Raw genomic sequence first — 71,138 nt, 5'->3', positions numbered from 1 at the left:
CATCTATCGATAGTCTTTCTAGTCAGTTTGAGGTTTTCCTGGTTCTTGGTATAACGAATGCTTTCGTTTTATCGAAACCTGAAAAATTTGGATACTATGTTCTAAGACTCTGGGTTTTATTTAAACCTTCTATTTCAGCTGACGTCCTTTGATACCACTCTAGCAGGGGGAAGGGTGATGTCACCTCACCACTTCTGGGGAAGGTAGAGGCCCAGGTTCCCACTCTGCCTTTTTTTGACCCCTGAGGAGGGAAACTCCTGGTTCCTGAAGGATCTGTGTGTGTGAGAGGAGCAGTGGGGGTGGGGGTCTGGCTCCCTCCTGCCTTCCACTGATGCCTCTTTGTCCAGAAGGAGCAGAAGAGGTCAGAGTGATCCCACATGACCTTTACTGACATGACAGGGAGAGGGTGGCCTCGTTAGCCCTAGGCGGTGGTCCAAGTCCTGATTCTCCAGCACGTCTCCACCAACACCACCGAAGGGGAGGGCAAGCGCACCTTGTACCTCCGAGCGGGAGTAAAAGTCCAGGCTCCCACGTGGTCTCTGCTAACACCATAGTGTGTAGAGATGAGAAGAAAGGGCTTGTTCCAACCTCAGAAAGACCGAAGTTTCAGCTCCCCAGAGTACCTAGATTCCCTGGGAAGTGCAAGCCTTCAGACTCCTTTTCCATCTTTGGAAATCGGCTAGTCTCATTACAACTCTCTTCCCCTCTCTGCGACCCCGGCCACTGGGAGCTGGGGGAACCCTGGGGGGGGGGGAGCAGAGAGGGCGGTAGGAGGCTTTCCTTTTCTGCATTCTACCCTTTTATCTTTAAAACTGGGACATCTCTCACTGCTTGGGCTGGTCTTCTGCCACTGCTCCCCAGAAAGATTCATACGTGCTTGGGAATCCCTCACGTGCTCGGGACTCCCTCTGGCTAGCGCAACTGTCAGACCTTATGCTCAACAAGTTTCTGTCGCCTGTGCCCACCTTGATTTGCCTTACAAATTCCCTCCTAATTTCCTTTGGTGTTGCCATCTGCAAGAACCCCTTTGCAACTCCAGTGCCCCACATGCCCACCGACAGGGCTGTTTACCATACAGGGGCTGTTCTTGGACTCAGTGCTCCCTTCTCTTTCCCTTCCCAGTGTCCACTAAACCTTTGATTGAACTCTTGGGTCAGCTCCTAAAGGTCAGCACCTCTTGCCCTCATTCTCTCCGGCCTTCTTCCCAGTGCAGAGGCTCGTCCTGTGTGCTTGCTGACTCTGATGTAACTTGTGACACACCAGATACAGCCAATTGTTCATGTTGGCTTCCCCCAGTAGATGGTGAACTCCCTGAAGCTTCAGTCAAACTGTGTAGGATACATATAAATAATTATACAAAATATACGTGCCTCTCCAAGGGGGACCTCAGGTTGAGAGGGGGACTCTGGTCTAGGATTTGGAGAAGGGGCAAAGCGTTCTCTGCAAGGAGGTGGGCACTGAGGGATGGGAGGGGGACAGCTGTGTTCTCAGACTTGTCCTCTCTCTTTAGGCAGGAAGTAAAACTCACGGCAGGAGAGCGATGGGCATGAGGAACACAGAAGAACTTGTGCTGGAGGAAAATGAGCAACAAACAAAGAAGAAAACCCTGTCGACCTTAAGAAGTTCTGAGAGACTGCTCAGTGACACTGCCTGGCTATGCTTTCTTCCTTGAAGAATCTGGGTTTTTGCAGTTCTTTGAAAAGGGGCAGAGGGAGGGAGTGGTTCTATTTCCTGCAGAGGGTTGTATACCTACAGAGACCCCAGCAGCAGTGGGCATCTTCTTCAGCTGAGAAGTGAGAACAACACGCCCCAGGGTGGCTGCGTGCGCCTCCCCACCTGGGTTAGTGTGGCTTGTTGGGTGAGGCGTCCTTGGTCCCAGATGCAAAGACTCCTGGTTGGAAGGACTTGAGCTGTTGCTCAAGTGATGAGTACAGAGGTGCCTTCCTGGGTGAGGTTCCACAGCCTAGGGGGAAAAAAGCATCAACAGTGGATCAATCAGCTAGAAATCGGGCGTTTAAGGATGTTCTTGATAGACAACTCTGGGGGGGTTGACTCAGGGCATTGAAAACAGCCCTTAACCCAGAGAGGAAATGAAGTGAGAGCCGGGGTCATAGCGGACACCAAACGGTGATGAAATTAATGACCTGCAACTAGGAATGTGGCAGTCAGAGGAGGAAGCGGGATCAGGCCTTGGGAAGGGTGAGGACGTATCTGAAATGCTTACAGTTCCTGGAAGGAACGTGGAAGATAAGGCTTTTATGAAAACGATAGCCATTGTCAGAGGTGCAGGAAGAGTATGGAGCTGGTGCAACCGTTTCCTGTTTTCAGATGGGAACCAGCAGCGAAGAGTCTTTCTGTGTTTTCAGCAAAACTGAGGAAAGAGCTGATGGATACAGCAGCTGACGGGCCCTTAGAATACACTTTGATGATGATGAGTTAATGTGATTTTTGGCATTTCATCTGGAAAAGGTTCCAAAATGGAGTGTCATTGTTATTTTAAAAAAACCCACTTTCATTCCCATCTTTTTATTTGTATGAATTAAAAATAAATAAATAAAACTGATGCCAAACTCTATCTTATTCTAGCAATAAGTTATAGTCAACCATGGACACGTCAACTAATTAGGAAAAAACACACCTTCTATTTCACTAAGATGTATTTCCAATAAACTTTAATTTTCTATGTTTATTATTTATCAAAACACATAAATATGTAATTTTGATTCAATGTATACTAATAATTATGATAATATTCAGTCCAGAAGAAACTTCTATTTGGTAACACTTAAGAGCCTTATAGGCCCTGGCCGGTTGGCTCAGCGGTAGAGCGTCGGCCTGGCGTGCGGGGGACCCGGGTTCGATTCCCGGCCAGGGCACATAGGAGAAGCGCCCATCTGCTTCTCCACCCCTGCCCCCTCCTTCCTCTCTGTCTCTCTCTTCCCCTCCCGCAGCCAAGGCTCCATTGGAGCAAGGATGGCCCGGGCGCTGGGGATGGCTCCTTGGCCTCTGCCCCAGGTGCTAGAGTGGCTCTGGTCGCAGCAGAGCGACGCCCTGGAGGGGCAGAGCATCGCCCCCTGGTGGGCAGAGCGTCGCCCCCTGGTGGTGCCGGGTGGATCCCGGTCGGGCGCATGCGGGAGTCTGTCTGACTGTCTCTCCCCGTTTCCAGCTTCAGAAAAATACAAAAAAAAAAAAAAAAAGAGTCTTATAATGATAGGAATTTTTTTTAAAAAACTACATTTTAGATAAATTGATGATTTGCCTCACACATTGCTTTATTGAAAAGTAAATGGACATTCATAATAAAAACTCAAAGAGTACAACAGTCTGGGCTGAAAGTGAGCCTTCCTCCGTTCTCTTCCTGCCCACTCCGCCCTGTCCCCTGGCCAGAGGCACCCTCTGTAACCAGTCTTTGGTGCATCTTGTCTCAGAGTCTACGAGTGCACATTCCAGGAGACAGGGGGCGCTCTGCGATGTGTCACCGGTTTGCTGTTGGCCCTCCCACTTCTCTGACTTTCAGGAGATGAAATGTTGGAGACCTCCTTCTCCATGCAACACTTAAACCCTCTCTGCCAGGAAGGGGCTGGTGGAAATGTTAGGGAGCCAGGTCCCCATTTTCTCTGCCTCCCATTCTCCCAAGGACAACCCCCATACACTCTTATCTTGCATCAAGAAACAGGCAAATGTATACTGCTCACAAAAATTAGGGGATCAGGGAACGTGCAGATACTCCTGTACTTACAGTCTTTTGTATAGTACATTTTCACCAATGAAACAAAAGTTGGTTTTGCATCTCGTGTGTATAACTGAACAACTTTCTTTGACTTGTTATTTTCTTTTTAAAAATTTTTTAGTTTATTTATTCATTTTAGAGAGGAGAACAAAAGGAGGGGGGAGGAGCAAGAAGCATCAACTCCCATATGTGCCTTGACCAAGCAAGCCCAGGGTTTTGAACCGGCGACCTCAGTGTTCCAGGTCGATGCTTTATTCACTGCGCCACCACAGGTCAGGCTTTTGTTTGCTTTTATGATGTTCTTGTTTAGTAAAAAAAATAAGTAAATAATCAAATGCTTCTTTTTTTTATGGCACCATATTCATTTTGAAATACCCCCTAATGTTTGTGAGCGGCGTAGTGTTCTTGTTCCCCTCCTTTAGGCGTGGACAGATAGACTATGTGTCCAGCTAGCAATGAACTGCTGTTCTTTACTAACCATCGAGCAGGGCTGATTATCTGAAGATGTGTTTTATTTGGCCTTTACAGTGTTTGGTTGTTTTTTTCTCACATTGTTTATTTAAAAAATTTATTTGAATTGGCTGCCAATTCCAATGAGGAGGTTTCACTTTTAAAAATCTCTCTTTCCGGATATTAAGATATTTGGAAACACAGGTTCTGAGAGCTCCCCAAAGCCACCATGTCCTGGAAATGAGTCACAGCTGCCGTTTATGATGGGACATGCTGCTGAAGACCCCTCTAGCTTCCTCACTCCCGTAAGTTACTTACCTGGGCCTCTTTGGCATTTGGGCCTGTGACCCCTGCTTTAATGGTCAGTAGGTCTGACAAGGGACCTCTGGGCAGGAAGGAGCTTGAGTTTCTGGGCCTTGGGGGCCCCCTGGGCCATGCCAAGTCCCCCAGAGTAAAGGACCGAGGATACTCCTTATCCAGCAGGCAAATTAAAATTAATGAGTTAAGTAATCTTTAGGAGGGGGGATTATTAAAATAGTGCAAGAGATAAGGTAATAAGGGAGTTGATGTACCCCAAATAGCCAATCTTCTTCACTGGAACCAAAGCAAAGCCAGAACAAGGGGAGTCTGTACTCCCCCCCCCCATGCCCACCACTGACAGAGCCCCGGTCACAGGAAACTGTGGGGAAGCCGTTTATGGGTTTGGCTCGTGCTAAACCTCATGTTTTTCATCTGTAAAATGAGGCTAATAATTCTGCCTTCACCCTCTCGGGCACCCAGGCTCTGCAAAGGAACACTATGTAAAAAAGATCTCTATCAACTGTAAGTTGCTATGTTATTCAATATTGAAGAATTAGTACGCTAAACCATAGGACTACTGGGGACACACTGAAGTCACGTCAAATCCACAAACGTGTATTGGAATGTCTGCATTGCATGGGGTCCTGTGATGATTAATTTTATGCATCAACTTGGCTAGGCTGTGGGACCCAGTTGTTTGGTCAGACCACAGTCTAGATGTTGCTTTGAAGTTTTCTCGTTTGTTGGTAACATTTCAATTAGTAGACTTTGAGTAAAGGAGATTACCCTCCATAATGTAGGTAGGCCTTATTTTAACCAGTTGAAGGCCTTAAAAGCAAACCCTGAGGGTCCCAGAAGAAAAAGGAATCGTATCTCTACACTGCTCTGCAGAGTTCAGACTTGCTAGTCCCTGCAAGTGAATGAACTAGTTCCTTAAAATAACATATATGTGTGTGTGTACATATTGTTAGCTCCATTGTGCATATACTTTTGAGAATGTTGGAAGGACAGAGAGATTAAGAAACTTGCTCAGGCCCTGGCCGGTTGGCTCAGTGGTAGAGCGTTGGCCTGGTGTGTGGAAGTCCTGGGTTCGATTCCCGACCAGGGCACACAGGAGAAGCGCCCATCTGCTTCTCCACCCCTCCCCCTCTCCTTCCTCTCTGTCTCTCTCTTCCCCTCCCGCAGCCGAGGCTCCATTGGAGCAAAAGATGGCCTGGGCGCTGGGGATGTCTCCATGGCCTCTGCCCCAGGCGCTAGAGTGGCTCTGATCACAACAGGGCGACGCCCTGGATGGGCAGAGCATCGCCCCCTGGTGGGCGTGCCGGGTGGATCCCGGTCGGGCGCATGCAGGAGTCTGTCTGACTGCCTCCCGTTTCCAGCTGCAGAAAAATACAAAAAAGGAAGGAAGGAAGGAAGGAAGGAAGGAAGGAAGGAAGGAAGGAAGGAAGGAAGGAAGGAAGGAAGGAAGGAAGGAAGGAAGGAAGGAAGAAAGAAAGAAAGAAAGAAAGAAAGAAAGAAAGAAAGAAAGAAAGAAAGAAAGAAAGAAAGAAAGAAAGAAAGAAACTTGCCCCGGTCACAGGAAAAACAAACGTTTGAAGGCTGGCGTATCTGCACGGAGAACCAGCACACTGACTCAGAGGCTGAGACAAGACCAAGGTGTGGGTAGGAGAAATGGGCCTTTTTACTCTACTAGATCTTTCCACCCTTCCATCCTCTGTCATGCTGTTCTTCTTGATCCCCCTCCAAGTAACACGCATCAGGAGACCACCGAGAACCAAGCTGAACTGGACAATGACAGTGTCCCAAGCAAGCAAAGCCCCTCCCTCTGGGCCGTGTGTGTGGCAGCGTGGACAAAGGCACGTTGAGGTGAAGATGGTTTGGAAAATTCTAGTCTAAAAGAGAAGAACTATCTCAGGGTGAGGTTATGTTTCATGTCCTTTATTGCCTAATTCTTTAGGTTGCAAATGATTGCAATTTAAACCAAACTGAAGTAAATAAAGAAAGGGAATTTACTGGATTATGTAGTGAAAAGCCTGAAAGTCTGGGTGTGGTGGGATCCAGGTTGTTAAGCTATGTCCTCAAGGACTCAGTCCCTCTTTCACCATCTTTTGGTTCTGCTTTTGTGTGTGTGTTTGTGTTGGCCGCATTCTCTGCAGATTCTTCCCTAAAGGTAGCAAGACAGTGATGAACATGTGAGATTTCCACCCCATCAGTCGAGGCTCCTGAACAGTGAGAGACAGAAAGAAACCTTCTTCCCAACAGTTCCCACAAATGTCCTGAAATTGACTCTCACTGAGTCCTCTTGGAAGAGTGCTTATGGACCAGCCTCTGTGGCCAGAGGAGTGGAATAGGATGGCTTTCCCTCTGGGGTCCATCCAAGCTCTGGACAGCATAGAGTACGCCCAAGTTCTTCCTGATTGCCTGACATAAAAGAACTCACAAAGGAAGTAAAGAGTAGATTTATCTGAGTGAAAATGAAAAGCATTGCCACGTCAACATCCAAGATGAAACAAAAGTGAAAACAGAAAGTTGGACCAAAATATTTTCCAAATTCATGATTAATAACCTTATTAGAGTCTTAAATATATTTATATAAAGAGCACACACACCGATAAGAGAAACACTGACTCTGTCACTTAGAAAAACGGGCAATCGGCGGCACCACTTACACATCCCATGGGCACTTCAGGATTGGCTGGCAAAACGGACCTTTCGGCCCTGGCCGGTTGGCTCAGCGGTAGAGCGTCGGCCTGGCGTGCGGGGGACCCGGGTTCGATTCCCGGCCAGGGCACATAGGAGAAGCACCCATTTGCTTCTCCACCCCCCCTCCTTCCTCTCTGTCTCTCTCTTCCCCTCCCGCAGCCAAGGCTCCATTGGAGCAAAGATGGCCCAGGCGCTGGGGATGGCTCTGTGGCCTCTGCCCCAGGCGCTAGAGTGGCTCTGGTCGCGGCAGAGCGACACCCCGGAGGGGCAGAGCATCGCCCCCTGGTGGGCAGAGCGTCACCCCTGGTGGGCGTGTCAGGTGGATCCTGGTCGGGCGCATGCGGGAGTCTGCCTGACTGTCTCTCCCCATTTCCAGCTTCAGAAAAATACAAAAAAACCCAAAACAAACAAAAAAACAACAGACCTTTCAATTGTATCAGAAGCAAGTAGCAACAAATCTGGCTCATACCAGCTTAAACTATAAAGACCAAAGGTATGTGGGCTTCAGATACGGTTTGATCAGAGCTCTTTTTCTATTTCTCTGATGGTTCCTCTGCTCTTTCTTTTCGCCCATATCCAACTTCTCCTTCAGATTGGCTGCCCTCATGGTGACAAAAAGGCTGCAGCAGCTTCAGGTTCCACAGGTTGGTGTCATACTGTCTGGAATGAAGCATTGACAAGGAAAAGCCAAATGCTAACTGGCTTAGACATGGTCCTTGAGCCGGTTTCTTTGGAAAGAAGGATGAGATTGTTTTGTTTCCTCCAAGTCCAGAAAGCAAAGACATGCTCAGATACTAATGGGGACATGTGAAAAGAACACAGGAGCCTGCTTGAAGGGACTCTCACTACCCGGATCTGGGAGAATTTGAGCATCCACTAAGAATAATGATGAGAATGAATTACAACATTAAATTTAAAAAAAAATCTTGACCAGGCGGTGGCGCAGTGGATAGAGCATTGGACTGGGATGTGGAAGGACCCAGGTTTGAGACCCCAAGGTTGCCAGCTTGAGCAAGGGCTCATCTGGTTTGAGCAAAAAGCTCACCAGCTTGAGCCCGCTGGCTCAAGCAAGGGGTTACTTGGTCTGCTGAAGGCCCGCGGTCAAGGCACATAAAAAAAAAAAAAAAAAAAATTCTGGCCTGACCTGTGGTGGCGCAGTGGATAAAGCATCAACCTGGAAATGCTGAGGTTGCCAGTTCAAAACCCTGGGCTTGCCTGGTCAAGGCACATATGGGAGTTGATGCTTCCAGCTCCCCCCCTTCTTTCTCTCTGTCTCTCCCCCTCCTCTCTAAAATGAAAAAAAAACAACTCTATGAATCCATAGTAATGTTTGGGGATGGGGGAAAGTAAATATAGAAGAAAGGCATCTTTTATAGAAGCCTAATCTCACCAATTGAGTTCCCCAGGAAGTACACGAGAGAATAGAGATTTGTATGCAGGTTTGCCAGGGAAGGAAGGCTTCTGGGATGAACACTGTGGGGGATTTAGAAAGCAGGATTGGGCAGAGCTGGGAGGGGAACTGTGATGTCACCACAAATGGAGCATTAGGTGTTTTCACAAGGAGCTTTGGAGTTGGGATGACCCACCAGAGTTGTCCCAAGTTGGGACGAGAGGCCTGGGCCTTTGTACTCCCTCCCACTACATAGTCGGAGAGCTGTCCTGGGAGTGACCATAACCTTGGGGAAGGCAGTTTTTTTCCACTCAGGGTATTTCCTGAGCAGGACCTCAGCTGAGGACCCTTAACAGGCAACATACTGAGCCACTAGAGAAATGAGTGCCTAGTCCTGAAGGGGACCAGGGAAGCACAGCACAGCGTCCTCCACAATGCCAGCTAACAAATACAGAAGCGATGAGAGAGTTAAAGCATCACTGTTTTATAAATGTCAGTGCAATAACTGATCCAGGTAAGGGTGACCAATGCATGGATATCAATGCTAAAACCGTTAGGTGAAAGGTTTGAGGGGAACAACATATTCATTTGATCTGGAGGTTTTTTACTTATTAATTACTTTAATTACTTTTTAATTACAAAGGGAGGAAGTCTCTTTACAACAGAAATGTCTGACAGATGCTACCTTAACCAAGAGATCAAACCAAGAACGGGAGAAACGGACCTACGCCTCCTGGTGTGATGCAATGTGCAGTCCGTAGCTCTGTCTACCTTGCAGTTTTGTCCAGCAATGAAACAAACCTAGCCTATAGGATATTCTTCAAGACAGTTGGCCTGGTCTCATCAAAAATTTCAATGAGGCCCTGGCCGGTTGGCTCAGTGGTAGAGCGTCGGCCTGGCGTGTGGAAGTCCCGGGTGCGATTCCCGGCCAGGGCACACAGGAGAAGCGCCCATCTGCTTCTCCACCCCTCCCCCTCTCCTTCCTCTCTGTCTCTCTCTTCCCCTCCCGCAGCCGAGGCTCCATTGGAGCAAAGATGGCCCGGGCGCTGGGGATGGCTCCTTGGCCTCTGCCCCAGGGGCTAGAGTGGCTCTGGTCGCAACAGAGCGACGCCCTGGAGGGGCAGAGCATTGCCCCCTGGTGGGCAGAGCGTCGCCCCCTGGTGGGCGTGCCAGGTGGATCCCGGTCGGGCGCATGCCGGAGTCTGTCTGACTGTCTCTCCCCGTTTCCAGCTTCAGGAAAAAAAAAAAAAATGTCAATGACTTGAAAGGCAAAAAAGAAAAAAAAATGAGGTTGGGAGAATGCCTTAGATCAGGGGCTGGCAAACTACATAGTTCATGGGTCCAATCTGGCCCACCTCTTGTGTTTGTAAATAAAGTTTTATTGAGACACATCCACACCCACTTGTTTACATATTGTTTGTGGTTGCTTTCTTGCTACGACAACAGAGTTGTTGAAACAGAGACCTCTCCGGCCCTTCACAGAGAAAGTTTGCCAATACCTGCTATTGATCAAACATAGTGACTAACGGCACATGACAATCAGCTGCAAATGCAGTGCTGAATCTTGATTGCATCCTGGTTTTGTTTGTTTGTTTGTTTGTTTTTAGGCTGTAAAAAAATTTGGGGACAATGGGAGAAACTTTGACTATGAACTGTATATTAAATGGAATGATTGAATCGATGTTAAATTTCTTGTGTGTGTGGTAATGATCTTGTGGTTATGTGGGAAGAGTCCTTCTTCTTGGAAGAGACTTGTGATGTGATTCGGAGTTAAATATCAAGATGTCTGTTAACTTGTTCTCAAATGGTTCAGCCAAAAAAAACCCCATTCTCTCTCTCTTTCCTTCTATCCATCTGTCCACCCTGTCTCCATAAACGACACCAAACAAATGTGGCAGAATGTTAAAATTGGTGAATCCAGATCAAGGTTGTTATATGGTGTTTATTGTGATACTTATTTAACTTCTTGGCTTTAGTTGTTTTAAATAATCAGTTGGGGAAGTAAATGAAAGAAATGTTCTTGGGCTTAATTCTGAATTTAGTTCCCGGGGTCGATTTTTAGACTACTTGAAACCATTCACTTAGTTTTTTTCCAAATCTGAAGATGAAAAAATTGTGAGGGGAATTTCCCTAGTCCTTCTCTCCGTATTCCGGTAGACAGAACAATAGTTCTTGTCCAAGAGGAGCGAGCTGGGTGCTTTCAGTTTGGTGGTTCCCAGACAACACCAACCAGTGGGCCGACAGGGAAGGCTACCATAACTTAAAAACATCCGGTCACACGCTAGTGACACGAGAGAGGAGGTGACCTCTCCTTTCGGTTCCCAATGCTTACATTTGAACTTTAAGGAATGGAAGTTTCTAAATTGAAACTGGCGTCGTGGAAAAAAGTGTGACTGAGTAATAACCTGGTGTTGCACTCAATCCTGGCCTGGCTACTTTCAGCTGATGTGACTTATCTAATAATGACAACCACCAGCCTCAAACCTCATATTCATGGGAAGCTGGCCACGTGCTGGGTTCAGGTCTGAGAACTTCACAAAGAGTAATCCACTGAATTCTTACAGCGCTAGAGGGGAGCTGTTCTTGTCACCCTCATTTTACAGAGGAAGAAGCTGAGTCCCGTCTGTTGAGAGCTGGCCCGGCTCATAGCCGGCAGGTAAAAGAGCTGGATGTGCCCAGGAGTGTCCGTCTGGGGCTCCTGAACCTATTGCCCTTCCGATGTGGTCTTGGGGAGGAATTACAGTAAAAGGCACCCGGCAGGTGGTTTGGTCTGGAGGAGGGGCCAGCCCAAATGCGTGTTGACCTTCCACACGCCAGGCAGGACATGCGCTAGGTCAGTGTTTCCCAACCTTTTTTGTGCCATGCCCCACCTTAACCTTTCTAAAATTTTTATGTCCCCCCCTATGTAACATACATAATTTTTAACATTAAAAATTTGATTTGTTCACTTAATAAACATAAATGATAGGTTCTAGAAAGAAATCACTATGAAATTGTTAACAAAACACAGTAAGTAAAATTTCAAAACATATAATGAAAAACAGAAATTTAAATTCCAAATAATTTTAATACAGATTTTTCTATATTAATTTATTATTTTAATTTAGTGTGATCCTTGCGCTTGATGCTTGCTGCACAGAGATTTTATATTAGGTTCCAATTTGGTTAGCTTTAGTCTCAAGTCTCCACGTTGTGTTATATCCAGCCGATTTCTTTTTTTACCAGTAAGTCATTTACAGCACTAAATCCACATTCAGCTAAAAATGAAGATGGAAACGGTAGCAATAGTTTTCTTGCACATTTGGTTGAATTTGGGTATTTGATTTCTGTTTCCTCACAAAGCCATGCCATCGCTCTTTTGATATTAAATAAAGCTTTAACTGACTCATCATTTTGCAATTCTGCGAGTTCTTCTTGATACTGCATATTTGATATATCAGACAAATCCACTAACATTGGCTGCATCATCCATGTTAGGAAATCAATTTGTTTTAAATCAGAACAAAATCAATTTGTTGGGAATCAGAAAATCTTTCTTTTAAATCAGCCGATAGAATATTCAAATGATTGACAATATTTAAGAATTGCATTTTTTGTTAAATTTGGCACCGATATCTAGCATTGCATTTAAATGGCACGGGGCGAAAGAGTTAGAGTCGTGTGGAGTCCATTTTCAAATTGCCCCCCTTAACTATCGAATTGCCCCCCTGTGGGGCGTGGGCCCCACATTGGGAAACACTGCACTAGGTTAACCCTGGTGGCCACCCTTACGACTGGACCATGCCAGATGACGTACCCGCAAGGACAGCTTTTCAGGAAACCAACCCCAGTCTGTGCAACGGGAGAGCGTTTGTGAGGAATGAAATGAGACCATCAAATTCAGTTCTGGGTGGCGGATGGGTCAGCCAGTATGCTCTAGAGAGCCAGCCTTTCCACTGGGAATATGTCCCTGAACCTGCTCCTCCTGAAAACCTGGGCGCTTTCCCAGCTCTTTGCTACACACCCCCATCAACGGCAGGGGGAGAGCACCCACAGTGGGCAGCAAGTCAGCCCGGCCAGAGAGGCTCCCTGTCCAGGGGGGCCGGGGCAGGCAGCAGTCACAGAAACTCTTGGGGAGGGAGGGCATGAGCTCAGGGGAAGACCAGGCACCTGCCTGGCAGCTTGGAGTCATACCCTGAGAGAGACAGACAGGAAGGGAGAGAGACGAGAAGCATCAATTCTTCATTGCAGCACCTTAGTTGTTCATTGATTGCTTCCTCGTATGTGTCTTGACTGGTAGGCTGCAGCAGAGCGAGTAACCCCTTGTTCAAGTCAGTGACCTTGTGCTCAAGCCAGTGACCTTGGGCTCAAGCCAGAGACCTTTGGGCTCAAGCCAGCGACCGTGGGGTCATGTCTATGATCCCACGCTCAAGCTGGTGACCCTGTGCTCAAGCCAGTGAGCCTGCACTCTAGCTGGATGAGAGTATGCTCAAGCCAGCGACCTTGGGGTTCTGAGCCTGGGTCCTCAGTATCCCAGGCCGACGCTCTGCCCACTGCGCCACCACCTGGCCAGGCCTGAAACCTCTTTATCAGCCCCTTGCAGGTAACAACCAGCACGGTGGTGTGACCCTGACTCGGAAGGACAGTGTGAGTATTTTCTCAGACTTTGGAGGCTGCCCTGGGGTTGGGTGCCGATCAGGCCAGGGCCTTTGGAGGGCGGCAGACACCCTTGGCACTTTTACCTAGCTCAGGTCTCTGGGCAACAGACATACACAAACAGTAGCTGCCTCCTTTGAGTCAGTTTGTACTGGGAGGCTGGCATTTCCCTTCCGGGTATGTCTCATTCCCAGGCTACTCAACCTGGCTAGATTCCTTGAATTTGAACTTGAATTTGCAACACAAGGATGGGAGTAGGCTTGTCCCTCAGAGTGCTGCATGGTGCCTCTGTTGTCCCATCAAGCACAGAGGGGACCGCTGAGATAGCCTAGTCCTCTCCTCCGAGGGCCTTGGAAATTCGTTTCAGGGTAGGTTGTGGTTCCCCCGACCCCAGTTTTAGAAAGATGCTCTTTGGAATTTTGCACATAGCTGTGAAAGCAAAAACAGGATTTACAATGCTGGGGATAGAGGAAGAATTTTGCAACTCACCCCAAAGGAGAAGTATGGGCTTCTCCGGCTTCCCTCTGACAGTGGAACTGACGGCACTCCACCGCACTGGTGGCTACATGGGAACCGAAATAGACCACCATGCAGGGAGGCGGGTGGGGGCAAGGACAGCTCCCAGCTTCTCCCCCACTCGGCTGCAGGGCTGGCAGGTGTAGCTGGATACTGACTGACAAGGCCTCCCTGTGGGAAACACGCTACTTGAGAGGCCCAGGTGCAAGTCCTGTAAGCAGGGAGCGCGGCACAGTCCTGGAGGCGTCCTCCTGTGTGGGCCACCTGCCCCAAGGGACCAGCGGAGGAGCAGGTGGCGCGTGAGCAGTGGCTCCGAGACTTCCCTACGCCCATCAGCAAGTCAAGCCCCACCCCATCCACCTGCTGCCTTTCTGGCTGGGGCTTGTGGCAAGTCTGGGAAGGGACTCTAAAGAGAAGGGAAAAAGAAAGAAGAAGAAGGGAAAAGGAAATAAAAGAAGAGGCATTAAGAATATCATGGGAGATGGGAATAAAGAAGGTGGACCCAGAGGGCAGGGCATTGGAGACCATGTTTGTGGAGACTCAGTATCAATCCAGGTCGGTGGCAAGCACTTCTTCCCGAACTGGGCAATTCTTTAAGGTCTTCTCACAGCTGCGGTGGCAGGAGAAGGCACCTCAGACCTGCAACTGGGGAGCAGCTGACCGCTGTGCTCGGACGGACGGACGGGGCTCCCCCTCCAGGGACAAGTGCGGGATCGCTGGGGCAGGTCCGTTCCCAGGAGACATGGGATTGCTCTGGCAGTGACTTTGGCTCTGTGACACCCTCGTGGCCTTGCCAAAACTGTCCTTCCCTCTCTCCAGCACCATGTCTGCATGGTGGTCTGAAGGCTCTCCCAGCCCTCCTGCCATTTTCCTCAAGGGTGTTTATTCTGACACGTCGCTGGAGTGTCTAATCACTTCCCGTCTTGGCAGCTGCATCTCTGATGAGCAGAAGTAGCAGAAGCCCTCACACCCAGTACCAGTTAGGTGTAGTTTCCACCCGAGAAAACCTAGGCACAGAGAGATAAAGTGAATGGCTTCAAGTTTTGCATTCAGCAAGTGGCAGAGCTGAGACTTGAACACGCTGCTTAACCACCATGCTGCTCTTAGCACCATGTCACACATGGCGCTGAATCTGAGACAAGTTCAGAGATGAACCCACTGTCACTTGGCTATTATAGCCCCGATGCCCCAAGGTACAGATGAGGTCCAGGAAACACCAACCCTCAGTTGCCTGGGGCCCTGGGCTCCCCTGGGTGAGAATGACAACTTTTAAAGAATTTTTGGGGTCACAGGGGGCAACACACAGGTGTCAGGGACAAGTCTATGCTCTCTGATGTCACCCCCAGTCGTGAGCTGTCCCCTGCCTGGGAGCTGTCTATGGTACCCTCTGCAGCTCCAAACAGCCACAGCCTTGTTCGATCTGAGGACACGGACTTGCTCCTCGCAGGGTCTGGCAAGGCCCCAGGAAGGGCTGGGCCCAGACGCCTCCTGCTTCTCCTCCTCACGCCTTTCCCACCAGCGGGCCCAGATCTCTGCACAGAAGCAGCTCCCTCAGCTACACGCTCATCAGTGTGACAAGTGCCCCAAATCCGCTGCCGACCGACCGTTTCCCCGCCCGCCCGCATGCACCTCCTTGCACTTTGACTCCCAGCGCTGTAATTTCTGCTGCCTTGGATCTAGTCACGTTAACAACCCTGATAAATATGTAACTAAGAGCCGTTTTCCCTACTTTTAGGTTTGAACAGCATCTGGCTAGCAGCCTCTGGGCAGCTCCTTTCAATATTTCATTAAAATGCTGATAAACACACAGGAAAAGGTGCAAAGGCTCTCCATAACGCCACAGACTGGGGCTGAGGACGGCCTGACAGAGTTGGGGAGGGCTCTGCATTTATCACAAGGTGGGGCCATTTTAAAGGGGAAGCCACCGTGAGTTTTGCCGTCTGAAACAGATAACTAGTAAATGACGGCAGGAAAAAATATTTGTTGCACATATGACAGATAAAAAGTTATAATATTTCCTCTATAATGAGCTCTTACAATCAGTTTTAGTGTCCAACAATAAGCATGTGCCAAAGACACCAAGAGGCAGTTCACACAAAAATGTACATGAACTCACTCAGTCAATGTTTGTAGAGTTCCTACTATGTGTCAGGCAGCACATGAGCCACTGTGAGCCTGGTCCTTCCATGCCTATATGGAAGATAAATAAGAAAAAGACAAGTATAGGCCCTGGCCAGTTGGCTCAGTGGTAGAGTGTCGGCCTGGCGTGCAGGAGTCCGGGGTTCGATTCCCAGCCAGGGCACACAGGAGAAGCGCCCATCTGCTTCTCCACCCTTCCCCCTCTCCTTCCTCTCTGTCTCTCTCTTCCCTTCCCACAGCCAAGGCTCCATTGGAGCAAAGTTGGCCCAGGTGCTGAGGATGGCTCCATAGCCTCTACCTCAGGTGCTGGAATGGCTCCAGTTTCAATGGGCAGAGCATCGTCCCCTGGTGGGCATGCCAGGTGGATCCTGGTCAAGCACATGTGAGAGTCTGTCTCTCTGCCTCCCTGCTTCTCACTTCAGAAAATAACACACACACAAAGAAAGAAAGAAAGAAAGAAAGAAAGAAAGAAAGAAAGAAAGAAAAAGACAAGCATATAATATAATGTCAGGGAGTGAAAGAGTAAGAAAATAGCCAGAAACAGGGAGAAACAGTGGTGGTGAGGTCTATTATTTTACTTATTTATTTATTATTATTTAAAATTTTTTATTGATTGATTGTAGAGAGAGAGGGGCAGGAGTGAAAGAGAGAAAGAAACACTGATTTGTTGTTCCACTTATTTATACATTCATTGGTTGATTCTTTTTTTTTAAATTTTATTTATTAATTATTTTTTTTACAGAGACAGAGTCAGAGAGAGGGATAGACAGGGACAGACAGATAGGAACGGAGAAATGAGAAGCATCAATCATTAGTTTTTCGTTGCGCATTGCTACACCTTAGTTGTTCATTGATTGCTTTCTCATATGTGCCTTGACCACGGGCCTTCAGCAGACTGAATAACCCCTTGCTGGAGCCAGCGACCTTGGGTCCAAGCTGGTGAGCTTTTGCTCAAACCAGATGAGCCCGTGCTCAAGCTGGTGACCTTGGGGTCTCGAACCTGGGTCCTTCTGCATCCCAGTCTGACGCTCCATCCACTGTGCCACGGCTTGGTCAGGCCATTGGTTGATTCTTATATGTGCCCTGACCAGGGATTGAACCCACAAGCTTGGTATATCAGGGTGACGGCTCTAACTGACTGAGCTACCTTGCCAGGGCTGAGGTCTGTTATTTTAGATGGGGTGGTTTGTAAAGGCCTATCTGCAGAGGTGACATTGAAGCAGAGACTGAGTGAAGCTATTGGGTGAGCCATGCATAGAGCTGGTAAAATAGGCTCCCAAGCAAAGGTGCAAATGGCCTGTGGTAGGGAAGAGCTCAGATGGTTTTAGAAATAGGCTAAGAGTCCTATGCAGCTAAATGAAGTGTGGGAGGAAGTCTTGGGATATGAGCCTGAGAAAGGAGGCAAGGGCTGAATCATGTAAGACCTTGTAGATCCAAATAGAAAGTGTGGGTTCATTCTGAGGAAGGTGAGAGCCGCTGGGTGGCTTGGAGTGAAGAAGTGATATGATCCTACTTGAGAAAAGGAAGACCCACTGAGGGCAGTGCAAGGAATGGACAGTGGCGTGGGAGCAGAGAGAGGAGTGTGGAGAGATGGTCATGCGCTGGGGGACCGTGGTGGCAGTAGTAGTAGACAATTCCCCTTGTCTAACCCAGGGGAATTGTTAGGGAATTGAATATACACACCTGGACTTGAAAGCAATTGTGGGCAGGAAAAAAATGTTTGCATGCTGTCAGTGTGGAGAGATGATGATTAAAGCTTTGGGACTGGCTGAGCTCTCCAGGTGAGTGAGTGTAGATAGAGGCGAGACAAGAACTGGGGACCTAACCTGGGGGCTCTCAATGGTTTGAGATCAAGGAGGTAGAAAGGAACCAGTGAAGGAAGTGGTGGTGGAGGAACAGCCAGGGAAGTGGTCAGAGAACTGGGAGAAAGAGAATGATGCCTCCAGAGCCAAGTGGAGGAAGAAGCTGTCATCTTTGTCATTATCTGCTGATAGGTCCAAGAGGTGGGCCTGACTACGGACCATGGTGCCTAGCCACAGAGAGAGCGTTGGTGACTTAGACAGAGTTTATCTGAGGGAACGGTGAGAAGAAAGTCCAACCAAGAATGGAGGCCAAGACCTGGAGATGACTCTTTTGGGTGTTTCTGAATGGAGGGGTGACATGGGACAAGAGCTGGAGGTGATCTGGGGGCAAGAGGAAGGTTCTCAAAGCAGGGAGTATTCTGGCCTGCTGGTATGTCAACCGAGAATGGTCCAGCAGAGAGGAGAACTGTGCAGAAGAGAGGGGACAAGTGCAGGAAGACAATCTTAGGAGGCAGGAGGGGCGGGATCTAGTGCCGGTGGAGGCTCGGCTTTGGACAAGAGTAGGAACCATTCTTTCATGAGACCTGAAGTGTGCAGGCACAGCTGTAGGTAGGTGGGAAGACACAGTGGTGGGAACCTGTGGAAATTCTTCTCTGGTTCCTTCTATTTCTCAGTGAAATAATGTGCTTTGAAATGGGCCCGTATCCATTCCTGATGGGAGTGTCAACTGGCCTTTTGATATGAGACTTCCCAGCTTGGCAGTTGGCCAACCTCTTGCCCCCGGATGAGGTGACCTGCATATGCCCAGGAGTCCTTAGAATTGGTTCTAATGGAGTTCTCCTGCTGACTGGAGCATCCCTTCTGCGAGCAAAAACCCAAGGTACAAGGTGTCCATAATCACTATGGTTTGGATTTCTAATAAATCGACTTTCATATAATGTATAGATAATTTGTAAAATGCAACCCAGAGAGAATTTACTAGAGATGTAAATAAAGTTGCTTATGTTTTTTTTTCCTTCCCCTTTCATTTTGCAGGTTCTGAGCCCTACGTTATGCCGAGATGGCTGGAGCCGCGTGTATCCAGAGGGAGGGCAGAGGCCGCACTGAAAGCCGGCTCTCCTCAACCAACTGGGCTAGGTCGTGAATCAGTTCTCTCTTTGTTGCCTTTTGCAGATTGCTTACATTTTGTACAGTAGCAAGTTTCTTTAAAACACCCAAATTGCGCGAGGTCTTTGCGGGCGCCCGGTTCATCTCTACGTCTCCCTCTAAGACACCCTCCCCAGAGACAGCGTCACCGTCGCCTTCTCGTCCTAGATTTTGTTTTTGTTTTTTTATTGTGGTAAAATACACACAACATAAAATTTATTATCTTAACCATTTTTGTGTGTGTGTGTATGATAGGGACAGAGAGAGAGGCAGAGAAGAGGGACAGATAGGGACAGACAGACAGGAAGGGAGAGAGATGAGAAGCATCAATTCTTTGTCGCAGCTCCTTAGTTGTTCATGGATTGCTTTCTCATATGTGCCTGACTGGGGGACTACAGCAGAGTGAGTGACCCTTTCCTCAAGCCAGTGACCTTGGGTTCAAGCCAGGAACCTCAAGCTCAAGCCGGCAACCTTAGGGTTTCAAACCTGGGTCCTCTGCATCCCAGTCAGACGCTCTATCTACTGTGCTTAGGCTTGACCATTTTTAAATGTATAATTTGGTGATATTAAGTACATTCATATTATTGTGCACCCATCACCACCATCCATCTCCATAACTCTCTTCATCTGGCACAACCGACACTGTCCCCGTTAAACAAAGCCTCCCAGGACCCCCTCCCCCCAGGTTTTGTACGGCTCAGATGGCCTCTTCTTTGTCCCTTTACTGAGGTCTGTTCCTTCAAATAACCTCTTTCGTGATCTTATCGGTCATTTTCAAAAATCCCTTTACTTTTTCTTCTCTCTCTGCCAGAACGGAAAACTTCTTTTGTTTTGTTTTGTTTTTTCCCCCCTCTTTATCTCTTGCATTCAGTAGCCAGTATTTCGTAGGATAAAAAAAGCCCACAATATCCTGACCAAGAAGACTGGGAAGGTGGGGGGGGGGTGCTGTCACAGATTAGGGTTCTTGGAGTGTCAGCAACTCGGCGTTATCTTTCTGAAAAGTAACTTTGCAGTAGCGAGCAAGAGACACACAGATGCTCAAATCCGCTGCTCTAGTAATTCTTACACAAAGATTTACGCTCAGCACTCTTGGATGCATAAAGTAAAAAACTGGGAGTCCATTCATCGGGGCGCGCCTAGAAGGAGTCCGCGTGGGCTCCTGTCCGACCATTAAAAATCACGTTTGAGTTCAACATGGAAAAATGTTCACGCCGTTATGTTAAGCGAACAAAACAAGATATAAAAACTCTATGTAAGTTATGATCTCAAATTTTTAAAAAAGTCTATCAGCAGAGAAAGACGGGGCAGAAAATCTCAATGTTAAACAATGGTTCTCTCTGGGAGATAGAATATTGTGTAATGTAAAATTTTTATGGATTTATTTTTATTTTTTTTGTATTTTCTATGACTGTGCATCTCTTTTGTAATCAGAAAAAAAAGATATTAAGACTATAAGACAAACACAATGAAAACCCAAAAATCTTACTTAGTATTCAAAGAAATGCAAATAAAAATTTATTTATTTTTTTATTTTATTTTATTTTTGTATTTTTCTGAAGCTGGAAACTGGGAGAGACAGTCAGACAGACTCCCACATGCGCCCGACCAGGATCCACCCGGCGCGCCCACCGGGGCGATGCTCTGCCCACCAGGGGGCGATGCTCTGCCCCTCCAGGGCCTCGCTCTGCCACGACCAGAGCCACTCTAGCGCCTGGGGCAGAGGCCAAGGAGCCATCCCCAGCGCCCAGGCCATCTTTGCTCCAATGAAGCCTTGGCTGCGGGAGAGGAAGAGAGAGACAGAGAGGAAGGAGGGGGGGGTGGAGAAGCAAATGGGCGCTTCTCCTGTGTGCCCTGGCTGGGAATCGAACCCGGGTCCCCCACACGCCAGGCCGACGCTCTACCGCTGAGCCAACCGGCCAGGGCTAAAAATTTATTTTTGTCTCTATGTGAATAAATGAGGAACTATGGGGTAAAAGAGAAATTTTCCTGCCCGGCCTGTTTTGTGGTTTCGAGGGCTGTCTAGGGTGTGGAGGAACTCTGGCTGTTGCCTCACAACGTGCCTGGTACAACAAAAATGGAAACACGACCCGGTGTCTCTGAGAAAACAACTTGGCCCCCCTCTGGATGGAGGGCATCGTGAAGAGAAACCGGATGTTTCTTCATCGGCTAAGACCTACTTCTCTCGCTCGCTCTCAGATACTACTACTTCTGGGTAGCTCAAAATGGGGTTGCTAGCTCAGCGAGTTAAGCCAACAGTATTACAAGTTGTGTTGAAACTGAAATGGTCCCCATGGGCCAGAAGAGTGGGGCACAGGTGGAGAAGAAAGTCAGCTTGTGAGTTGGGACACACTGCCCAAATTTGAGGGCGCTAATGGGACACCATCTAGGGGCCAGGTGGTACCCCAGGTGGACCTCTCAGAGTCAGGTTTCCATGGTCCCGGGTATAGTTGGTGGCCTGTGGGGCCAGAGGTGAATCTCCCCCTGGGTGCTCAGGGGCAGCATCTCAGAGAGATGATGGATAGCCCACTGGATCCTAGACACACTCCAGGTGCGGTGCATTTTAAGGGGTGATGGGCTCTTTCCCAGGAACCCAAAGCATGTATTCTCTATCTTTCTTGGTGGTAAAGCCCCTGTGAGGCTGACATCTCCCTTAGATGGTCATTTAATGAGCACAGAAGAAGCCTAAAGTGAATGGGATGCTTTGGAAAAGATTTGGTATTTCCTCCAAGTGCCAGGGCAACCCCAGAATGTGCCATCTCCCCAACAGCACCCCCTCTGGCCTAAGGCTCTGTCCATCCAACCACATTCCGCTTCAGGCCAATGATAGCACCTGCTTCTGGGACTCCTGGTATCCTTTGCTGCTGGGCCTGTTGACCATCTTTCATTAGAGAGACTGCTGATGTCACAGAACAGCTGTTGCCAGAGGTTGAACCACCCGGGCTGCACCTGTCTCCGCTGAGTAGACTGATCCTGTTAAACCCAGAATTCCAGCAGGCAGGCCTCCCCTGCCTGCCAAAGTCATCTGCCTGCAGACCTCCTTTCTGGGGAATTGTCACTGCCTACCCATGTTCTCCGTCCCGTTCCCCCCCCCCTTTCCCGAGATATAAGTGACATATGACAAGGTATAAGATTAAAGTGAAGGGGATGAGCAAAGAAAAAAAGAACCTTATAGGCACAGACAACAGTATGGGGATTCCCAGAAGGAAAGAGGGGTGGGTGGAGGGAGACAGGAGAGAGTAGAAGGGAATAAATGGTGACGGAAGGAGACTTGACTTGGGGAGGTGAACACACAGTGCAACATGTAGGTGATGTAGATGATGTATGTATTATAGAATTGTACACCTAAAACCTACATACTTGTATTAACCAATGTTCCCCCAATAAATTCAATAAAAATAAAAAAGAAATATTAATATTAAAAGGTGTATAATGTACTGATTTTGTATGTATGTATATTGTAAAATGATCACCCACAGTGAGGTTAGCTAACACACCTATCACTTCACGTCATTACTTTTTTTGTGTGTGTGGCAAGAACTTATAAAATTCATTCACTCGGAACTGACCAGGTGGTGGCACAGTGGATAGAATGTCGGACTGGGATACAGAGGACCCAGGTTCAAGACCCCGAGGTCGCCAGCTTGAGCGTGGACTCATCTGGTTTGAGCAAGGCTCACCAGCTTGAGCCCAAGGTTGCTGGCTCGAGCAAGGGGTTACTCGGTCTGCTGAAGGCCCATGGTCAAGGCACATATGAGAAAGCAATCAATGAACAACGAAAGTCTTGCAACGAAAAACTGATGATTGATGCTTTTCATCTCTCTCTGTTCCTGTCTGTCTGTCCCTGCCTATCCCTCTCTCTGACTCTTTCTCTGTTAAAAAAATAATAATAAATTCATTCAATCGGTAACTTTCAAATACACAATATAATATTATTAACTATAGTCACCATAGGACTGATCTGTATTTTTACCAAGGTGAGGAAGGCGTCAGTAGACTGACAGTCAAAGTATCTACTTGTTTCATGAATCTGCTGTGTGACTTTGGGCCAGCCTTTGGCCCTCTCTGAGCCTCCTTTTCCTTACTTGCAAAATGTAGATTTGAAACCAAATCTCTCTGACTCACCCCAAATTTTGTGTTTCTGGGACTAAGAAAAGCAGGAAGGCAAAGACAAGCTAGTATGAGTTTTCTTACCAGGGAAGGTTCCATTTAATAATAAGAAGAAAAAGAATCAAAGTAGTTGCCACCATCCATCTGAGCTTGCTTGGCCAGACCTGTGCTGTGAGCTCTGTGGAGGTAAAACCTCGTCATAATCCTGGCAGGTGGGCACTACATTTATCCTTATTTTCCAGATGACAAAACCGAGCCTCAGCGACGTTAAGGAACTGGTGAAAGACAACAGAGTCACTGTGCTGGGACTAGGTTGCAGGTCTTCGTCTTGGAGGTCCGTGTTCCCCTCTGCTTCGGGAAGCCTCAGGGCAGAAGCAGCAGTGGGTCTGACCTCGCTGTTCCCAGGAGCAGCTGCGCTTTTCAAACGCACCTTCCTTCGTTCAGACACTGGCATCCTCGCTAGTGAGCGTCTTGTTTCTAAACAAGCTGCCCTGTTTTCTCCTTAATCTGTCTTACTCAGCAAAATGAAGACATGGATGTTTATCATACACATTTTCTTCCGGGAACGAAAGCGTTTGTCCCTTGACTTTTCTTGCTCAAGCCAAAAGAATTTTTTCTCTCTCTCTTCTTGGGAGTCCAGAGGTAAGTTAACATTTCATGGAGGTTTCATGATTCAACAGCAGGTAATAATGAAGCAACCTTGTGAACATCGGAGAACAGTCCCCTCCACTGGTTGTTTGAGCCAACGCTCCAGAAGGTTCCTACCGCCCACACCGCTCCCAACGGCTTTTGATGTGCACACACTTTTTTCTTAAGATCCCCCCTGTTCTCACCCATCTCCTTTATATACGCCAGTCACTTGCCCTGCAATGTCATCCCTTCCTTTTTGCCAGGAGAGCCCCTTACACACTCAGGCCAGAAGTCACTGCCCTTATGTTACCAATTAATGCAAATGATACTTTATTCACTTTTCTATCCTGCATTCTAACGGGAAGCACTGCTTAGGCATCGAGGGCTGGGGCCCAGTCTCACTTGTCTTTGGAACAGCTCTGGACCTGAGCTCACATGTTGCATAGACTATCTGTTTAATACAGGTTTTGTGATATATTGCTTTCACCTGTATGTGTCAGCAGTTAAATGTTCCCATGCCCTTTGATCCAGTTATCCCCGTTGTGTGGAATTTATCCAAAAGAAATAACCGAAGAGGAGAGGGGAAGTCACACATGTATGTATTTGGTTAATATTGGAAGTGAGCGGAAGGTTGATTAACAGAGTAATGGTGAGTAAATTGCAGTACATGATCTTGATGGGACATGATTCACCGAGGAGGTGTGAGAAATACAGCAATGAGCCAGATGCCTTTAATGAGTACAGACTGGGTAGAGGCTGCTAAAATGATCATCATAAAACTAGAGAGAAACAGAGAGTGGTGTGTGGCCTAGTGTTAAGAGGAAAAAAAAGCAGATTATAAAACTACATTATGTTTGCAATTCTAAACACGTGAGGATATGAACAAGATCCGGAAGGGCAAATGACAATACACTTCTGCATGGTGGGATTATAAACAACATTTTCTTTAGCATCATGACAGTTGTTTTTCAAGCTTTAGTTTTAGACCCTCCCAAATGTTTACTGACAGTCCTGGCTGGTTGGCTCAATGGTAGAGCATCAACCTGGCATGTAAAAGTCCCAGGTTTGATTCCCGGTCAGGGCACACAGAAACAACTACCTGCTTCTCCTCCTTTTCCTCTCTCTCTCTCTCTCATCCTCTCCTGCAGCCATGGCTCAGTTGATATGAGCACATTGGCCCTGGGTGTCGATGATGGCTCCATGGAACCTCTGCCTTAGGCACTAAAAATACCTTGGTTTCAAGCATTGGCCCCAGACACGTATCACCAAGTGGATCCCGGTTGGGGCGCATGCAGTAATCGGTCTACTCCCCTCCTCTTACTTAAATTTTAAAAAAAGAAAGAAAGAAAGAAAAGAAAGCCGCTCCTGTGACCCTGGCTCTCCAGGTTGGCCGTGGCATGAATGATGGGGTTATCGCCAGATGGTCAGGGGTTTGCCACAAGATGATTGGGAAGGAGTGCTCAAGGTGGTCTGCTGGGCTGGGTCAGGGAAGGCCAGCCGTCTGTACATCCCGGAGAGCCCACTGAGCGCTGCTCTGGGAACCAGGCTTCTCTGTGTCTGGACTACTCCGTGCAGCGGACCTGTGGGCTCCTCCAGGCTCTGCCAATACCACCGCTTAAGCACAGGGCCAGGTAGGGGAGGGCAAGCTGAAGTCCGGGAACCAGACAACAGTGTTGGGGCCTGAAACAGTCGGTGGTGGCGGGTCCTTCATACTGAAAATGATGCTACCAATGTGAAAAGTGCCATCATCTCCATCTTACAGATGAGGAAACTGAAGCTCATTTGGCCCTACGCTGCCCAGGGGACAACTGATAGAGAGTTGGGACAGAAGTCCTTCTTGGTGTGGGCCAGCGTTCTTTCTCTTTCTCCCCTTGGGCCCGGGAGCAGGAGGAAATGCATGAAGCCACATAGAAGGAACCAGAATAACTGGGCGGGTGGGGTCCTTTGCAAAGGGGGAGGGCAAGGGGGGATCTCTTGGTGGGGTCATGTGGTGGAGGATCTCAAAGGCCTGGCATTTGAGTTTGGACATGAGGTAGTTGGCAGCGGGGAACCTTTATAGGTTTGGGGATGTGAGAGAAGGGGCTTCCTGGGGAGGAGGCTAGTCCTGCAGGAGGAGGCTGGCTGGCGGGACTGGAGGGGAGGCAGGCAGGACACATGGTGAAGTTGGTGGGTAGCCCTTGTTCTGTCTGATCAAGGCAGCAGCCACCCTTCCAGCTTCTTGGAAATAGGTCTCCCTGAACCTGTAGCCATGAGATTGGAATGGAAACTGACATCTTATCTACCCCATTTTCATGGATACCACCTCCTGACCCAGGGATGGGCATTCTGATACAAGCTTGACCAATCAGAGACCCCTTTGGAAATGCTGACCTTGAGACCAGAGAGGGAGGAAGGGGTCTTTGTCCCTTTCTGATGACAAAGCTGTGCTGTGTGCATCTGGGAGCTCTGTCACCACTCAGAGATTTGAGGGTCAGAGGGAGGAAGAGGGAACTGGCCAGATTTCCTGTACTCTCAGAGCTCAGCCACGCCCTTGCCGGGGGCGCAGTGGGAACAATACTCACCGCCCCCTTTTTAGCTAAGTTAGCCTGAGTCAAACTTTTGTCACTTATAAACAAAAATGACTTTTGCAGTAAGTGACATGCCTGCCCTTTATCATTCAAATTTTGAGCACAGTTCTCTCAAAAAAACACTATGGGTTGTGTTTTTGGAGGGTGGGTGGGGAACAAACATCATCAGGTCCATCATTTCTTGCATGTAAGAAACAAACAGAAAAATGTGTCCTGATTTTTTTCAGCGTCGGACTCAGAAGCTCCAGGCTCTCTGCAGGGACCAGGCTTCGGGGCTCTCTTCAGACCAGCATGGACGCATCTCCGTCGCTGGTGTAGTGAGTGCCGTTGCTGCTGAGGACGCTCTCCCTCCTGCTCCTCTGCGATTCAAGAGAGGAGAGAGCAACGGGAACAGACCCACCGCACAGGACAGCCACGCATTTCCTATACAGGTGGTTAAGGTATCTTCTGAACTTCTCTCCAGCAAACGCGTAGATAACGGGATTGAGACAGCAGTGGATAAATGCGATCGTCTCGGTCACATTGAGGGCCAATTTCAGACCCCGCTTCACGTCGCAACTGGGAAAGAAGTTGTAGAGGTTGAGCGTCTCTAAGAAAACCATCACGTTGTAGGGTGTCCAGAAGAGGTAAAACATGACGACCACCAGAAAGATCAGTTTAATGGCTTTAGCTTTCTTGTTGTTCTTGCACGAAAACAGCGTATGCATGATTCGGCAGTAACAATAACTCATAATGAGCAGGGGAAGCAGAAAGCCAAGAAGATTTGCTTCCAGGTTGCGGAGCACAGGCCAGACATCCTGCAGGATCTCAGGGTAGTCCCCAAAGCATTCGTTTTCCCTGAGTTTTGTGAACATGAACTGGGGGGCTGCCACCAAGATGGCTGCCGCCCAGACACCCAGGCTGACAGTGACACCGTGTTGCACGGTCCGGTTGTTCATGGAGTTGGCAGCCAGGACAATGGCCCGGTACCTGTCAACGCTGATGATGGTGATGAAGAATATGCCTCCAAAAAAGCCGATGTAGAAGAAGGCGGAAGTGAGTTTGCATGTGGCATGGTGAAAGCCTTGCTCCCTCACCTGATAGTGAATCCAGAGGGGCAAGGTGGCTACGAAGAGCAGGTCGGATAAGGCCAGGTTCAGGAGGTAAATGTCAGTGATGCTCTTGGGCTTCCGGCTGTGGATCAGGGCGAACACCACCAGCAAATTTCCCACCAGGCCGAAGGCAAAGACAAGGGAGTACACTACGGACAGGAAGGTAGTCCCGAAGGCCACGATGTCGCCTACATAACAGGCTTCCGCACTCTCATCGTACTGAAACTCTTCTGAAACGGATTCAGGGAAGACGGTGGTCATGGTGGGGGCCTGGGGTGAGGAAGAAAAACAAGGCCTAATGTGAGTTCTTTTTTTGTTGTTTTTTGTTTTTTGTATTTCTGAAGTTGGAAACGGGAAGGCAGTCAGACAGACTCCTGCATGCGCCCAACCGGGATCCACCCGGCACGCCCACCAGGGGGCGATGCTCTGCCCATCTGGGGCGTCGCTCTGTTGTAACCAGAGCCATTCTAGTGCCTGAGGCAGAGGCCATGGAGCCATCCTCAGCGCCTGGGCCAACTTTGCTCCAATGAAGCCTTGGCTGCGGGAGGGGAAGAGAGAGACAGAGAGGAAGGAGAGGGGGAGGGGTGGAGAAGCAGATGGGCGCTTCTCCTATGTGCCCTGGCCGGGAATCGAACCCAGGACTCCTGCATGCCAGGCCGATACTCTACCACTGAGCCAACCAGCCAGGGCTCCAATGTGAGTTCTCAGGGAAGCAAAGTGGGAATTCTGTTTTCATACATAGGCAGGCTGGAAGAAACAAATGTTGGTGGGTGCCTAACCAATATATTTGCCAGGGTCACACATCCTGTCTTGTATTCCCATTCAGACACTGTCTCTGAAGAAGGCTGTCATTGACTTTACTGACAGAAGAGAAAGCCAGGCCACCGAGAGGGACTTGTCCCAGGCTATCTGGTCAGTGGGCCAGCTAGCATTTGAATCTAAGCTTTTTGAAGCACAAGACAAACCTTTTTTCCTTATAATTTTTAAAAGTTTCTCCAAAGGTAGCTAGCTTAACCAGCATGAGGACACAGCAGAGGGCACCTTGGGTAGGGAGGTGAGGTGTGGGACAGGGGTGTGTGTGGCCGTAACTCACACTTCTAGTCCCAACTTCCTAAAGCAATGCCCACCCCCTTCCTTATTCCACCTCCTTGGCCTCTGGACCCTACTGTCTCCTGCACGGAGCTGAGACTGGAGAGCGAGGTCTCAGACGCTCCCCGGGAGCTGAGACTGGAGGGCGAGGCCTCAGACGCTCCCCGGGAGCTGAGACTGGAGGGCGAGGCCTCAGACGCTCCCCGGGAGCTGAGACTGGAGGGCGAGGCCTCAGACGCTCCCCGGGAGCTGAGACTGGAGGGCGAGGCCTCAGACGCTCCCCGGGAGCTGAGACTGGAGGGCGAGGCCTCAGACGCTCCCCGGGAGCTGAGACTGGACCACGAGGCCTCAGACGCTCCCAGGGAGCTGAGACTGGACGGCGGGGTCTCAGACGCTCCCCGGGAGCTGAGACTGGACGGCGGGGTCTCAGACGCTCCCCGGGAGCTGAGACTGGACGGCGGGGTCTCAGACGCTCCCCGGGAGCTGAGACTGGACGGCGAGGCCTCAGACGCTCCCAGGGAGCTGAGACTGGACGGCGGGGTCTCAGACGCTCCCCAGGAGCTGAGACTGGACGGCGGGGTCTCAGACGCTCTCCGGGAGCTGAGACTGGACGGCGAGGCCTCAGACGCTCTCCGGGAGCTGAGACTGGACGGCGAGGTCTCAGACGCTCTCCGGGAGCTGAGACTGGACGGCGAGGCCTCAGACGCTCCCCGGGAGCTGAGACTGGACAGCGAGGTCTCAGACACTCCCCGGAGCCCCGAGCAGACCCACACCCAGAAGCCCCCATCTTTGTTCTCAGGAGTCATTTTTCCCCTCTCCTTCTTAGAATCAGCGAGTCCTACTCTTCCTTAGGGAATAAGAAAGAGTCACATGCTCTACGGTGACTGTGTTGGCTGGGTTTGCCCAGAACTTTTCCACTTTCAGCAAGCAAAGTCTCCCCTGTCAGAAACCCCCCAACCCTTGCTTCTGAGCAAACCGGGCGGCAGCCACCCTACCACTCCTGGGGAGGTCACCATCACCGGGGGTCTTTGCGGCTGTAAAAGTGCTGCTTGATCTTAGATGGAGGACTTGCTCAGCCTGCTGCACTGGGCCTGGTGGCTAATTAACTCGATAATTACCAGGCTCGCACTTGACCTTGACCTGGCCTTCCCACTCTTATTTCCTGTTTCCTTCTGAACGAAAGCGGAAAGAGAAAAAACATTTCTGCGCAGTGTCCTGTTCCCTCTCTCCCCTCAGCCTGGCCTCACTCCTCATTCACTCCAGAGGCTGCAAGAGCGGTCCTTGCGCCCTGGTCTCCGGGGTACCTTCCTTGTGATTCCATAGACAGGCACCTCAGAAACCCCAACCGTATTCGGGACACGCCTCCTGGCTGTCACTGCCGCCCTCCCCACCACAACTAAAAGCAAAGCTCACACTTCTTTAACCCAGGGAGTTTCTGCACCCCACTACTCCCTTTCATGTGGTTTCACCCAGAGGGCGTCTCTGCCAAGGTGAGGGTCCACCCAGCCAGGGCTTTGCCGCGCCCTCCCAGCCTCCGCAGCTGACCAGACTCTGCCAGGACCAGGCGGGCCGAGGCCCTGACCCCACTGTCTCAGGCTGAGATGGGTTGGCCCCAGGGAATGAAAGTCTCTGCTTTCTCTGCTGTAGGCTGCAGTGCCTTTTTCTCAGAAAGGGTTCCATATAAAATGGCTAACATGCAGCCATTTTTGAACCACCCCAATGTCGGTTTCAAGTGGTACAAGCTGGGAGAAGGGGAGACAGAGAAATTGCCACTTGGGGCCAGTGGCTTGTGGCAGACAGGTATCTTCTCAGACATGCAAATAGGAAGGGAAGTAGTCAAGCCCTTGGTGGTCATAATTAGGGATCCTGGGGCAAGCTACCCTCTCCCTCTCCTCCCTCCCCAGTGAAAGGGGCTGGCATGCCGACCTGGAGAGGAGGCCGAGGTCAGTACAAATCACTTTGCAGCTTTTCCAGAGTCCGTGCTCAGTCCTGCAGTCCAGGAACTCCGTGCTTTTTGATTGGCTTGATTTAGCCAGATCGGCATGAGGTGGGTTTGATCTCCACTCTTGGCACGGTCCCTTACACACAGGGACCTGCTACAGATCTCTGGGCAGGTGTCCCTGGGTCACCAAGGAGGGAGACGTGCGTGAGGGCCGTGGACTTGGTCTCTCCTGAGATTGCATCCACGCAGAGGCGGATTGAACGGCGGGCGCACTGGGCGCGTGCCCTGGGCCCCGACTTCTGAAGGGCCCCATGAAACCCCAACTTGACACTTTTTTCTAATGACACCAAGTTTGGTTTCATATGTGCAATTTTAACAATAATAGTAGATAATATTGAGAATATGGTTAACATGTATTTTTATTTTCCTTGTCTCTTTTTTTTTTAAGGAGCCCAATATTTTCTGATCCCGGGGCCTGAACCGACCGTAATCCCCCTCTGATCCCACGCCAAACTTCTCTGGCCCAGTGACCGTGGGCCTCTGTGCCTCACATTCCTTACCTGGGAGACTGGGATCCACTCTCATTCCTGCCCACTGTGCTGTTTTGAAGCGAACACCTGGCACGGTGTGTTGCATACAGCAGGCATTTAATAACTGCACAAAGGGAGGAAGCAGAAGCACTTGGGCCTTCGGAACCACCCAGGCTGCCTGTGGACTCTCGTGTTTCTCTCCCACCCTAGGCATTGTGAAAATTTGGTCTGTAAAGGTTGTTTTATTTATGTATTTATTTTTTGGTGGGGATAGAGAGAGTAAGCCAAGCTTTACTGGGCTTTTGCTAAGCTTGCCAGCTCATTGCTAAACACGCCACATTATTATCTATTTAGTCCTGTCTGCAATTCTGAAGGGAAAGTCCTGTGTTTAATTCACTGCCTTCCTGAATGGGCCCAGGGATATTTGTGATGAGAGGAAGGGGAAGGCTGGGAAAGGAGCCCGGGGCAGGTGGAGACGGTTAGACATAAATAACTGGCCTCCACACAGAGTGGCAAGGACATTCACGTCCAGCCCTTCACCACTAGGAGCCCTGGCTCGGGGCCACCACATGCACAGGGATACTGTCCCTAACTGGCACCAAGATGCCAAATAAGTCAGGGATGGTCCTAGTTGGAGATGTTCCACATCCATTCAGCAAACACATACGGAGTCCCCCGAGGTGAGGGCTGAGCACGGCAGGGACACATGGAAAGATCAGTCAGGCATAGTCTCAGCCGCGAAGGGCTTAGTCGTCTGAACGGGGGAGAGTTCACACAGACTACGACTTCCGTAAGACAGAAGCAAGAGTCTGCCGATTTATCCTCAAGATGGAATGCGATCTCAGATGTGCTATGGGAGGGATGATCTTGCTGACTGTTGGCTTCATTGCTTATCCCAAGAAAATGACTGGTCAGGGGGCATCCGTCTAGGTTGGGACCCCTACCTGCTACCCAGAGGGTCCACTTGGGTGAGGGTTCAGCTCCCTTGTGGCTCAGCATTACCAGTCAAGACCCCAGAACTGCCCCGGTCTCCCACTGCTCTGCCTCAGCACAGTGCTATGCACATAGTAGGTGCTCTCTCAGCGTGTTGGAGTCTTCTGCTATGAGCCGTTCTGCACCAGAGAACAGGGGAAGGAATGGAGGAACAGTGTTCAACGAGACCCTCAAAGTCTAACACGATAACAACAGCGTGTTGTACATGCTCAATAAATGGTAGCCAACACATAAACGCATTACCAACTCTACCTTTCGGGCGAGTAGAGGCAATCGGAGAGCAAGTTACATAAGGCCACATGGCTGGCACGTGGCAGGGCTGCAGCCTGGGTCCACGTGTGGCTGGTCTCGGCATTTTTTTTCTAACTTGGCATTACAGCCCTTCCCCCATCCCAAGACTAGGGGTTCCTAAAAGAAGAGTGGTGGGTGTCCTTTTCATCTCTGTGGGCCTCTGTTCAACGGAGGTAGGGATCTGGCCCAGAGCAAATACACTGGAATATTTCTAGAAGGATTAATATTGTATCCTAGACCTTCATTCCAAAGAGTCCCTGTGAATGGTGGCAGCAGCTGGCCTTGTTCTCACAAGTGCTCACCGGGTACACAGGTGTCCTTTCTGATCGTGGCCTGAGGCCCATGAACTCAGAGCTTACTGGGCCCCTAGTGTGTTGAATGAATGAATGAGTGGATGATTGGGTGAATGAAGGAAGGAAAGGCCTAGGGAAGTGAATGAAGAGACACATCAGCCTTCTAAAGCAGAGCCCAGGAAACAAGCACAGGCCCAGCATCTCTCCACAGAGAGAAAACAACTTAGAAAAAACAGCCGCTCGTCTCGACACCCTCTTTAAAGCACGGCTGTGGAACATGTCTGATCAGGAGATGGACGCCAGTGTGGGCAATTTCGGCTCTTCCTCCTGTGCAAATGTCAAGGCCCAGCAATTGCCTCGGCTGTGTGACTGAGGGGTGGCCCAGGGTTTTACATGGTTGGGGAGGGGATTTGCAGTCTCTCTGAGCGCTTGAGCCCGTTCCAATCCAGCCTTGTCAGATAACAGCCCTGGAGCACGTGAGGACACCACTCACACCAGAAATCTGACGGCAGGTAGAACTTCTCCTTCACTGAATTATCCCATTGAATTTAATGGCTGAATCAAGGAACCTTTTTAGGAGGCCTGGGCCTGAGTGGGGACCTTTCATTTTGAATCCAGAACTGGGAGATGAGACGGAAGATGGGGCCTCCTGTCAGCAGATGGGAGCAGGGTCAGTCCTTGGGGATTGCCTTTAGGGGAGGGTAACGGGCTGTTGGAGGTTTCATTGGCTTCCAGCTTAGGAACACTGGCTTTCCTGGCCTCTGAGGACACCAGAATCCAGTGAGGTTAAGCCTTTGCAGTGTCCTACGCAGCTAGGTTTCCTAAGAACAGAGCTGCAAGAGGAAGGGTGCGTGCCAGGGTGAAATGAATGCAGACAACGCCGAGTGAGGCTGCAATGCCCAACTCAGGGCAGAAGCTGGCCAGAACAACACCCCCGGGCTGTTCTCCAGCCTCCTCACCCTCTCTTCCCCTGTGGAGCCGAGCTGGGGGCGTTTGAGCTGGACCTAGGAGCCGAGCTTTGACTGCACGTGCATTTCACACTGAATTTGGTAGGACCTGCTTTGAACACTCACCCGCCCGCCCCCTGCCCGGCCAGCACTACTTCCCGTAGCTCACTTCCTTTTCCCAGCCCACTCGATTATTTTTTTTAACTTTTTTGGGGGGGAAGGGGAGGTGTCATCATTACCAATCAGCTTCCCTTTTCTACACTTCCTCCCTTTTTAGGTAGCCCAGATCCATTCTCCCTTCCGTCCAGCGACCTTTCCGTGTTCTGTCCCTCTTTCTTTTGGTTCCGAGTTCTGCTTACTGTCTCCCAGATCCGGTGCGCCTGCTTTTGTTCGTTTGTTGTTTGCTGTTTCTCACCCTCCTCGGCCTCTGTTGAGGGTGTTTTAGGCCCTTGAGTGAAGGCTGGGTTTGAGGTGTAATTTAGGTTAAAAAAAAAAAATTGTGAGGTTTAATTTCTTTTTCCTTTGGACCAAAGGAAACCAGAGAATTGCTTGGGCCGTGGTCTCACGTTACCCGGGCGAAGGCCACGTGCTGCTGTTGTTCTAGAACCTGCGATTATCCTCAGGAAGCCCCTGGCTAGGAGGAGAAGAGGCTGCCTCTCCTGGTGCCTACTAAGTGTCATTCTGTGTACACAAGACCCCCTTTAATTCCCTCCGCAGCCCCGCGGGAGAAGTGATTACCCTCCCCCATGGACAAATGAGCCGCAGCTGCTCAGAGACATTTGGGAGACTTGTCCAAGGGAGCCGTCGAGCCCGATTTTTTTTTTTGTTTGTTTGTATTTTTCTGAAGCTGGAAATGGGGAGAGACAGTCAGACAGACTCCCGCATGCGCCCAACCGGGATCCACCCGGCACGCCCACCAGGGGGCGACGCTCTGCCCACCAGGGGGCGATGCTCTGCCCTTCCGGGGCGTCGCTCTGCCGCGACCAGAGCCACTCTAGCGCCTGGGGCAGAGGCCAAGGAGCCATCCCCAGCACCCAGGCCATCTTTGCTCCATTGGAGCCTTGTCTGCGGGAGGGGAAGAGAGAGACAGAGAGGAAGGAGGGGGGGGGGTGGAGAAGCAAATGGGCGCTTCTCCTATGTGCCCTGGCCGGGAACCGAACCTGGGTCCCCCGCACACCAGGCCAACGCTCTACCGCTGAGCCAACCAGCCAGGGCCTCGAGCCCGATTTTTAACCCCCACGCTCCCCCTGTGCGCTGGGCACCGCTCGAGGCTTTCCCCCGGAGGGGCGGTGGGAGTTACTACTGCAGGCCACTTCTCTAGAACTAGAACAGCAGCACATCGATCGGCAGGTGCGGCACCCCCGGGAAAGAACATGGCCCATGACACACACCTGACAGCGTCCTGGGACCTGGCACCTGACCCTCCGTGAATCCCTGCCGGGGAGGCCCTGGGCAGCTCACTCCCAGCTCTGCCTCGACGGCTTGCCGTGTGAAAGGGAAGCCGTGGGACAGACCATGTCCAAGGGCCAGGGCCCGGCCAGCTTTGGTGTGTTCAGTTTTCCAACAGGAACTGAACGGAAGCCAAAACCAGCAACAAGAGAAAAGTATTTTTAATTGAATTTATTGGGGTGACGTTGGTTTGCAAAACCACACAGGTTTTAAGTGCATGACTCAACAAAACATTATCTGCCCACTGCACAAGCCAAGTCTCCTTCTGTGCCCATGTCCCCCTGTGGCCACCTCCACCTCGCACGCACCCCCTTCCCCGCTGGCTACCACCACACCGCAGGTTAGGTTGTTTACGTCTATGTGTTATGCATATATGTTTCTTTGGCTAATTTCAGAAGGAAGTATTTTTTAAAGAGCAACATGAGTCCTGGGTCAGCAAAAGAGGTCAGTGACCTGAGGTCAACAGAAGTGGGGACGTAAAACATCTGGGCTTGCAGACTGCCAGCCAGCGTGCTGACAGGGTTCCGTCCGGGGGCAGAAAGCTAGATTAGTTGATTTCAAGTTCCGACGGGTCTGGAATTTCACTGTGTTCTAGATAAGAAGGTTCTCTGGCGCTGAGCCCACACGCCCAGCTGTTTGGGCTCCTGAGTTCCATCAGGTCCTGATGGTTCTCCCATTTACAGTGACAGCTGATTTTTTTTTTTTTTTTTGTATTTTTCTGAAGTTGGAAATGGGGAGGCAGTCAGACAGACTCCCACATGCGCCCGACCGGGATCCACCCAGCATGCCCACCAGGGGGAGATGCTCTGCCCATCTGGGGCCTCACTCTGTTGCAACCAGAGCCATTCTAGCGCCTGAGGCAGAGGCCGTGGAGCCATCCTCAGCGCCCGGGCCAACTTTGCTCCAATGGAGCCTTGGCTGCGGGACGGGAAGAGAGAGAGAGAGAGGACGGAGAGGGGGAGGGGTGGAAAAGCAGATGGGCGCTTCTCCTGTGTGCCCTGGCCAGAAATCGAACCCGGGACTCCTGCATGCCAGGCCGACACTCTACCACTGAGCCAACTGGCCAGGGCCCGACAGCTGATTTTTATTTTAATTTTTATTAATCGAGGTCTCCCCCCACCTAGCCGCCCCCCCCTTAGGATGCAGGAAGAGCTACTGCTGGGAAGGCGGAAGAGGGGCAGATGGGGGGTCCGGAATTGCAGGCCCATTTTACCGCTGGCACCCCATCTCCTGTGCGAGGAGATGAGTGGGGCTCTGCGCCTGCAGCAATGAGCCCACTTCAGACAGCACGGCATTTCCCACCAGCCAGCACCGTGTGAGGGGCCGGCGCCACAGCCCAAGCCTAGGCCAGCCACAGGAGGAAACAGCGCGGGGGAGGGCGTGGGGGGGGGCCTGCCCCCGTGAGCCGCCCCCGCCCTGGTGAGCCGCCCCACCCGGCACCGAGTCTGCCTCCTCAGAGGACTTTGTGGTATTTATGTGTCTCTGCCGAAGCAAACTGTGAAAGGTTGAAAGGAACTGCCGCATGAATTTAGGAGAAACAAAATCATTGAGGAAGAGATAAAATTGTAGATTCATTAATTATTAATTAAGTCCGTTGTTTATTGAAAATTTTCACTATACGTTATTATAAGGACAAATGTAAATTTAAAATGAGAGGCTTAATTCTCCCTGTTGATGGAGAACGGGTGCAAAAGGAGAATTTTTTGTTTGTTTTTTATATTTTTCTGAACCTAGAAACGGGGAGAGACAGTCAGACAGACTCCCACATGCGCCCGACTGGGATCCACCTGGCACGCCCACCAGGGGGCGACGCTCTGCCCACCAGGGGGCAACGCTCTGCCCACCAGGGGGCGACGCTCTGCCCACCAGGGGGCGATGCTCTGCCCCTCCGGGGGGTCGCTCTGTCGCGACCAGAGCCACTCTAGCACCTGGGGCAGAGGCCAAGGAGCCATCCCCAGCGCCCGGGCCATCTTTGCTCCAATGGAGCCTTGGCTGCGGGAGGGGAAGAGAGAGACAGAGAGGAAGGAGAGGAGGAGGGGTGGAGAAGCAGATGGGCGCTTCTTCTGTGTGCCCTGGCCGGGAATCGAACCCGGGACTTCTACACGCCAGGCCGACGCTCTACCACTGAGCCAACTGGCCAGGGCCTCAAAAGGAGAATTTTTAAAGGGATAAAGAAGTGCACGTCGGCAGTTACAGCTGAGTCACAGGGATGGCAAGTGCAGCATAGAGGACGTGGTCAGTAATACTGTAATAACTGTGTTCAGTGCCAGGAGGGTGCTGCTACTGATGCGCCCGGGGTAACTGTGTACGGTGCCAGGAGGGTGCTGCTACTGATGCGCTGGGGGGGGGGGACGGTCCCTAGGTTGAGGCCACGAACAACGCTGCCACCAGCACGTTTGTGTGTGCATCCTCCTCTCCTACAGCATGGGTCAGTTTTAAAGACAGAGGCTGAAAAGCAGACTACTGCCTGAATCCACACATATAAAGGGGAGGGGGCAGCCAAATGTCCCCGATCCCTATGAAAGTCCCTTTTGTTTTAGTGATGTCCATCTAGGTGGTAAAAGTATAAGAATGGCCTGACCTGTGGTGGCGCAGTGGGTAAAACACTGACCTGAAATGTTGAGGTCGCCGGTTTGAAACCCTGGGCTTGCCTGGTCCTTCCCCTTTCTCTCTCTCTCTCTTTCTCTCTCCTCCCCCCATCTCTAAAGATGAATTAAAAAAAAAAAAATTTTTTTTTAAGTATAGGAATGAGCAAGGAAGAAATGACCATATAAGTCAGGATCTTGGTGACTTCTGGGAGAGCAGGGGTGGTGGTCAGGAAGAGACCGAGAGAGGCTGGTAGCAGCTGGCCTATTTCTCTCCCACTACCTGGAAATCACATTGTAATAATTTGTTAACCTGCACACTGTTCTTTGAGTGTATGTTTCACAATAACCAGGTTTAAGGAAAAGACCAAAAAGAGTTTGGGAGTATATTTAAAAAGAAGTGGTATCTGTTTTCTTCCTATTGGGACTCACAATCCCAAATGGCTGCACTTTGGCCAGACCTATAGAGGAGGTGGTTGAAGCGGCCACTGTGTCCGGAGAGCCATGAGAATTCTGGGCCGCCAGGTGGGCAGGCAGGATCAGGGCCGGGCTGGGAGCCTCAGTCTTCTGTTGGCTCTCCTGCGCAGACTCAGGGACGGAATACTGCAAGGCCTTGGGACCCCTGGACTGTGTTGCGGGGAATCGGAACGGATTCTCGGAAAAGTTAGCAAAGACCTGGCCTGTGCCACCTGGCTCATCACTGTGACCTGTTGTGGGACAGCGGCCGTGCCCTTTCCTGTGGAGCTCGTCCACTGTAGGTGCGGCTTCTACCATCGCCAAGGGGGAGAAGCGGGTGCCCGATGGAAACAGGGCTACCCCAGGGCTCCATTCCGGGTCAGAGGCTGGGCTGGGGAGCGGTAGCCGAATGTCCCAGCTCTCGGGAAGTCTGTTCTCTGAGGCCAGGTGTCCGACACTGCTGTCCTTCCGAAGCCGGGCCAGAGTGGGATGGGGTGCCTCCTGGGGGTCCGGTGGGGAAGGGAATGAAGGTGGTCCTGCGCTGGGTCCACTCTGGCATGTCCCGTACTCTCCTGCCCCTCACATTAAAAGTAGGCAGTGATCTTGAAATGCACAAACTTCCTGAGCCTCAGTTTCCCATAATGAGGACATATATTGTTTCTTGAGGACCAGAAAGCATAGTCAGAATGTTATATACCGTGCCTTAATCCCCACAGAAACAACCTGGACCCATCACCCGGCTTCAACGATTATCAGCTCACGACCAATCTTTGTTTTGAAAGCAAAGCTTGAAGCTTAGCAAGGTCAAGTGCAGAGCCAGGGTTTCATTCCAAAGCCGGGGTGGGGGTATGGCTGACATGTGGCTGACACACAGTAGGAGCTCCCTTCCCAGGCACGTGGGGGAAGAGCCAGGTCAGCGTGAGAGCCAGGAGGAACTAACTGCCCACTCATAACTTCTTTCTGAAGACTGTGTTTTCCAGCGACACAAACCTTCTGCACCCGAGTGTCCTCACAACAACGATAACAGTGCATAGCAATATTGAACGTCAAACTTGTGCCAGCAATTTATTAAAATTGTTTTCAATATTAATGTAATAGGTGCTCTTTATAAAAATGTAGATGCACCAAAAAAGCATAGCAATAAAAAGAATAAAACAAAGCTATCTATAACTTAACTTCTCAGATTCAACCACAGTTAGCTTTCAGCATTTAAAATTTAATCCTTATGCACATTTTTTTCCCTTATGCACATTTTTTACATTCATGTATTCATGAGTATATTTATATTTAAAACACAGGTGTTATTTTTATTAGAAAATTTTTCTTTTATTATAAAATTTGCAAACACACACAAAAAAGCAGTGAGAACTCTCATGAATGCACCACCCCGCTTCAACAATGAGCATCTCGGAGTCAAATTTTTATCTATTCCCCACTGCACGCCTTCCTGGATTGCTTAGAAATAAATCCAGACATCATAGCATTTCACCCATGGACAGACAGTAAAGTGTGAGTCTCTAAAAGAATAATGACTCCTTTAAGAAAGAAAAAAAGAACTTCAATACTATTTCTCACCTTAACAAGTTGACAATCATTCTACAATATCGTTCAGATGCACTTTTAAATGGTGTGCTTTTGCTAGTTAATGTCACATCGTGAGCATTTCTCCGCGCCCTTACTCGTTCTTCTGATCACCTTCTATCGTGGTGAGCATATCATAAACGATCTCGTCGCCCTCTGCCCCCAACTCCTCAAGCCCCTTAGTCTGGCACATTCTCACATAAATGGTCCCCTTGTTGGCATGTAAAGCGAACCAGCGTCACTACCACACTCTGAGCGCTGACCACAAGTGCCCCGCCCCACACTCCCACAGGTGCCGATGGAGCCCTCTGCTCCTACCTGGGCTGGACTGGGGAAGGGAACCTCTGGTCGTGCCAATCAGCCGCCCTGTCCCACGCAGACACTGCCAGAGAGCGTTTCCCTTTTCTGTCCTCCCGGGGCATCTTTATTTGCGAAGTTAGCCAATAGTGTCTGGTTTCCTGTGAGGTGGGTTATCTTTAGATGCTGCTGCAGGCGGGCGCAGCAGCTCCAGGCTGGAAGTCAGCTGACGACAGAAGGATCCGAAGTCACGGACCTAGAAGTCCCGAGCCTGGGGGCAGACCGAGAGGGGGCTGGAGCGAGTGATGATTTGGTTGGGGGCTGTGCTCCCCTCCCCAAACATGGGTGGAGGGCAAGGAACAGTGCAGCTCTCTTTTGTGGCATGCCTTTAGGCAAGCCGGGAAAAACCCATGAAACACCAGTTTTCCTGCCCATACAGGGAGCCCGTTACCCTCAGCGGGCAGCTTGGGGTGCAGAGGAAATGACTCCTAGCTTTTCTCCTCACAAAGTGGTCCCAGCTGGGGGCTTGTCGACCCTTGGGCCCCACCCTACACTAACTGAATCTGACTCTGCATTTTTAAAATTTGTTTCGTTTTTTGACAGAGACAGAGAGAGAGAGAGTCAGAGAGAGGGAATGACAGGGACAGACAGGCAGGAAGGGAGAGAGATGAGAAGCATCAATTCTTCATTGCAGCATCTTAGTTGTTTATTGATTGCTTTCTCATATGTGCCTTGACCAGGGGGCTACAGCAACCTACAGCAAGGGCTACAGTGATCCCTTGCTCAAGCCAGCGACCTTGGGCTCAAGCTGATGAGCCTTGCTCAAAGCAGATGAGCCCGCGCTCAAGCCAGCAACCTCGGGGTTTTGAACCTGGGTCCTCCGCGTCCCAGTCCGATGCTCTATCCCCTGTGCCACCGCCTGGTCAGTGACTGCATTTTAATGAAATTCCTTGGAGGCTGATAAGAGCATTGATTTAGAGAAGCACTGGCACAGAATGCAACTAGTGCAAGCCAGGCATCTGGTAGATGCTGAATAATGATATTTTCCCTTCATCTTCCTCCTTTAAGGCATGTATGGCTCCCTATACCCTTCGGTCAAGGTACCCCCAGTTACGTATGTGACAGGCGAACTGGCCAGGCTCCTCTCCACGTTGTCTCCCACTGCCTCTGCTGCTCCAGCTGGTGGGTGCCCAGCTGGGACCTGATTCCTCCAGGGCGCATCCCCACACCCTGCCCCAGCCAACTTGTTCTGAGGACCACGCAAACCTCTAGCACCAGGGCCTCACTGCCTTCCCATCACGTCCTTCCTGCCTGACTCACGTGCAAGGCAAATGCCCGTATGGTCCGTCTGTCCCTATCTCAGGGCCCAGCCAGGGTCTTGCCCAGGGAGACACTCAGTACACATCGATTGACCTGTGATTCTTCCAAAGCCTTCCCTGGCTCCTGCCTGGCCACCTCGCAGCCTGTGCCCAGCCCCGTCTTAGCTCTCTGGTCACTGTGGTCTCTGGGGGCAGGGGCATGGCTTGTGCTCCGCCCCGCGCCTCCCCCTCGGTCCTATCGTGGCCGGGACCAGGACAGAGCTGTGGGCTGCAACGGCCGTGCTGCAGGTTCGGTGACCTGGTGGCATTTGGGGAAGCCCTTCACTGGTTTTTCTTTCTTTGTCTGTCCTTGGTCTCACTGTTAGGCCCCCTTCCCCTGCCTTCAACTCCCCTCCTACTTCTCCGGGTGCTCCTTCCTGAGATCTGGCCCGAACTCTCTCCTCTGGTCACATACTGCTCCTGGACAATCTCATCCGCTCCACGCCAGTGACCACCTCTGGGATCTGATTCCCGCGCCACTGCGTCCAGCGGGGCCTGCCCATTCATGGTCTACCCTGCAGCCAGACAGTTCTTTCTAGAACCCAAACTGCTGTCTTAAACCCTCCAAGGGTTCTGTTCATTGGAGTTTGGCCTGGCTCATTGGATTCTGCAGCTTGGAGTCTGGCCTTGGGATGATCCTGCCCCTCGGCGCACCCCTCTCTGCTCCAAGCACGCCAGCTGCTCCGGCAGGCACCTCCCGGCCAAGCAGCGCCCATCCTACCTCGCCGGGCCAGCGGTCTGGGATTCAGTTTCCCCTCCTTTGAAGCTAACAACTAGGCTTTACTGTAGCACAGAGCTGACGGCAGACAAGACAGCATGACTCATGGCCCAACCAGCCACGTATTTGTGTCAGTTCCCTTTCCTCCCAAACCGCACAGGGTGGCATACGTGGTGGGCCCAGACAGATGGGCACCTGCACATGAAGGAGGCTGCGTGGAGAGAGGGGAGCTCGGAGCTGGGGAACATGGCATTTTATAGCAAGTAGCAAACAAGCCTGGTCTTTGGTGCAGAGGCAGACAGTACCTCAACCCTCAGACTGCAAACGCCACCCTGAGAAGCGGTTCAGGGAGAGCGGCGGGGGCTTTGCATTCGCGACACAGCTCCCTCAGACCTGAACGGATACTTCTCTAAGAAAGACATACAGGCCCTGGCCAGTTTGCTCAGTGGTAGAGCGTTGGCCTGGTGTGGGAAGTCCAGGGTTCAATTCCCCGTCAGGGCACACAGGAGAAGTGACCATCTGCTTCTCCACCCCACCCCCTTTTCTCTTTCTCTCCCTTCCCCTCCCACAGCCATGGCTTGATTGACTCAAGTGTGTTGGCCTCTGGTGCTGAGGATGGCTCCGTGGAGCCTCTGCCTCTACATACTGGTAGCCAGTAGACATATCAAAAGTTGCTTGGCCCTGGCCAGCTGGCTCAGTGGTAGAGCATTGGCTTGGCGTGCAGGAATCCCAGGTTCAATTCCCGGCCAGGGCACACAGGAGAAGCACCTATTTGCTTCTCCTCCCATCCCCCTCTTCTTCCTCTCTGTCTCTCTCTTCCCCTCCCACAGCCAAGGCTCCATTGGAGCAAAGTTGGCCCGGGCGCTGAGGATGGCTCCATGGCCTCTGCCTCAGGCACTAGAATGGCTCTGGTCACAACAGAGCAACACCCCAGATGGGCAGAGCATCGCACCCTGGTGGGAATGCCAGGTGGATCCTGGTTCGGCGCATGCGGGAGTCTGTCTGACTGCCTCCAAGTTTCCAACTTCAGAAAAATACAAAAAAAACCCCAAAAAGTTGCTTAACATCACTAATTATCAGGGAAATGCAAATCAAAGTCACAGTGAGACACCACTGCATACCTGTCAGAATGGCTGTCATCGGTAAATCAACAAACAAGTGCTGGTAAGGATGTGGCGAAGAGAAAAGGGAACCCTCGCGCACTGTTGGTGGGAATGCAGATTGGTGCAGTATGAAATTTCCTCAAAAAATTAAAAATGGGACTGCCTTATGACTCAGTGATTCCACTTCCAGGTATATTATTCAAAGAAACCCAAAACACTAATTTGAAAGAATATATGCACCCCTATGTTCAGTGCAGCTTTTTTACAAAAGCCCAGATATGGAGGCAACCAAAGGGCCCATCAACAGAAGACTGGATAAAAAAAAACAACAACTATGGTCCATTTACACAAGGGAGTACTACTCAGCCATGAAAAGAATGAAATATTACCATTTGCAACAGCATGGATGGACCTAGACCGAGAAGATATTGTGCTAAGTGAAAAAAGTCAGTCAGGGAAAGACAAAGACCATATGATTTTAGTCAGATGTGGAATCTAAAGAACTATATAAACAAACAAACAAAACAGAAACAGAAACAGACTATCGACACAGAGAACAGACTGCGGTTGCCAGACGGGAGGGGGTTCGGGAGACTGGGTGTGAAAGGCGAAGGGGTTGAGAAGGACAGATTGGAAGTTACAAAATCTACAAGAGGATGTAACGTACAGCGCAGGAAACATTGTCAACGATATCTTAGTAACTATGGGTGGTGCCGGCTGGGCACTGGGAGTATCAGGGAGAACACTTGGTAAACCATGTGATTGTCTAACCATGATGCTGGGCACCTGAGACGACTACAAAATAATATCGAAGATAAACGGTAGTTCAAAATAAATAAATAAATAAATAAATAAATAAATAAATAAGTAAGTAAAGTCTGCTTCCCTCCCCCCAGATATGGTGTGTGTTTCCAACAACACAGAAATTACTAATGGAGAATAATGGAAAAATGAATAAAGTAACCAAAAAAATGATTTATAAAAGTGTTTCCACTTTAACGTTTTGAACTACATAAGTAATTCAAATTAATTCTTAGATGATCTTTATATTGCTTTCTGCTGTTCCAGAGGGTTGGCTTGAAGAGAAAAAAAAAAACTGTCCCTTGCCAACAGCGGTTTTACAAATATTGTCACCGTGCGCACGATCACGCTCGATGCCCAGAGGCAGGAACGTACCACACCTCTGGGTCGCTGTCATTGATCAGCTATGGAAAATAAGTTGTCGGCCCAGCCAGCGGCCCAGGGCAGAAGTGCACCCACAGGACGACCTGTGTGCGGTGCCTGTGACTACAGGAGCGAGCGACAGGTCTCCTCAGCTCATATTTCCAACCGGGTCTTCTTTATTTCACACTCCGCCATTCCTGCAGCAGTTAAAAAGAGGGCTCGTTTGGAGTAGAAAGGCAGAGGGACGAACCCAGCGGCAGCCTTGCACTAGTTTGCACAAGTGCACCAGGCCCACGTGAGCCCAGGACACTAACACCAGGTGACACTGTAGGCTCACATCATGCTTTGAGGGCTGAAGGGGTCACTGGTCAATCCAAGGCTCCAATTGGACCTCAAAACAGAGGGGGCGGCTGAGGGTCCAGTGCAGCCAAACCAGCTCCTGATACACTTCCCCGTTGAATGAATTTGCATCAAGACTTTAGACATCTCAGGTACACCTTTGAATCCTTCAGAACCAATCACTGCACCTGACAGGGCTGACACTGGTTTCCAAAGTCCATTTTAGGTGCCAAGGTAGCCGAGGCTGCGAACTTTCTTAGCACTCAGAGTATCTGCAGTTCACAGTTGGTTGGCTGCTTCTGTCACTGACAGCCCGGGCAGTATAAAATTAGAGCTGTAGCCGCAGGTGAGTACCGGCCAACCTACCTGGAGGACATTCATCACCTTGGAACAGCAAGAAGCCCCCTTCTTAGGTACTTGAGAACCTTCTACTCTTTAATAGCAATATGTACATATGTATATAAAACAATGTATATTTTATTTGGAGCCGGCTTCTAATCTGCTCAACTCTAAAACAGATATAATATTTCTTTCCTTCTTTTTTTTTTTTAAGTGACAGGAGGGAAAGTAGTGAGACAGACTCCTGCAACTGCCCTGACCAGGATCCACATGGCAACCTGGTCTGGGGCTGATGCTGGCAACTGAGCTATTTTTAGCACATTAAAATAATGTGCTGGGACCAACTGAACTATCCTCAGCACCCCGGCGCCATGCCACTGGCTGCAGGAGGGGAAGAGGATGAGAAGGGGGAGAGGAAAGGGATTCCCCTGACTGGCAATTGAACCCAGGACATCCGTACACTGGGCTGATGCTCTATTCATTGAGCAAGCTGGCCAGGGCCAAGATATCAATATTTCTTTCTGCTTGAACCAACAGTCCAAAGAATCAGTGCTGAGTAAGTCACAGCCACATCTCTATCCCTGTTCGAAGGTAATGATCTTGCTCCATATGTGGCTTTAGAAGACAATTATCTGACCATTTCCTGTTCTGCAGACATAGTAGATAAAGTGATAAGTCAAGTTCTCCAGTGACAAATTGGCCAGAAGAGAGTGCTTGGTGTCCAGAGAGTAATGCTGAGTCATTTTGCTCAGTCGACACGCTTGTTGGTGATGGAACCAGCAAGAACATTTCGTTTCTGACAGGCTGACATGCTGGCCCAGGCTTACTTCAAAGGTTCCGACATTCCTCATGGCAAACAGACCTCGGGTCATTTCAGTACCGTTAGAACTTTCACTTCAGACAATTTTGGAATATTCTCGAATCTGAATTGGGCACAAGGAGGCATATCTTTCCATATTTCAAAAAGCTTAGACGAAAAATTTGCTTAAAATTCCGTTTACAAGAGTGTTTTAGATTAACGATCAAATTTCTGTAAATCAGCCATGACAAATCAATTGAACATGCTTGCAAAAAAGGCCACAAGGGTATACAATATTTCCTTGAAGCCAGAATAGATCCAAGAGTTTAAGTGTGTGTCTGGGTCCCACGAAGTCACACATCCAGCAACATGACCATAATTCCTGGATTGCGACATCTTTCCGTGTGAAGCATTTAGGATGTGAACCAGGCAACAATTTGACATATTCTAAAGCTTACATGTGTTAGTGTGTTTACTAGTGCGTTTTTTTAATGTAAATGAAATAATCTGTGATTCAAATGTAAAAATGTAAGAAAGACAAACACTGTGTGTCTCACTTACATATGGGAGCTAAAAATGGAGGAACTGAGTGGAAGGGAGGTTGGCAGCGGCTGGGGCGGGACAGGACTGGGCAGGTCAGTCCTGGCGTGCATGCGCAGTCAGACCACGGTTTGTAGGCACTCCCACTGGTTCCCTTCCGGTGAGGAAACGAATGCCCAGGAAACTCAGAGCAGTAACTGGAGGCCACTCTGCTGGTAAGGTAAGTGGGTGGGCAGGGAATCCACCTCAGGTGGGAAGTCTACCTACCTGAAGTGTCCACTGTTTCTCTCCAGGTTACCAAACCTAGGGCAGATGCCTTCTGGGCAGACTCAGGGTGAGCAGCCATCAGCTCCTTCCTAGAGGGCTTTCCTCCTGGCTCTGGTTGAGCAGCAGGCAAAGGCAAACCCGAATGAAGAACCATTTCTTCAATGGAAGCCTTGGGGCTCCCCCTTGAGGTTGTCACATGAATTGCTGGACCAGATTTGAGCTGAGAAAGGTGGGGCAGCAAGGTCCTCGCCATGACCATAAGAGCAGGCCCTGTGCAGAACATGCTGTCGTCAGGGGCTCATTTGGTCCTCAACCCATTGGCCCGGGAGCTGGATGGTCCCCAGCTTGTGCTAAAAGTGAGAAAACAGAGCTGAAGTCAGAGTGTGTCCACGACAAGAATGTTGAAGCTGGGCTCCGAGGCCTCGTGCAGTGAGCTGCTGGTGTTGCATGGACTTCCCTTCCCAACTCCGAATTTGTAATGGCTTTTTAAGTCAGACCCTCAACTAGGCTTTGGAACTGAGCAGTCATTTTTCAACTTTATAAAGGGCTTCCCAATTGTATTAAACTCAATATTCCCAAAATATTGATATTATCATCTCAATATTTAATTAACAAAAAAATTATTAATAGGATAATACATTTCCTTTTCCATACTAATTTTTTAAAAATATGGTAGTACATACTATTTTGCACTTACATCACATTGCTATGGAAACATCCATGTTACAGTGCTCGATAGCCACATGTGACCAGTGACCACTGTATTGGATAGCGTGCTCTAGACATTGTCATATTGAATCCTTGTCTCTGATAGAGACCGGCCCACTGGCACAGGCTTCAATCACCTGCCGGAGGTGCTGACATCTGAGCTGTCTTATTATTTCCTCTTCACAGAGGTGGTCACACTTCATCCCCACCTCCTCCTGTGTGGAGTGTGTCCAATGCCTGCCGTCCCACTAAATTGAAGCCTCATGAGGATGGGGACTGCGTCCATCCACCTCTGTCCCCAAGTGCCAACACCATCAACTCTCAGCAAGGGTTTGTCGTTGTCTGCCTGCGCAATTAGCGGAGATGCGGCTATTTGCCCAGCACCCACCCTGAGCTGGGCACTCAGTTACTTTATCACCACCCCCCATCACCAGAGGGACCCACACTCACACGTATATTATGGAGCGTAACACCAGCTTGAGAGGGGAAGCACTTGCCCAAGGTCACCCATGGGGTGAGGGGGACTAGAAGCCGGGCCTGGCGGGCTCCCACACCCCGTGCCTTCCTTCCAGCTCACCAAGGGCGGCCTCTGCTGTCGGTTTCCGTATCGGAGGGACGGGGGTCGTCCAGCTCCGCTCTGCTCTTTGGGATGGCCCGTGCTTCCCAAGGTGGTCGCTATCCAGCCTGAAATCGCAAAGGCTTTGGGTTTCCTTGATGACCTCACAGCAGTGTCAAGGGGAGAAAACCACAGGGGCCAGATGGGTGGTGGGTACAGACGCTGGGCGCAGGCGCGGGAGACACGAACCTCAAAACCTGGGGCCAGGTGGAAGAGGGGCGCAGGCTGCGGTCCTGCTCAGAAGGGCCTGAGGCCGGGCCGACTCCTAAAGCCCAGAAGGTGTCACCCTTCCTCTGTCTGGGCTGAGAGAAGGGGAGGAGGCCCTACACAGCCTTCTGGGGTGCTGGTCCCCACCTTTCCCCCTCTCAGTGGGGATTAGCCAAGGAGTGCGTAGACACACGGGGCAGCAGAAACCACATGTGTCAAGCAGGGGTGTGGCTGAGGGTGGGGAGAGAGGCAAACACCCGTCTTCAGAAGAGCAAACGCCGGACCTGAAGTCAGCAGAAAGGGGTGTTCTGAGGGAACAGTGACAAGCGGGACACTAGTTCACCGAGCGCCCCTCCTGCCCGCCTCACAAGAGGGAGCCCTGCGCGGGCAGGTCTGGGTTGAGCACCTCAGATAGCCTGATGGACACTCATAAGTCCTGCCTTGTTGGGCTTCTGCCTGTCACAGAAATAGGCAGACACGACAGTGACACCGACTCATCGAGTTTGCCAGAAACAGTGAAAATTCTAACGTGCAAGAGCGGAGAAGGGGTCTGCTGAAACCGAGAGAGGCAGTTCCGTCCCTAGAAAACGGCCTGCAGCAAGGCCCGTCTAGGAAGACCGCACTGGGGGTGTGATCCGAGGGGACAGAGTGAAGGGGACAGGGACGCAAGCCTGGGAGAGAGCGGACGCAGACCCAGAGCGGGCCTTACCGAGCTGGCCGCAGCTTCAGGGAAAAGTGCCGCTGGTCCCTGGGCATGTGGGCAGAGACCCACAGCAACACTGCCTCTCGGAGCAGTCGGTTCAAGTTCAAAGGAGAAGCGGTTTGCTCACCTCTTTCTCTTCTCCTATTGTCTCTTTGGTCAACATTTCCCCCATGGCATATCAACTTCCCTGCACTTTTGGGCTGTGCAACCTGGGATCTTTGGCTAGCTGCTGGGAAATTGATGGGCACAGGCAAATCAGACCTAGGAGAAGAGCTGCCATGTCTCCTGGTGCTGGTGGGTATGATGGAGGCTGCCCAAAGCCTTGTTCTCATCCCGGGAGGGGGGGGCAGTGTTAGGAACCCCAGGGTAGGGAATTGGTGGCAGCTTAGATTTTACAAGAGTGTAAATTGCACAAGCCACCACTAGGGGCGCTTTCACTGGGAAGCGGTCAGTGTTCAGAAGGTAAAAAATATCCAATTGCCTGACTAGTGGTGGTACAGTGGATAGAGCATTGACCTGGAATGCTGAGGGCCCAGGTTGGAAACCCCGAGGTCGCTGGCTAGAGCATGAGCTTGCCAGCTTGCTGGTTTGAGCTCGGGCATACCAGATTGAACACCAGGTCACTGGCTTGAGTGTGGGATTATCAACACGACCCCAAGGTTGCAGGCTTGGGCAAGTGGTCACTGGCTCACTCCCTTGATCAAGGCACGTGTGAGAAGCAATCAATAAACAGCTAAAGTAAAACAACTATGAGTTAATGCTTCTCATCTCTCTCTGCTCCCTCTCTCCCTTCCTGTCTCTCTAAAAGGAAAATGTCCAGAGCTGTAGAAAATTTTTATTTGAGCCAAAATGACAACTGCAGGAAGCAGAATCCCAACAATGGATTGAGAAAGTGCTCCAGAGAATGGTAGTTTTGCAGCTTATGTTATATATCAGAAGCAAAGGAGGACACATTGGAAGATGACATGAAATCCATTGGGTTTACAGCTTGCTTTGGGTAGGCCAATAGACATATGAAAAGTCAATCAAAGTCACTAATCATCAGAGAGATGCATAATCATCAGAGAGGTCCAAATTAAACCACAATGAGATATGACTTCATGCGTGTCAGAATGGCTATGATCAATAAATCAACAAACAAGTACTGGTGAGGGTGTAGAGAAAAGGGAGCCCTCCTGCACTGCTGGTGGCAACACAGACTGGTGCAGCCACTGTGGAAAACAGTATGGAGCTTCCTCAAAATATTAAAAATGTGACTGCCCTTTGACCCAGCTATCCCACTTCTGGGTATTCATTCAAAGAAACCCGAAACACTAATTCGAAAGAAGATATGCATGCCTATGCTCACTGCAGCATTATTTAAACAGTAGCCAAGATTTGGAAACAGCCCTAGTACCCATCAGTAGATGAGTAGATATTGTGGACCATAAATGGCAAAAAGTCATTGTAGATTCAAGGCTTAGCAAAAGGCTAAGTTCTCCCCCCTTCACCTCCATATTGGCTATGATGCTGAGTATTTGCACCCACTTCACTTGCTTCCTTAAGTTGCTGAAAGCAATTTACATGCCCTTCCTCTCACTCTTTGTTTGTTCAGATGTTGGTTGATTTCACTTATGCATGGTGGGGGGATTTCTGTTTATGACTTGGGAGAGTTCCGGCAGGGGTAGTCAAACTTTTTATAAAAACCTCCCACTTTTGCAGTGCTGGTCAACCTAGTCCCTATGGCCCACTAGTGGGCGTTCCAGCTTTCATGGTGGGCCAATTGCGGTGCCATTTGGTTGCTCTGCTACCTGGGCGTTTCAGCCCACCATGAAAGCTGAAATGCCCACTAGTGGGCAGTAGGGACTAGGTTGACCAGCACTGCAAAAGTGGGCAGCTTTTATAAAAAGTTTGATTACCCCTGCATGTGTAACTTTGTATCAAGGACTTCCTTGATTTGCATATGGCTATATAATAAAGCAAACTGGGGCTATGGGGCACTCGGATATTGCCATCAGCATTTGAAGAGTCCTCCCGGTCCTATCCTTTTTTCTTAATAAGTCTGTTTCCTTCATTCCGCACCGTTATTACGAGCCGCGCTGGTCTGCGGCAAGTAGATAAAATAGCTGAGGTGCCCTGGCCGGATGGCTTGGTTTGGTTAGAGCATTGTCCCAATATGAAAAGGTTGTGGGTTTAATTCTTGGTAAGGGCACCTACAGGAACAGACTGATGTTTCTCTCTCTCTCTCTCTCTCTTCCTCTATCTAAAATTAAAAAGAAAGAAAGAAAGAAAAAAAGCTGACCCTGGCCAGCTAGCTCAGCGGTAGAGCATTGGCCTGGCATGTGGAAGTCCCAGATTCAATTCCCAGCCAGGGCACACAGGAGAAGCACCCACCTGCTTCACCTTTCTCCCTCTCCTTTCTCTCTGTCTCTCTCTTCCCCTCCCACAGCCAAGGCTCCATTGGAGCAAAGTTGGCTTGGGCACTGAGGATGGCTCCATGGCCTCCACCTCAGGCACTAGAATGGCTCTGGTTGTAGCGGAGCAATGCCCCAGATGGGCAGAACATTGCCCCCTGGTGGGTATGCCGGGTGGATCCCAGTCGGGTGCATGCGGGAGTCTGTCTGCCTCCCTGCTTCTCACTTCAGAAAAATACAAAAAAAAAAAAAAAAAAAAAAAAAGCTGTGGTGCATTTACACAAGGAATTACTACTCAGAAGTAAAAGAAGGAAGTCTATCTTACCTTTTGTTACAGGATGGATAGACCTAGAGAGTACTGTGCTAAGTGAAATGAGCCAGTCACCAAATGACAAATGCCACTTACTTATATGTAGAATCTAATGAACAGCATAATTTAATAAACAAAATAAAAGTAGGAGCATAGATACATAGAACAGATTGACAGCTGTCGGAAGGAAGGATGGTTGAGGGAGCTGGGTGAAAAAAAGGTGAGCAAAGGAAAAAACTCACCGACACAGATAACAGTGTACATGTGGGAAGTGGTGTAAATTAGTGTAGCTTGGAGTTATCGTAGATATGCAAGTTCAGTGATGATCAGTAAACCATTTTTTAAAAAAGAAAAAGAAAGGAAACATAGAAATACTGTTTTTTAAAAAGACTTTATTCAATTTTCCAAGAGGAGAGAAAAAGAGAGAGAGAGAGAGAGAGAGAAGGGGGGAGGAGCAGGAAGCATCAACTCCCATATGTGCCTTGACCAGGCAAGCCCAGGGTTTCGAACTGGCGACCTCAGTGTTCCAGGTCGACGCTTTATCCCACTGCACCACCACAGGTCAGGCCAGCAATACTTTTTATGGTATAATTATTTTGAGAGGTTGAAGGAAGGAAGAAGGGTAAGAGAACTAAATCCTCAACCATCTCAATGGGAAATCAATGAAAAATAAAAGTTATGAATGGAGAACTAGCGGGATAAGCACAGTTTAGAATTTTTGATGGCAGGTACCAGAGGGGAAAAAGAATTAAAATTCATTTTGGTGTTTTTTTTTTTCTGAAGGGTGGGACTAATGTGGGGGTTGGGGATATGAAATATATATATTTTATTATAAATATTGAGCACTGTTTAATATTTTGCATATATTACTGGGATAAAAGTAAAAATTAATTATAATTTTTAAATCTCTTATATACCACCCTACCCCCCAGAAAAGGATATGAATTAACCTTTATGTGTGTCATAGGTCAGATTCAGATAGCTATTTTTATTTCTGTTCTGATGTTTATTTGGAAATAAAATAATTTTAATGTTCTCAACGAACCTTCTGACTCATATCTGGAGAGGTGTTAACATGTATGACGTTAGTGATTTCTAGATCTTTCCTGCTCGTGTGAAAGATGACTTTGCAATTCTCTCATCCTTGACTTTTCAAACTCCTGGCAGTTACCAGGGCTGGAGAATATGCCCATTCCACAACCAGGTAATGGGCATGGTGTTCCAGTAAGAGTGTTGAGATATGACTTAGTTATAAAATGGTTAGGTAGGATAAGTGTTCAGTGAAAAAAAAGAGTCAACAGGCCCAAGGTGGAGTCCCTTCCCCTCAGCACAGAAAACCAAAACTTAATTGCAATTTAAGCTCCTCCCAGGATTCAAACTTGAACCATTTTTGTTCATTAACAGTTCTGATCTGCAGCAGGTCCCTCAGTATTCCCCAAACCTAACACTTTCATAGAGTTTGGTGCTCGGGCAGGTGGGTTTGAGCTGATCTTGCCATTGCTTAGCTCTGTGACCTTGGAGAAATAATTGAACTGATTGAAACTTCTTCCTCATTCACAAAATGGGGATAGTCATAATGCCTGTTTCTTAAGAGTTTTGATAAGGACTGAATGAGACAATATATACCTGGCCTATGGTGGCGCAGTAGATAAAGTGTTGACTTGACTTAGAATGCTGAGGTCGCCAGTTTGAAACCCTGGACTTGCCTGGTCATGGCACATACGACAACCAATCAATGAACAACTAATGTAAAGCAACCATGAGTTGATACTTCCAGCTCCCTCCCCACCTTTGTAAAATCAATAAGTAAAATCTTTAAAAACCAAATAAAATAAACGAGACAATGTATGTAGTGATTATGTAATACTTACTTGGATTGGTCAATAAATTAGCCATGGTCAGTTTATTTATAAGAACAATGTTGATCTTATGCAAATCACCTGTATATGCTGTTAACAGAAGTGGTACTGAAAATAACATAGCACACTAAAAATAATATTGCATGGGTTGGTATCAGATAAACTAGTTCAGATCTGAGCTCAGCCATTTGTCTTCTATATGATTCAAGTGGAGTGATCCAGCAAAGGTGGGGTGGTCAGTGCATCCCATTGGGGGTTCTGTCAGTGGGGACCTCACATATCTGTGTCTAGGATGATAAGACAAAACCCACTTGCTGAGATTTCTAAAACTTGATGAATAGAATCTGCAAACCAACTCTCATCTCAGAGCCATATAAATAGCATATGCAATGCCATAATGTCCGCGATAAAAAGAGTTTCTGATTGACATTGATACAGTCAGATAGAAAACAATTCTATCACCATAATGACATGTGATATTGCCTTTTTAAATTCACAACCAAGAATACTATAGAAAAGAATGAGATTGTATGCAAACTTCTGAGATTTTTTTCCCCCACTCAGCCTAATTCTCCAGAAATTCACCCCATTTGTGATGTGTATCAATAGTCTTCTCCTTTTAACTGCCAAGTGGGCTGCACGTATGTGCCACAGGTTAGCCTTCCACTCATGGAAAGACAGTGGTGTTGTTGACAGTTTGGGGCTATTAGAAATAAAGGTGCTATAAACACGCATTTCAGGCTTTTGCGTGAACGTACGTTTTCATTTCCCTTGGAGTGAATGCCCAGCAGAGCAGTTGCTGGGTTGTATAGTACTTGCGTGTTTAGTGGTTTCTAAGAAACTGCTAAAATTTTCAGAATGGCTCTACTATTTTACATTCCTACCAACAATAGGGAAATAATCCAGTTTCTCCAGATCCTTAGCAACATTTTAAAATTTTAGCTATTCCGATGGGCATGTCGTGGTGTCACACTGTAGTTTGAATTGGCATTCTCCTACTGTTTCGTGATGTCGACCATCTTTTCGTGTGCTTATTTACGTATTTATTTATTGGGAGGGGCGCACTTTAAATTTAGACTTGTTTCATTTAAGGCTAATGTTAATTCCACACTGTGTTTCACTAAGAGCAATACAGATTGTGATTCTTTGGCTCCAGGCAGATACCCAGCAGTACAAACTAACTTCAAGTTAGACATGCTGAACGAAAGAGGTTGAATAAGAGAAGGCGCTGGCCGGGCCAGGGGAGCGGGAAGGGGAACAAAGAAAGAACTGAGCGCACATGCGGGCTTTTCCACACCGCCCACGTTCAATGCTGAGCTGCTGCGGAGGGAGTAAAAGCAGGCAGGAGTGGGCAGCCACGGATTGCTGAACTGTGACCAGCACCATGCTTTTCAGCAACATTTCAGCAGCACTTGCAACACTTTTACAGCAAAACCATTACAACAAACGATCTAAACAACCTGTAACCACTTCAAGCTGACACACCCAATTTTTAAACATTGGTGGAAAGTTCAGTTTAAACAATTAGAAAATGGAAAACGACACCACACATGCTTCTATGGTGATTCACTTATCTCTTAGGTGCTTGCTTCACCTAGAAGTCTAATGGCTTTCAAATGGAACTTCCGTTTCTAACGGTGACCGTGCCACATGTGGCGGGAGACAATACAGGAGCGCTGAAACGTCTCTGCGCAGTCCTTTCGGTGACTTGAAGAACCTAGACGCTGGGGCCTGACCTGTGGTGGCGCAGTGGGATAAAGCGTCGACCTGGAATGCCGAGGTTGCTGATTCAAAATCCTGGGCTTGCCTGGTCAAAGCACATATGGGAGTTGATGCTTCCTGTTCCTCCCCCTCTATTCTCTCTCTCTCTAAAAATGAGTAAATAAAATCTAAAGAAAAAAGAAGAAGAAGAAGAAGAACCTAGATGCTGGGGCCAGTAAAATTCACAGAAATTCACTCTTGCATTTAAGAACTTTTGAAACTATTTTAGAAAAATCACCATTGAAGATCTAACCTGTGGTGGCGCAGTGGATAAAGCGTTAACTTGGAATGCTGAGGTCGCTGGTTTGAAACCCCACGCTTGCCAGTCAATTATGAGTTGATGCTTCCTGCTCCTTCCCGCACCCCACTTTCTCTCTCTCTCTCTCTCTCTCTCTCTGTTTCCTCTCTCTAAAAAGAAAAAGAAGAAAAGAAAAACCACCAGGGCAGGAGCCTGACTTCTGAGACCAAATATAAGAGTCAAATTTGGTGGTTCTCTGTGATGTGCAGGAATTTCCAAGGTGAGGGAGGGGTAAAGGGGGAATGGGAAGCCGTGAGTGGTCAGAGGTGGCTTTTACGTCTCATTGGTTTTTTATCTTCCACGTCTGGTCGCGCTTCTTTATCTTGCTCTTCAGCAGCACCCTGCAAGCCCATGGTGTCAGACTATGACGTGACAACTGCACAAGTGTGGAGTCCTTCTAGTTTTTTCCACTCAGTGTACCCAGGTCTGTAATTGCGTCAGCAAAAGCTGTTTTTGTCAACCTGCAGGCACACTCAGGGGAATCAAAAATTTCATGGTAGAGTACGGAAAAATTGACACCTTTGTCCAAAATCAGCCGGGTAGATTGGTGTGGCTCCACCTCTCAGTTCTCTGATCTGTTCCATTGTTCTGTGTCTCTTTGTCCACCAATGCCAGTTTTGATGACTATAGTTCTATGAGTCTTGAAATCAAGTGTTGTTTTTTTAAAGATTTTAGTTATTAATCTTAGAGAAAAGAGAAAGAGAGAGTGAGGGGCGGGTGCAGGAAGCATCAACTCCAATATGTGCCTTCACCCGGCAAGCTCAGGGTTTCAAACCAGCAACCTCAGCATTCCAGATTGGCGCTTCATCCACTGCACCACCACAGGTCAGGCTTCAGTTTCTTCTTTTTTTCCCCTACTTTATCTCTCTTTTTCAAAACTGGCTTTGTTTTTCTAGTTTCATTGTCTCACCATATAAAGTTTGGAGTATCAGAGTCAAACGAGATAAAAAAAAAAACGAATTGCAAAGTGTTCCTTCCTATATTCTAGAAGAGATCATGTATAATAATTCCTCTTTCAACGTTTGGTACGTTTGGTAGAATTCTCCAGTGAAACCATCATGGTCTGATGTGACAGTCAATGAAAGACATCATGGTTCCAGTTTCTTAATCTGGGGTTATAAAATTATGAATTCAATTTGTTTAATAGTTATAGGGTTATTTTATATTGGGTGAATTGTAGTTTGTGGTTTGTTTCTTTTTTTTTTTAGAAATTAGTCCATTTCACCTAGATTATCAAATGTATGTGTGCACAATTGTTTGTAGTATTTTTTTTTTTTTGTATTTTTCTGAAGTTGGAAACCAGGAGGCAGTCAGACAGACTCCGGCATGCGCCCGACCGGGATCCATCTGGCATGCCCACCAGGGGGCGATGCTCTGCCCCTCTGGGGTGTTGCTCTGTTGCAACCAGAGCCATTCTAGTGCCTGAGGCGGAGGCCAAGGAGCCATCCCCAGCGCCCGGGCCAACTTTGCTCCAATGGAGCCTTGGCTGCGGGAGGGGAAGAGAGAGACAGAGAGGAAGGAGAGGGGGAGGAGTGGAGAAGCAGATGGGCGCTTCTCCTGTGTGCCCTGGCCGGGAATCGAACTGGGGACTCCTGCACGCCAGGCCGACTCTCTACCACTGAGCCAACTGGCCAGGGCCACAATTGTTTGTAGTATTCTTTTATTATCCTTTTGATGTCTTCAGGATCTGTAATAATAGCCCCTGTTCCATCTCTGATATTGGTGACTTGTGTCTTTAAAAAATTTTTTTTGGTTAGCCTGAGAGAGAGTTGTCAATTTTATTCATCTGTTTAAAAAGCTAGCTTTCCTTTGGTTTTCTCTTCGGTTTTACTCATATCTGCTCTATCTTTATTATTTCCTTCCTTCCGCTTGCTTTGGGTTTATTTTGCTCTTTTTTTTTTTTTTAACTTCTAGGTTCTTCAGATGGAAACTTAGATTATTGATCGGACCCTTTTCCTCTTCTTTAATGTAAAACATTTAATGCTTTAAATTTTCCTTTCAGCATTGTTTCAAGATTGTGATGGCACAAATAGAAAGTATTTCATTGTTGTCCCACAGCTGCCTGGGGTTCTTTTCAGGGGGTTTCACCGTGTTTCGTGGGAGGAATAAGAAAAAGTACATCCGCTCATCTGCCCTGAAGTGGACATGTAGGTGTATTTATTTGTAAGCAGGCTACTTTTCTTAACTTTTAAAAAATAATAATAGGAAGAAGATTCCAACAAAGAAGAAGGATGGCTGATAGAGAATGCTTTTCTGTACCCAACAGCTTAAGATATATAGGTATGAACTCATTTGGCAGGTGAGGTACAGTGGTTGTCAATCGTGGCTGTACCTTAGAATCACGTGGGGGAATTTTCAAAAAAAATAAACTCCAGGGTTCCAATTTCATGGTCTGGAGTGGGGCTCTGACGCCCATAACTCTATAAACCGCTAAGACTGAGAAGTACTGATTTAGTCTGTGTAAGAATCGTAGCCGTTACTTACTTACGGGAGACAAACGTGGTTGAGTTAATGGCTGCACGGAGAAGGGCTGATCGTCAATCAGATTCCTCCAGTCCAAGCACTTCCTAGGCTGGGAGGCAAGAAGGCTCTCAGATGCTGGCTCAGGTGGCTGCGGGGTGTCTGTCCTGAGTTCAGCCCCAAAGTGGCCCTGAGCTCAGCTGCTCTACCCCACCATCTGCCCCTCTGTGCACCAGCCCACATCGTTAGTTGGTTGTGTTCAAAGCTCCCCATGGGGCTGCCAGGGGTTCATTGACTTGCAGCCTTTTAAAGAAAAGGCTAAACTTACAGAAGAAACTAACAGAAGAGCTCTTCTCTGGGTTTGGATGGGGTACGTGTATGCATTTCCTTGATCTCCTGCAAAATTTCCTGTCTGTGCAGAGCCAGCCCCCACCGCATTAGCTCGAGCCCCCAGCGAGCGCTCGTGCAAGTCTGTCGGCAACTACAAAGCACCCGTGCTCCACCCTTGTCCTTTCTTCTCGGGTCTCTCCACTGAGTGCTGCCTGCGCGATGTGTCCCCTGGCACAGTCGGCATTTCTGCTGGGCTCAGCCACTGTATCTGCTGGGGCCTCTCTAGGCATTGAGCAGCAGAGATACAGGGGGTTGCACCCCAGTTTCCTGGACAAGCCTTGGGACACCTCACACCCACAATAATAACAACCCATCCCATTTCTAAGGAGGACCAATTTTTCCCAAGCACTTTCACAGGTACTAACGTAATAAGTCCCAACATCTTCAGGGAAGCCTTATGCCCGTTTCACAGGTGGAGAGCCTAAGCCCGTGTCAGTATGTGTTCTGCAGACCACAGCATGGGCATTGCCTGGGAGCTGATTCGACATGCAGAATTGTGGACCCGGACCTGTGGAAGCACGGTCTGCAGTTTAAGAAGATCCCCATGAGATCTGTGTGCACTGTAACATGTAGAAGCATGGACTAAAAGTCAGAAAGGTTCAGGGACTGCCCCAGAGTTTCAGAAACACGTGGTGACTCAGCCAGGATGAGCACCTAGGTTCTGAGACACCCCCCCCCCCCAGAGAAATGCTTTCTTACAATAATACTTTACATTATGTCCAAAGGCACATCTGTCCTTCAAGATCAGCTCACGGGCCACTCACACATTTTCATCCTAAAGGTCCAAGCAGAATCAGGCACCCTTGCTTTGCCTCCTGAAGCCTTGACGTGCTCCTCTGTCGCAGCAGTGATGCAGCTGGCCTTGCGACAAGGTGGCAGAAGTGGAATCACGCAGCATCCTCTTGGGGAGGCCTTAGGTTTGTTTGGAAGAGCTACATCACGTGGGGTTAGCACCCCTGAGTGACGGGGGTAGGAAGGGAGTAAACTGTCGTGCAAAAGGAGGAGTCTGTGTTGATCCTGAGAAGCGGGAAGACCAAGGTGGGCAGAGAAATTAGGAGGAGTATTGAAGAGGAGAGAGTTCTAGAACCTCATGGGAGGCAGTCAAGTTTCTAAATTCTCGATGGGAGCAAAATGCTTTTTGTTTTGTTTCTAACTGCAAAGCCTGCGGGTGTCACAAATTCCCTGGGACATAACCCTGACAAAGACTGGCCAGAAGAGAAGGTGGCATTTAGGTCCTCTTGTGAGCTGTTGGGTCTCAATGCATCCTGCGTTTTCTAAGACCGACCTCACGTCAGGCATGTCTTTGGACATAGTGGGTGGAGACCAAACAGAAGAGCAAGATGTGATGAGTGTGTACGGGGACGACAACCCAAAGAACACGAGAGCAAACAGGGACGAGATCTGCAGGGAGAAACCTGGCAGACCGGAGGAGAAAGGCGTTAATTCTGATTGCCCTGGTGGCTTGGGGCAGCTCAGTTTAGGCAGCTCGCTCCATTTCTGGTGAGGAGTGACAGGCAAGAGTGGACAGTGTTATAACCTGGACCGGTACCAGTGCTCCCTCTTCAATGTGTGTAGATCTTGGAAAAGTTATCCATACCTGCCTGGTTGTTCCGAGAATTGGATTTTTGTTTGTTTGTTTTTGTTTTTGTATTTTCTGAAGTTGGAAACGGGGAGGCAGTCAGATAGACTCCTGCATGCGCCCAACCGGGATCCACCCGGCATGCCCACCAGGGGGCGATGCTGTGCCCATCCGGAGCGTTGCTCTGTTGCAACCAGAGCCATTCTAGTGCCTGAGGCAAAGGCCATGGAGCCATCCTCAGCACCCGGGCCAATTTTGCTCCAGTGGAGCCTTGGCTGCGGGAGGGGAAGAGAGAGACAGAGAGGAAGGAGAGGGGGAGGGATGGAGAAGCAGATGGGCGCTTCTCCTGTGTGCCCTGGCCAGGAATTGAACCCGGGACTCCTGCAAGCCAGGCCGATGCTCTACCACTGAGCCAACCGGCCAGGGCCCCGAGAATTGGATTTACTGTAGGTGGAATCCTGGTGTGGCTGGTTCAGGGTATCTCTGAGAAACTGTGGCCATTGGGGACCCTTGGAATATCTAAAAAAGAAGACAGGTTGGTAGAGATAATACTGATGTTACTGTGGCTTCTGGTCATCCCGGAAACCAGGACAGAGGTGTCCCCAGCATGTCTCCAAAAGGGATCTTCTGAACCAACCTTCAATGACACGGAAAAAAAGAATACACTATTCCACACAGTCCTCTTGTACGCAGGGAACAGGAATGAATATTGTCAGAAGAGAAAAGGAGGAGTGTCTTCACAGTCTACAGTTATCCTTAATTTGGGAGTATTTTTCCTGGGGGAGGGATGGAAGTCCTCCCAGCTTCCTCTTAAGCTTTCTTTGTATGCCCGTGAGCTCTGAAGTATACTGCCTTTGTCAGACATCCTGGTCTCTAAGTGTCTTCAGGCCTTGGAATGAATAGATCAACCAGTACCCACAGGTACAGAGATGCAAAGGTGGCCACCTTTAGACAACAGGGTTTGAGCACAGCTGTTCATCAGCGTGAAAATGCCCTCTGCCTGAGGGTTGGTACTTCATCCTGGAGCTGACTCAGCCTCAGGCTATTGAACTGAAGTTTTAGAGAGGATCTCAGGGCACTTCCAGAATCCCAGTAGGGGCCTAATATGTAAGTGATGGCTGGCCCATGAGGGGTACTCACAAAATGGTGATAGATGATCATCGTTATGTGAAAGGAATCAGAATATGCCCCCCCCCCCCCAAGATACGCTACTTTGGCAAAAGGATTATTTGGAGCTAAAGGCAGTTAGTTACAAATCATCTGATGCAGGAATAATTCCCTACCCTTCTCTTGTCTGCCTAAAAACTGGGCATAAATTTCCCTTTGAGGAAGGTGCCCACCAAGTACCAGGCAGAGAAAAAGAACTCTTATCATCAAAGATGGGGAGATGACACCAAATGAGTGTGCATAAACAGACCTTACTAAAAATAACCTTTATCTCCCGTTGGTTCTTTTTTTTCTCTCTTCTCACTTCCTCATAATGTATCAACCCTGCCTGACAAGGCAGTGGTGCAGTGGATAGAGCATTGGGATGTGGAGGACCCAGGTTCGAAACCCCGAGGTCGCCAGCTTGAGCACAGGCTCATTCAGCTTGAGCAAGGGGTCACTGGCTTGAGCGTGGGGTCATAGACATGATTCCATGATCGCTGGCTTGAGCCCAAAGGTCGCTGGATTGAGCCCAAGGTTGCTGGCCTGAGCCCAAGGTTGCTGGCCTGAGCCCAAGGTTGCTGGCTTGAGCATGGGCTCATTTACTCTGCTGTAGACCCCGTTCAAGGTACATATGAGAAAGCAATCAATGAACAACTAAAGTGCAGCAACAAAGAATTGATGCTTCTCATCTCTCTCCCTTCCTGTCTGTCTGTCCCTCTCTCTGTCTCTCTCTGTCTCTGTCTCTCTCTCTGTCTCTCTCTCTCTCTCTCTCACACACACACACACACACACAGAGATAACAATATCAACACTCAAAGCCCAAACTTCCGCTCCTTTGTTAAAATAGTATATAAACCCCCAAGTCTAACCGTTTCTTTGAATTCCTTTTCTGTGAATTCCCATGCAATAAACATGAATAAAGATTATGTACCTTTCCTCCTGTTAATCTCTTCTTTATTAGTTTAATCCACAGACTCCCAGTTACTGAGTCCTCAGATTCTTCTCCCAGCATATGCTTAATCACGATCTGCTCAGACTGGCTGTTGGTCAGACCAGTAGACCAGTGTGTTACAAGTGTGTGAGTTTGCTTGCTTGCATTTTGTCTAATTGGTGCATTGGCCTGGGCAGCGCCCTGTGTGTCTAGTCTATGGGAGTTCTGCGGGTGCTCGCCCTCAGGGCGGCAGATTGCAAATTGCGGATTGCCTGCCTGCTTGGTGCTTGGAAGGGCCACTGTGTGCTATTGTTTTCAGGGGGAGGGGTTTTCCCCCCAGTCTGTTTTTGGCTTGTGAGTCCAGAGAGAGGCCGTTTTCCCTGCCTGCTTGCTTATCCAGCGTTAGGAGACTTTAATAAATGGAATGGCCCACCATCCTCCGGCTCCACAGTTCCTTTACCATCTGCCCAAATCCAATGGGAACCAGCATGGCCGCTGCCACCAGCCTTACACGGGCCTTGTCCCCAACCTTTTGTCATGCACATGCTTTTTTTGCTCTGTGAGTCACTGAGAGAGAATTTCCAAGGGTGGATTAATAAACTGATATATGATCAAATCAGCAAATCGTTTGCAAAATGAAAACCTCTCGGCTTTGAGTTTATTGTCGATAGCCCTTTTGTATTTTCTAAAAACTTATTATTGAAAAGACAACATGCCACCATTAAAGGAAACTTGAAAAACTTGAAAAATAATGTCTGGCTGTTTTCATTTCTGCCTGTGGAATTCATTCAATTCTGCAACGTGATCACGTGCACCCATGTCTTGGCACAGATTAGCATACCATCCATGCCAACTTAATGTGCTTTTTTTGATCTTAAAAGATTTTGGGGGGTTTCTATCTAGTTTTCATAATGATGTTTTTCTTTCATTATTCATCATTCTTCAGAAACCTATTACCTTCCGAAACTCTTTAAAGAAAGTGCCATTGATTGCTAAACTCCTTAAGGGCAGAACCATAAAAGTTCTCCTTTTTATCCCTTCTAATGACGAGAGCAGTGCTGGGAATATACTAATCCTTAGTAAGTGTTTGTATCCGTGGTGGGGGGTGGGGGGATTTGGGTAGAAAATAAATTCTAGGAATAAATGACCATCAAAGGACCGAGAGATCTAATCAGTCCTTCGTGCACACAATGCAGCCTGTTTCCTGGAGACTCAGCTAAGCCTGCAAGCCCTGTGCTATGAACCACACAGATTTTTTCCATGCATAAACCTTCAAAGCAGTGTTGTGGTCATGCCTTTGACTATACAGGGTGGGGCAAATGTGAGCTTGCAGTTGTGAGTAGGCAAAACTCAATGTATCCTTGTATTATTATTTATTAATTATTGCGTTCTTTTCCATAGGAACACCTGCAAACCTACTTTGGCCTCATCATATGTAGGCAATGTTCCTGCCTAGTCTTACACAGGGAATAAAAATTTAGTAATGAGGGAGAAAACATCTGTTTATTGCAGCTTTATTCATTATTTTTGGTACTCTATGTGGGGAATTAAATGATAAAGAGGGAAAGTTCTCTTTTTTTTTTTTTCTGATAAACTGGCTCTGTATTATTAACACGTGCTTTAATTAAACTCGGGTTTCTGTCCACCACTTTTTACTAACCCAATGCTCCTGTACCCTAAAAATGGTTACTGGACTTATGGTGGGGGATGAGTGTGTGGGAACTTCTCCCTCCCCACTGAAGGCATGAGTTTCCACCGAGATTCAACAGTACCTATCTCGTCTGTATCACTGACTGAACCCACTGATCATTGCTCATCACACAGAAAACTCTGATAAAAGATCTAGGGTTTTCCCCAAACTGCGCGAATGATGTCGGTAAGGGGAGTTACACGGGTATGAGCTCAGTCATCAGCAGATATTTCTAAGAGCTGAAATTGTTAGACAGAAGAGATGGGATTCATCCTGCCCTGGGGTGGCGCAGGGGATAGAGCATCCACCTGGAATGCTGAGGTCACCAGCTCAAAAGGCCAGGCTTGCCCAGTCAAGGCACACAGAAGAAGCAACTACTGTGAGTTGATGCTTCCCGCTCCCCTTTCCCCCCACCCTTTCCTCACTCTCTCTCTCTCTCCTCTCCCTAAAATCAATAAATAAAATCTTTAAATTAAAAAAAAAGATTGGATTCAGGGGTCATTAAGCAAGACTTAGAGGAATACACAGCCACTCTTAATTGTATCTAATGAAGTTGAACGGTGAGAGAGATGTCATCTGTACATGGGAACTCTTACATTTCTCCCCGTGTTTCCATGAGGGATTCTCAGTCCCTCTAGATTTCTTTCACTTAGCTATATACACTTAATGTGCCTTTTGGTGGCGTGATGACTGTTTTTTAATCCCAGAATAATATTCCATTGTATACATTACACAATTTGTTTACCCATTCATCTATTGAAGGGCATCTTGGTTGCTTTTAATGTTTTTTTTTTATTTTTATTTATTCATTTTAGACAGGAGAGGGAGAGACAGAGAGAGAGAGAGAGAGAGAGAGAGAGAGAGAGAGAGAGGCGAGACAGAGAGAGAGAAGGGGGAGAGGAGCTGGAAGCATCAACTCCCGTATGTGTCTTGACCAGGCAAGCCCAGGGTTTCGAACCGGCAACCTCAGCATTACCAGATCGATGCTTTATCCACTGCGCCACCACAGGTCAGGCCATCTTGGTTGCTTTTAATTTTAGGCAATGATGAATAAAGCTGTTATATAGCCTGACCAGGTGGTGGCACAGTGGATAGAGCGTTGAACTGGGACGTAGAGGACCCAGGATCGAAATCCCGAGGTCTCCAGCTTGAGTGAGGAAGTTTGAAACCTTGAGGTCTCTGGCTTGAGTGCGGAGATTTGAAACCCCGAGGTCACCAGCTTGAGCACAGTCTCATCTGGTTTGAGAGTGGGCTTACCAGCTTGAGCGGGGGGTCGCTGGCTTGAGCATGGGGTCAAAGACATGACCCAATGGTCGCTGGCTTGAGCCCAAAGGTTGCTGGCTGGAAGCCCAAGGTTGCTGGCTTGAGCCCAAAGCTGCTGGCTTGATCAAGGGGTCACTCACTCTGCTGTAGCCCCCTAGTCAAGGCACAAATGAGAAAGCAATCAATGAACAACAAAGGTGCTGCAACAAAGAAGTGATGTTTCTCATCTCCCTTCCTGTCTCTCTCTTGCTCTCTCTCTCTCTCTCTCTCTCACACACACACACCCACACACACACACAACAGTAAGCCCAACTACTTAGCTTCTTTACCACAGGTAGTTATTTTCAGAGAGTGCAGGGTCGGAAAAGAGTAAGGCTCGAATTAAGGTATGTATTAATACTCATCTTTGGGGAAGGCCAGGGACACTTTATTGTCTTCGAGAAAAAGGCAAAAAGGGAAGGCAAAACTTTAAAGGTCTGGGACAAGGGGTGATTTTTTCTTATCTTTGCATGCCCCCAGATTAACACACCTGAATATGTGGTGGCTTCCCATGGCTCTAGCTGAGAAAAAGGTGTTTTTAATATATATTTGTGGTTAATACTTAAATAAAATTAATATCTTTGAAAATGGATACCTTGCTTGGAATTTCAAATCAGAGAAAGGTGGCATGGTGAATAGGGATGTCTCAATGTTCAGCAATCAAGTGCCTTGAAAAATAGTAAGTCTAGGTTGAAATTGTCTTGAATGTACATATCAATTTGAGAAAAATTAACCTTTTTTTCTCTATTTTTTAATGAATTTATTGAGTCAATAAAACGATACAGGTTTCACATGTACAATCTTAAAATACATTATCTGCACATTACATTGTACACTCGCCACCCAAAGTCTAGTCTCCGATTGTCATTATTTATCTTCCGTTCACCCTCTCCCACCTGTCCCCACCCACCTTCCCTCTGGTAATCGCCACACTGTTGTCTGTGTCCATGAGTTTTTTGTTTTGTTTTGCTTAATCCTCTCATTTATTTTACCCAGACTCTCTAGGCTCCCTCCCCTTCTGACAGCTGTCAGTCTGTTTTCTGTATCTAGGAGTCTGTTTCTATTTTGTTTCTTTATTTTGTTCATTAGATTCTAGGTATAAGTGAAATCATACGGTATATGTCTTTCTCTGACTGGCTTATGTCACTTAGAAGAATACCCTCTAGGTGCATCCATGCTGTCACGGAGGGTAAGATTTTTCTTGTTTAAAGCTGAGTAGTATTCTATTCCGTTATGTAAATGTACCACAGCTTTTTTATCCACCTATCTGATGGGCACTAGGGCTACTGTAAATAGCACTGCCACAAACATAGGGCTCCATATACTGTTCTGAATCAGCGTGTTGGGTTTCTTTGGATTTATTTCCAGAAGTGGAATCGCTGGTCATTAAGGGGGATCCATTTTTAATTTTTTGAGGAATCTCCATACTGTTTCAGACAGTGCTGCACCAGTCTGCATTCCCACCAACAGTGCGTGAGAGTTTCCTTTTTCCTGCACCCTCAGCAACACTTGTTATTTGTGGATTTATTAACAGTAGTCATTCTGACAGGTGTGAAGTGATATCTCATTGTGGTTTTAATGCAAATCTCAGATGATTAGTGACATTGAGCATCATTTTACATGTCTATTGGCCATCTGTATGTCCTCTTTGGAGAAGTATCTATTCAGGTCCTTTGCCCATTTTTTAATTGGATTGCTTTTTTTTTTTTTTTGGTGTTGAGGTGTTTGAGTTCCTTATAAACTTTGGATATTTACCCTTACCAGATGTATCATTGGTGAATGTGTTCTCCCATTCAGTGGGTTGTCTTTTCATTTTGTGGATGGTTTCCTTTGCTGTGCAAAAACTTTTCAGTTTGATGTAGTCCCATTTGCTTATTTTTCTTTAGTTTCTCTCAACTGAGGAGACATGTCAGAAAAAATACTACTGAGAGAAAAGTTCGAGATTTTACTGCCTATGTTTTATTTTAGGAGTGATAGTTTCGAGTTTTACATTTAAGTCTTCAATCCATTTTGAGTTTATTCTTGTATACAGTGTAAGAAAGTGGTCTAGTTTTATTTTTATTTTTTGCATGTGTCTGTACAAATTTCCAACACCATTTACTAAATAGACTCTCTTTATCCCATTGTATGTTCTTGCCTCCTTTGTCCAATATTAATTGACCATTTAGGTGTAGGTTTATTTTTGGGCTCTCTAGTCTGTTCTATTGATTAATATATGTCTGTTTTTATGCCAGTATCATGCTGTTTTGATTACTATGGTTTTCTGGTATAGTTTAATATCAGGTAGCATGACACCTCCAACTTTATCTTTCTCAAGGTTGCTGAGGCTTTTTGGGGTCTTTTGTGGTTCCGTATAAGTTTTTGGAATATATTTGTTCTTGTTCTGTGAAATCCACCATTGGTATTTTGACAGAAATTGTGTTGAATCCATAGGTTGCTTTGAGTAGTTGGACATTTTAATGTTAATTCTTCCTATCCATGAACATGGAATGTATTTCCACTTATTTGTATCTTCCCCAATGTCTTTCTTCAGTATCTTATAATTTTCCAAGTGTAGGTCTTTTACCTCCTTGGTTAAATTTATACCTAGGTATCTTATTTTTCTTGATGCAATTATAAATAGGATAGTTTTCTTAGTTTCTCTTTCTCATAGTTCATTATTGATACTGATTTCTGAATATTAATTTTGTATCCTGTTACTTTACTGAATTAATTTATCAGTTCTAGTAGTTTTTTGGTGGAGTCAAGAATTGTCATATTGCCTGACCAGGCGATAGCGCAGTGGATAGAGCGTAGAACTGGGATGCGGAGGACCCAGGTTCGAGACCCCGAGGTCACCAGTTTGAGCGCGGGCTCATCTGGTTTGAGCAAAGCTTACCAGCTTGGACCCAAGGTTGGCTTGAGCAAGGGGTTATTCAGTCTGCTGAAGGCCCACGGTCAAGGCACATATGAGAAAGCAATCAATGAACAACTAAGGTGTCGCAATGAAAAACTGATGATTGATGCTTCTCATCTCTCTTTGTTCCTGCCTGTCTGTCCCTCTCTCTGATTCTCTCTCTGTCTCTGTAAAAAAAAAGAATTGTCATATTTTAAACAGTGAGTCTCCTTTTCCATAAATATAGTATTTATTTCCTTTTAATCATATTTTTTCTTATGTCCTTAAATACTATTTTATAACATTTTACATAATTTAATTGAAGTTTTGATCTGGTTTGTTTCTAATAAGCCTAGTAATATTTTTTGTTAGTATGATTGGGATAATTTATTTCTATTGCATTTTTAAATTAGTTATTCATAGTGCTTATTAAAGCAGCTAAAAAAAGAGCTAAACTTTTTAGTGTTCTATGACTGTATTTTTAAAATTTTTATTTATTGACTTTTAGAGAGAGAGAGAAAAAAAAAAAGAAATACACCAATTAGTTGGTCCATTTATTTATGCATTCACTGGTTGATTCTTGTATGTGCCCTGACTGGGGATTGAACCAGCAACCTTGGTGTATTGGAACAACACTCTAACCAACTTAGCTAGCCAGACAGGGCTCTATGACTGTATTTCTAAAACAACATGCTGGTAGAAGTAAGGTAATATAATAAATGAGGGAGGGGGGAGGGAAGAAAATGAAAGATATGATGTTGTACCATTTATGTAAGTTAAAAGTGAACATAAAACTATATTATATATTGTGTATGGATATATATAAATATGTAAAAGCCCAAGGGTACATACAAAATTGGTTTTAGTATTTGCTCTTGATGTGTGAAGATAAGTTGTATAGTTAATAAAAACTTTAGCTCATCTCTGTGGCAGAAGGAAGGAAGGAAGGAAGGAAGGGAGGGAGGGAGGAAGGGAGGGAGGGGAGGGGAAGGAGGGAGGAAGGGAGGGAGGGAGGGAGGGAGGGAGGGAGGGAGGGAGGGAGGGAGGGAGAAAGAAAGAGAAAGGAAGAGAAAAAAACCAAAATCAAATATGACAATATGTTAGCAGTTGATAATTATGGATGGTGGAACTACAGGTATCTAAGTTTTCTTTTTAAATTTTGGCTTCTCTTATCCAACTCAGCCTACCTATATCAGTCAACAAGGTCAGTTTTCAATTTTAAAAGGTATTAATAGACATTATTTTTTTGGAGAAGATTTAGGTTTACAGAAAAATTTGGGTAGCAAATAGAGGTCCTCTTTACCTTCTGTATTTGTCTTACTAGGCTGCCGTAACAAAACACCACAGGCTTGGGGCTTAAATGACAGAAATTTACTTTTTTACAGTTCTGGAGGTCAGAAGTCAAAGATCAAAGGTGCTGACAAAGTGGGTTTCTGGTAAGAGCTTCTTCTTGGTTTCCAGAGGGCCCTCTTTCTTCTATGTCCTCACATGACCTTTTCTTTGAGTATATGCAGAGAGAGGTTTTGGTATCTCATCCTTTTCTTATAAGACAATGGTTCAATCAGATCCGGGCCTCACCCTTACAACCTCATTTAATCTTAATTATGTCTCTAAAGCCTTCCATTCCATTGGGGATTATGGCTTCAATATTTGAAATAGGAGGGTGAACACAATTCAGTTCATAATATTCTGCCTTCTGGCCTCCCAAAACTCATGTTCTTCTCACATGCATAATACATTCACTCCATCCCATCCACCACCCACCCCAGTCTTAATCCATGTCAGGATCAATTATGAATCAAAAGCTTCATCTAGACATCTTCAAAATCAGGTGTGGGTGAGACCTGAGCTAGGATTCATTTTGAATTTTGGGGAGAAAGCTGAGAGCTTTTAGTCCATAATAAGGCATTAGGACTTCAACATATCAGTTGGGGGATGGAAGACACATTCAGTCCATACGTTTAAATAAAAATATTTTAAAGAAATGAATGTCTCTTAGGTGCCACTGTGACCACCTTGTCTTCCTGCCTTGATGGATTATACACTCGAGCCCAATGTGACAGTAACTGACTACTACTACCCTGACACTCTCTCAAGCCCCTGCGATGGGGAACTTAACCAGAGAGAAAGCAAGTTACTTCTTGCCATCTTTTACTGCCTCCTGTTTGTCTTCGGTCTTCTGGGAAACAGCCTGGTCATCCTGGTCCTTGTCATCTGCAAGAAGTTGAGGAGCATCACAGACATCTACCTCTTGAACCTGGCCCTCTCCGACCTGCTTTTCGTCTTCTCCTTCCCCTTTCAGACTCACTATCAGCTCTACGAGTGGGTGTTTGGGACTGTCCTGTGCAAGGCGGTCTCGGGCTTTTATTACATTGGCTTCTTTAGCAGCATGTTCTTTATCACCCTCATGAGCGTGGACAGGTACCTGGCAATTGTCCATGCTGTCTACGCCATGAAAGTGAGGACAGCCAGAATGGGCACAGCCCTGAGCCTGGCAGTATGGCTGACCGCAGTCATGGCCACCAGCCCACTGCTGGTTTTTTACCAAGTGGCCTCTGAAGATGGCATCCTCCAGTGTTATTTGTCTTACAACCACCAGACTTTAAAGTGGAAGCTCTTCACCCACTTTGAAATGAATATCTTAGGCCTGTTGATCCCATTCACCATCCTTCTGTTCTGCTACGTTAGCATCCTGCACCAGCTGAAGAGGTGCCAGAACCACAACAAGACCAAGGCCATCAAGTTGGTGGTCCTTGTGGTCATCGCATCTTTACTCTTCTGGGTCCCCTTCAATGTGGTCCTCTTCCTCACTTCCCTGCACAGCCTGCAGATCCTGGATGGGTGTGTCATGAGCCAGCAGCTGACTTATGCCACCCACGTCACAGAAATCATTTCCTTCACTCACTGCTGTGTGAACCCTATTATCTATGCTTTCATGGGTGAGAAGTTCAAGAAACACCTGTCTGAAATTTTTCAGAAACTTTGCAACCACATCTCCCTCTTCTTAGGGAGACCGGTCCACATGGAAGGCAGGGAGCGATTATCCTTCTCCAATCAGCACTCCCTGCGTACCTCCAGCACAGACTACATTTTGTGAGGACAGTGCCTCCAAGTGGGCTCTGCTTTCACCACCATCCTTCTCCCTAAAGAGAAAAATGGTTTATGTTGGAGTCTGAGTGTCCCTTTACTGTTAGAAGTTTGGTTACAGCCCTGGCTGAATAGCTCGGTTGGTCTAGAGCAGGGGTAGTCAACTTTTTTATACCTACCGCCCACTTTTGTATCTCTGTTAGTAGTAAAATTTTCTAACTGCCCACCGGTTCTACAGTAATGGTGATTTAAAAAGTAGGGAGGTAACTTTACTTTATAAAATTTATAAAGCAGAATTACAGCAAGTGAAAGCATATAATAATTACTTACCAAGTACTTTATGTCTGATTCTCGCTAAGTTTGACAGAATAAATCTTTATAAAACAACTTACTATAGTTAAATCTATCTTTTTATTTATACTTTGGTTGCTCCGCTACCACCCACCATGAAAGCTGGAGCGCCCACTAGTGGGTGGTAGGGACCAGGTTGACTACCACTGGTTTAGAGCATCATCCCAATGCTCAGAGGATGTG

General features: G+C 48.1%; 2 protein-coding genes across 2 annotated transcripts; one reads left to right on the top strand and one right to left on the bottom strand.

Annotated features, from left to right (window-relative positions):
- Positions 1–20,379: 20,379 nt before the first annotated feature.
- On the bottom strand, positions 20,380–39,856 carry CX3CR1 (C-X3-C motif chemokine receptor 1). The gene is made up of 2 exons (XM_066245137.1): positions 39,681–39,856; positions 20,380–27,476 (listed from the first exon to the last, which is right to left on the bottom strand). The coding sequence occupies exon 2, from the start codon at positions 27,465–27,467 to the stop codon at positions 26,397–26,399; it is 1,071 nt and encodes a 356-aa protein (XP_066101234.1). The 5' UTR covers positions 27,468–27,476; positions 39,681–39,856; the 3' UTR covers positions 20,380–26,396.
- Positions 39,857–46,211: 6,355 nt separating this feature from the next.
- CCR8 (C-C motif chemokine receptor 8) lies at positions 46,212–70,822 on the top strand. The gene is made up of 3 exons (XM_066244980.1): positions 46,212–46,239; positions 68,903–68,953; positions 69,517–70,822. Exon 3 carries the CDS (start codon positions 69,550–69,552, stop codon positions 70,612–70,614), a length of 1,065 nt encoding a protein of 354 aa, XP_066101077.1. The 5' UTR covers positions 46,212–46,239; positions 68,903–68,953; positions 69,517–69,549; the 3' UTR covers positions 70,615–70,822.
- Positions 70,823–71,138: the final 316 nt, after the last annotated feature.

The sequence above is a fragment of the Saccopteryx bilineata genome, chromosome 10 (assembly GCF_036850765.1).
Source record: "Saccopteryx bilineata isolate mSacBil1 chromosome 10, mSacBil1_pri_phased_curated, whole genome shotgun sequence".
In the NCBI taxonomy this organism is placed as follows: domain Eukaryota; kingdom Metazoa; phylum Chordata; class Mammalia; order Chiroptera; family Emballonuridae; genus Saccopteryx; species Saccopteryx bilineata.
This window is presented reverse-complemented; position numbering and strand designations above follow the sequence as displayed.

Excerpts from the sequence above, each read along its gene's own strand:
- CCR8 (XM_066244980.1), top strand. The coding sequence starts at position 69,550 with ATGGATTATACACTCGAGCCCAATGTGACAGTAACTGACTACTACTAC.
- CX3CR1 (XM_066245137.1), bottom strand. The coding sequence starts at position 27,467 with ATGACCACCGTCTTCCCTGAATCCGTTTCAGAAGAGTTTCAGTACGAT.